The sequence below is a fragment of the Erpetoichthys calabaricus genome, chromosome 9 (genome assembly GCF_900747795.2).
Source record: "Erpetoichthys calabaricus chromosome 9, fErpCal1.3, whole genome shotgun sequence".
Classification (NCBI taxonomy): Eukaryota; Metazoa; Chordata; class Cladistia; order Polypteriformes; family Polypteridae; genus Erpetoichthys; species Erpetoichthys calabaricus.
This window is the reverse complement of record NC_041402.2, coordinates 5,066,742-5,131,650: the sequence shown is the minus strand read 5'-3', so window position 1 is coordinate 5,131,650 and position 64,909 is coordinate 5,066,742. Positions and strand designations below refer to the sequence as shown.

The window sequence follows — 64,909 nt, the reverse complement described above, 5'->3', positions numbered from 1 at the left end:
TTTTATTAAGAAGAAAAGTAAACCTTTTTAAACTGAGGAAAATGAACCGGTTGTAATATGACCAAGCTGTATGCTGAGTTTACTCTTGAGCATGAAATCTAATGTGGTTTGTGCCCTTCAGAATGAAAACAGTTTGTATTTACCTCTTTAATAAAAGGCGAGCTTTTAAGCCTGAGAAATCACCCCGTAAATGCACACGTTTAATTGCACATGTGTTAATATGTATGCTTACACAGTATTAAAAGACACTCAAAAATTAACGTCATTTACCTTCGTTCCCGCGTTTGATAAAAGGCGAGCTTTTAAGCCTGAGAAATCACCCCGTAAATGCACACGTTTAACTGCACATGTGTTAATATGTATGCTTACACAGTATTAAAAAACACTCAAAAATTAACGTCATTTACCTTCGTTCCCGCGTTTGACTCGTGCTGTAAATCTCTTCCTTGTTTTTAGTTCACGTGATTACGTAGGAGGCGTGATGACGCGATACGTGACTCCGCCTCCTCCATTAGAGTATATGGACAAAAAACAGGTTCCAGTTATGACCATTACGCGTAGAATTTCAAAATGAAACCCGCCTAACTTTTGTAAGTAAGCTGTAAGGAATGAGCCTGCCAAATTTCAGCCTTCTACCTACACGGGAAGTTGGAGAATTAGTGATGAGTGAGTCAGTCAGTCAGTCAGTCAGTGAGTCAGTGAGGGCTTTGCCTTTTATTAGTATAGATTAACTAGCCGTCCCCCGCGTATTATTGAAACCGGACAATGAGGAGGGCCTGGCCCGGCTCCCTACTCCTGAGGTCCCACCTCCCCCTCCCCTCGGTCCGCAGCCTCTGTCTCAGATTAGCGGGAATATATCATTCCTGCAAGTGAACTATGATTCTTAGCGCGATGAGAGAAGTCGCAAAATCAACCGGAATGTTCAAGCAAATTCTAGAAAAAAACCCGATCTAAATCCGTGAAGTAGTTCTCTCATTCGCTAGCTATGCAGAGTTAAGTGAGGAGGGCCTCGCCCATCTCTCTACTCCTGAGGCCCCGCCCACTTCCCCCTCTCCTCGGCCCACGGCCTCTCTCTTGGATACATGTGAATAAATTGATACGGCAAGCGAACTACGATGAGAGAAGTCACAAAATCAACCGGGATGTTCAAGAAAATTCTAGATAAAAACCCGATCTAAATCTGTGAAGTAGTTCTCTCGTTCGCTAGCTAAGCGGAGGTAAGGTTACCCCCTGAGGCCGGCGTGTGAGTGAGGAGGGCTCCACCCGGCTCTCTACTCCTGAGGCTCCGCCCGTTTCCCCCTCCCCTCAGCCCACAGCCTCTCTCTCGGATTCACGTGAATAAATCAATGCTGCAAGCGAACTACGATGAGAGAAGTCGCAAAATCAACCAAATACATCGACAACCCTGGAAAAGACGTCGTCTCGAAGGCAGCATCTGTTGCTCTAAAATCTCAGTGTACGTTTCAGCATTAATGCGGCCATCACAGCAGTGCCAAGGGTCCTGAACCAACCCCAGACCATGACAGACACACTGTTGGACTTGTGGTTGATGACAGTCTGGATGGTCTGGAGCATGTGGCGTCCGTTTCTTCCTAAACAGATCTGCAACCGTGAATCATCTGACCACAATCCACGTTCCCACTGTGTGGTGGTCCATCCCAGATGCATCCGAGCCCAGAGAACTTGACGCCACTGCTGGACTTGATTAATGTGAGGCGTCTTTTCTGCACAGTAATCTGTGAAGTGGTGTGTTGTGAATGGAACTCCATCTTGTAGGTGTCTTGACAAAGGTCTGCCAAAGTCCTCAGGCCTTGTGGTTCTATCAGCTATCGATGAGTGACGCTTCTTGATGTGGCGCCGTCAGAGGGATCGGAGATCCCCGGTGTTCACTTGGCCTTGACGCACTGAGATTCCTTCAGATTCCTTGAATCGTTTAATGACGTCATGCACCGTAGATACGATTACGTCGCAGCCGAAAGCTTAACGAAGTGCGACAGAACAAAGAAATGGGGCTTGGAATGGAATTCTAACCTCTCTCTCTCCAGAAGATTAAAGTCCGTATCTTTCAGAAAAACCACCAGAAGGACGTCTCCATAAGACGACCTCACTGTTTACCTTCTGTCCCCAACCCGATGACCTCACCTCCGGCTTCTGTCTTCCTCATCATCTCCGTCATCATTTTCTCTTTACTTCACTTCCTGCCAATTCTCTCTAAAATCCCGTCATTTTCTGGCTTTCGTTGTCCCGTTGTGTCTCATTTTGTTTTGTTTCAGTCTGAATGGATTACTTGGACCAGTGCATTCTCTACGGGGAAATTCCCCAAACCTTTATGAGAGTTTTTGCCACTTTTCTATTCTTACAACGGAAAAATATGCAAATCCCTTCCAATGTTTCTTCGAGGACCATTGTGTTTAAACATTTACATCATTTTCTCACGCGTGTGTTGACCAACTGGAGATATCCTCTAGCCCATCTCTGCTCCTCAAAGACTCAGCCCTTCGTCGATACCAAAGGAATAGATTGTGTGATGGATGGCCGGCAAGAGTTTCCGGCCCTCACCTCCAGGCCACCAGGAGGAGCTCTCCCGACAGCATGGACGTGCCCTGAATTCCAACAGGGCCTCATGGACTTTGTAGTTTTTATACACAGCCCTGCTGGATACCTTGGGGACCACTGGGAGTCGCTGTAGGGAGGCTTGTGGACTCTTATGTGCCCTATAACCTGGAAGTACGTCCTGGTCACATGAACAGGAGAAATGATGTACTTCCAGGTTGAAGAAAAGGACTTTTTACCCTGGCCTGGAAGTAATAAGGACTTGTGGGTTATGGAACAGGAACACCTCCGGGTCAGGGGGTATAAAGGACCATGGGAAAGCCCAGACACTGAGCTGAGCTGGGAGGAAGGGTGGAGAAGTGTCTGGGAGAGGAGGTTTGGTATTTGTAGAGTGTTGGTTTATTATATGAGTAGTGTGGAGTGGAGGGTGCTTTGTGCACTGTATTATTATAAAAATAAAGAGTCTTGGACTTTTACCTGGTGTTTGGCATGGTACCTGAGGGTTCAAGAGGTCGATAAAAGCCTCTACTGCTACAATTGGTAGATATAGGTGTGTGAAAGGCACTATATAATAGACAGATATGAAGAGATGGCGCCTCCAGGAGTACCTCCAGCATCTGGGGGTTCAAATCTCTGTGCCACGTTATTTTCTGTTTGGGGTCTGCATGTTCTGCTCTTTGTCTGTGTGGATTTCCCACTGGTGCTCCATCTTTCCCACCCACATTCCCAAAAAATGCTTGCATGTTGGGTTGACTGGCGGATTCCATGTCTGAGTATGTGCCCGGCCATAGACTGGCACTGTCGGGGGTCCGGGGCTGTTTCCTTCCAGCCTGATTACAATCCCCTGTTTGAAATCACAACACTGTTTCATTTTTGGACCTCATAGCTGGCCCTAATTTGCTCCCCCCACCCCCCAGTCCCAACTTTTTTCTGGAAGGCTAGAAATGCAGGAATGGCCGAATTTTAAAAAATGAATTGAAGCTGAGCAGACAAAACACCAAATATCTCGGGTTCATACTGTCTGCAGTGACATCAAAGTCCAAGTACTGTCACAGATGTGGGCACGGGGGACGGTTTACAGGCTCAGATAGCGTTATTGGTCAGCCAGACCAGGGGTGGGCGCTCTCACCTGATCCTCTCTCCTGTTTGTCCTAAACAGTTCAGCCAAAGGCCCTTCCTCCTGATGACATCACCACCGGCACACCCACTGATGACATCACTTCTGGCAATTTCTGGTATTCAGAATCCACCTTCCAGTTTCCTGGCTGCCCTGACTCCGCCTCTTCCTCACCTCCACCATATTCATAGCACAGACTCAACCTGCTAGTCAGTTCAATTGTGAACTCTGCTTCTGTAAAGACGGATGCCTCTTCTTTTGACTATTTTTCGGTATACGGGGTGGCCGCCCCCGAACCTTTACCTGTCTGCTGCCTAATTTTTTTACCACAGTACATTTAAGAATCACTGCATTGTTCTTTTTTATTTTCCTGTATATGAAGTATAGGGAATGTATTGTAATCATCCAAAAATTCAATGTCGAGGTTTAGATGAATCTCGATCTTTTAGACCTCCCTGAGTCTAAAAATACCATTTTTGGAATTATGTCTGTGTGTCTGTGTGTGTAAACACGATAACTTGAGTACATTTTTAGACCACCCTGACTTTCTCGTATATGAAGTATGGGAAAATACTGGAATTTTGAGATTTTGATGAATCTTGATGTTTTAGATCTCCCTGAGTCTGAAAATATAATTTTTGGAATTATGTCTGTGTGTGTGTATATGTTGTCACACACATGTGAGTAGGAGGCAGCTAAAGGGCTTAGAGAATAGTACTGACTCACCTGCCTAGGGGACAGCGGGGTGCACTAACTTTCTATCTGAGTTCCCTGCAGACTTTTCCTGGGAAATCCCACCAGGCTCTGGTGCTTCGACTCTGAACACCTCACTTCCTGTCCCGGCCCCGAGGACAGCATCACTTCCTGTCCCGGCCCCGAGGACAACGTCACTTCCTGTCCCGGCCCTGGGAAAAACGTTACTTCCTGTCCCGGCCCCGAGGACAACATCACTTCCTGTCCCGGCCCCGGGAAAAATGTTACTTCCTGTCCCGGCCCCGAGGACAACGTCACTTCCTGTCCCGGCCCCGAGGACAACGTCACTTCCCCAAGACTCCCTATAAAACCTCACTCCCCTCCGCAGGTGGGCAGTTCTGTTTTGGACTCTGATCTGTGCACACCAGTGCTATCACTTGTTTATTCAATTTTGCGGCCAGGATACACAATATACGGATGGCTGCCCCAAACCTTGCTATGGCTTTTGTTCGAGATTCACAGATCTTGACTTTGCTGACAATGCTGTGATCTTCGCAGAGTCAATGGAGGCTCTGATCGGGGCACTCAAGAGACTGAGTGAGGGGTCTGAGTGTCTGAGCTTGCGAGGGTCCTGATAAAAACTAAACTCCATGCCTTGAATGACCTCCTGGGCACGGCCATCAGCAGTGTGTCTGTCTGCGGAGAGAGTGTCAACCTCGTCATTGAGAGGTTTACTTACCTTGGCAGTGACATTCATGTCTCTTGTGACTCTTCCTATGAAGTCAGTAGGTGGATTGGGAGAGGTCATGAGGTCATAAAGGGGTGCGTGGCACTCCCGATATCTCAGCAAAAGGATGAAGGTCCAAGTCTTTAGAGTCCTGGTGCTTCCTGTTTGTGAGACATGGACACTATCCAGTGACCTGAGATGAAGACTGGACTCCTGTGTCTCTTTAGAGAATCCTTGGGTACAGCTGGTCTGACTTTGTGTTGCTCACAGAGTCCCAAATGAGGCACATGACCTGCATTGTGAGGGAGCGGAGAGAGTGTCCACCTCATCATTGAGAGGTTTACTTATCTTGGCAGTGACATTCATGTCTCTGGTGACTCTTCCTATGAAGTCAGTAGATGGATTGGGAGCAGCATGGGGGTCATGAAGTCGCTGGAAAGGGGTGTGTGGCGCTCATGATATCTCTGAAAAAGGACGAAGGTCCAAGTCTTTAGAGTCCTGGTGCTTCCTGTCTTGCTATATGGTTGCGAGATATGGATGATGTCCAGTGACCCGAGATGAAGACTGGACTCCTTCATCACTGTGTCTCTCCGGAAAATCCTTGGGTACAGCTGGTCTGACTTTGTGTTGCTCATGGAGTCCCAAATGAGTCACATGACCTGCATTGTGAGGGAGCGGAGAGAGTGTCGACCTCGTCATTGAGAGGTTTACTTATCTTGGCAGTGACATTCATGTCTCTGGTGACTCTTCCTATAAAGTCAGTAGATGGATTGGGAGCAGCATGGGGGGTCATGAAGTCACTGGAGAGGGGTGTGTGGCACTCACGATATCTCTGAAAAAGGACGAAGGTCCAAGTCTTTAGAGTCCTGGTGCTTTCTGTCTTGCTGTATGGTTGCGAGACATGGACGATATCCAGTGACCTGAGATGAAGACTGGACTCCTTCATCACTGTGTCTCTCTGGAAAATCCTTGGGTACCGCTGGTCTGACTTTGTGTTGCTCACCGAGTCCCGAATGAGGCACATGACCTGCATTGTGAGGGAGCGTCAGTTACGGCACTACAGCCATATGGCGCGTTTCCCTGAAGGTGATCCGGCTCGTAAGATCCTCATTGTTGGGGACCCTAGTGGCTGGACCAGGCCAAGGGGTCGCCCATGTAACACCTGGCTGTGGCAGATAGAGAGTCATTTCCAGAGGGTGGGACTGGTCCGCGTGTCTGCCTGGGGTGTTGCCAACTGGGATCCCGAGTTTTTTCGTCGTGTAGTGGGTGCAGTAACATGCTGTACCAGTGCATGCTCCCCAGCTTAACTTGACTTGCCCCAAACTTTGCTGTGGCTCTTGTTCGAGTTTGTGACAATGTATGTAAACATGATAACCTGAGTCCGCTTTCACTTTCGTTGACCAAAATTTGCATATAAGGATTAGGTACAAAATGTAGATTTCTATCAACTTTTGGGTTATGACCGCTAACCTGAGGTGGTATTTCACCTTTGATTCATGCAGCTGCAGAGTCCGATTTGTTCAACTTTACTTTTATAATAGTCAGTTAGTCAGTCATTATCCAACCCACTATATCCTATTGTTCAATAAATTATTAATTTGATTTGATTTGTTGTTGATGGTTCTTCAATGTACATCTCTCTATTATAAAAGGAAATCCTGGGACAAGACTCTCTCTCGGAGATAGATACAGGTCCCACAAGACAAGACTTTTTGCCAAGAGATTTTGACAAGTCCCGCCCTCCTCTAAAACATTTACAACCACGCCCAATCACTTCTCACTCATGTGAATGCTATTGTCAGACACAGTTCCTGCACTCTCAGCTCCAAGCAAGGTTGGAAATAAAAGACAAAGAGTAGATGACTAAGTAGAAAGTCGTAAAGAGGTTCAAAAACGTTGGAGCAATACACACACAGAGCAGATTATGGAAATACGAAAATTTGAAAGTCTCAAAAAAATGATAGTAAAGATCGCATGAGCGCAAATAAACGGAATTTCTTACTCGGTGAAATAACGGAACGGCGAAAAGAGATTGAATATATTGTTCGGATTTAAACTTTACGTCGGAGACTTAATGGGAAAAGTAGTGTTTCTTCCCAAGGAAGAGGCGTATCCGCGAGAATTAAAAGATTTGTTGTTTGGTGAAAGTGAAACCCCGTGAAGAAAATTTCAAGCCCCGTGAGACAAGACTTTATGCAAAGAGATTTGGAAAAGTCCCAACCACACAACCACACACACGGTTCAATCATTTCTCATTCATGTGAATACACAGTTGGTGTAGAGAGAAAGAAACGATATTCACTCACGGGCAGTTATACGTCATGTTGTCACGATGCAAGTCCAAGCACGGAATCAAAATTCAACGCGATATTGACAAAAAGGTAAAATGACGTAAAAGAGATCGATTATATGGACAGAGGTGATATGACAGAGGTATGTGGAGATTGTTCGGCTTTAAACTTTAAGTCGGAGACTTGTAGATTGTCTAATTTGTGTTGCCATCAGGGAAAAGCAGTGTTTTTTCCCAATGAAGAGGCGTATCCACGAGAATGAAAAGTTTTGTTGTTTGGTGAAAGTGAAATCCACATACGCGATCAGCAGAGACGTGAAGTGGCTGGTGTGTAGCGCAGGTTGGGGGATTGGCGAGTGAAGCAAGCAGGGGGCAAACCCCCTAGTAATATAAAAATATAATCCTTGTCTTGCGGTTTACTCCTCAAATATCCATCCCCATATCTGAGTATACGAGAAAGTCGAAGGGAGAGCACTCCCGATTTTTTTATTGCCATTTTTCATACCGTCCCAGCTTTTTCTGATTTGTATAACAGGAAAATATGAAACTTACTCACTTACTGAGCTAAGGAGTCCTGCAAACAAGAATCAGTGAACATGTTGTTGGGCTTTACGCGTACAAATCCAAGAAGAGAGCTGCTGGGCTCTGTCTGTGTCTTCTGTTCTTTCCTCGCAGCTCTCTCTCTCTCTTGGCCGTCCCTCACTGCACTGACGTGAAAATGTGTTTTTAATAAGACGCACCGCTTGGCTCTCGAGAAGTCCAGGACATCGCATTTGTCTTCTGCTTTTTTTTTTGTTAGAGTAGTAAATAACACACCTGAGGGAAGAAACTGGAGGATCAATGGTGTGTCTGCGTGTATCAGGGGTCACTGTGACATTGTGTGAAATGAGTCATTAGCTTCCCTCGTTCATATGACAAAGACAAAAAGATGGCAAAAAAGATCTGAGGTAGCTGCCCCTTATATTGTAGGTAGCTGAAGCAGCAAGAGAAAATTAATCTTTAGGAGTTCAACACAGAACTGGCTTTCATAATGCAAAATGGCGGTTTTATGGGGAGGCAGAGGAAGTGACATCAATGGGGCGAGAACTGGAAGTGATGTCATCGGGCCCCAGGACTGGAAGTGACATCATCAGTGTCAAGCAGGATTTCCTCTGATTGGTCTTCAGAGAAAAGGAGATAAGGGTTAATGCACTTTGCCACCCCCTTGTCTGGCGTGGAATTACCCTCCTTCGGACCCTTTAGCTACCTCCCATATGCACACGTGTGTGACACTTGTTATTAAAACTAGCTGTGCTACCCATCTAAGAGAGCCTGAAATCTAAGTAATCGATGTAGACATCAGAGTTAACATTTTCTGTCTGTTGCAATATATGTTGTAAAGCCTGTAGTAATAAAATGATTTACATTTTTCATTCCAACAGATGGTGCAGCCCAAAGAATAACACAGCATTTGCTAATCCTTTACCAAATGGCATATAAAATAGACATCAACAGAAGGAAACACAGATACGCAGACACACACACAGCCACTTGTCCTTATATTATTATTACTAGCTGTGCTACCCATCCGTGGACAGGTTAAAATGTCAGTAATCAACGTAGACCTGGGCACTAATGTCTGCAGTGCAGCATCTATTGGAATGTATTTGTTTAATGCATGTAGTAATAAAATGCTTTGCATTTGTCATTTCAGCAGATGGTGCATCACAAACATCTGTAGTAATTGGATGCATTACTACAAATGATTGTGATGCACCATCTGTTGAAATGACAAACACAATGCATTCATCTCAGTTATTTGGGATAGATAGATAGATAGATAGATAGATAGATAGATAGATAGATAGATAGATAGATAGATAGATAGATAGATAGATAGATAGATAGATAGATAGATAGATAGATTTTGGAACAGTAGGCAGGATTAGATAGATAGATAGATAGATAGATAGATAGATAGATAGATAGATAGATAGATAGATAGATAGATAGATAGATAGATAGATAGATAGATAGATAGATAGATAGATAGATAGATAGATAGATAGATAGATAGATAGATAGATTTTGGAACAGTAGGCAGGATTAGATAGATAGATAGATAGATAGATAGATAGATAGATAGATAGATAGATAGATAGATAGATAGATAGATAGATAGATAGATAGATAGATAGATAGATAGATAGATAGATAGATAGATAGATAGATAGATAGATAGATAGTGCCTTTCATTTTAGTCTCTCGATTTCACAGATAGGTTGTGTGACACAAACTACAGACTGTCATTTCAAAGCCGTCCCTTAAACACATCATCAGCTGATACACAGTAAGTATTGCACAGGGGCGACGCTCACACAAGGGTCAGCTAAGTAGCCCACTTACCGGATGACAAACGCTGTCCCTAAATGTCATGGCGCCAGTGCCCATAGTCGCTGAAAGTGACTGGGCAGAATGTCCAGGGATGGCACTTCGATAGCCGTGTGAGTTCCAGCATGTCCTGGACAGAAGCCAGCTTGGTGTAGGTGACATTCTGTGTCACGCTCCCTGTTAGCTGCACTGTGTAGATACTGTGGAGCAGAGACAAGATGGCTTGACGTGGTTCCCTCGAGTCCGTGTTGTTCGCCTCTCTCATGGTGTTGGTCAGAGCAGAATCAATCACGCTGACCGTTGCTTTCCTTCCTAAAGGGCTGAGCTCCAGCACAGCTGCATGCGTCTTTATGCAGCGCCTGTTCTTTGTCACTGTTTTCCTTTCTATTTCTGTTTATTCTTATTTTCATTCATCATCTGTTCACCTAACACACACACACACATGCAGATCTTTAGGATGTGGAAGTATAACTGGAGTACCCAGAGATCAACCCAGATGGACACAAGAAGAACATGCCAACCCCACCCAGATGGTGGCATAGGTTGCAGGGCTGCCGTGTGCCACGCTGGTGAGAGCACATTGGGTTAAATTAAAGTCTGATGGTCTCTCCTGAATGTGAAATGGCCCAATTGCTGCCAGGAAACTCTGCCAAATGATTTGTATCTACTTTTGGCTTCAGAGCTTTGGAATCTCAGGAACAGAAAATAAAAAGAAAACTCCCCTTCAGAGCAGAAAGTGTAAACGGTTAAGCCGGAGAGGGGGCACTGCATGAGGGGACCAAGACTTCATGTCTCCTAAGATTTTGACTGATAGACCTTGTTGTCCATTGCCGGCCGATGTCAAAACACAAACGGAGTTGAGTCAACTTCAGGATCATTTAATCAATCATCGAGTGTTCTGGCATCTTGGGTTTCATGTTGTGGTGTCCAGTTGTCACTTTTACCAGAACGGTTCACTAACAGACTAAAAGCAAACTTGGACTTCAAATGATCTAAAAAAAGAATAGAACTGCTGGCTACTGTTTAGCAAAGTACAAGCAGAAATGGCTTCATTACACAATTGGACAACATGTGAGGAAACAGACGTTGAGCAGCAAACACCCAGCCAAGGCCCAGCACTGCCAAGGAAAGAATAGGAAAGGCACAGAAACAGCCCAACAGCAAGGAATGGTTGAAACAGAACAGGCCTTAAAATTAAGAGAAACCTGACCACTGGTCTGCCTCAAAAGCAGACCTCACCCCAGGCTGCCTGGCCCTAAAATTAAATGGTAAGCTTCAGGGCCTGTATGGGTTCAAAATGAAGTAAAGTAACATAACATAGCACGGCACATCCATATTACTAACCGAGAATGGTAAACCGGAAGGCATGGACCCAGGTACACGGCGGTGGACGCAGGAGACATAGTGCGCAGGCGCCTACAGCGCGCGTCTCATAAACCGCAAGCGAAGTCTGATCCACCGCGAACGAAGGAGTCACGGCTCAAAAACGAAATAGCTCAACTAACGCCACACAGAAAAGAGGATTCTGCACTGCACCCCAGAGTCAAACGTAAGACACTACGGAGTCCGCAAAGGTCCACAAAGATAGTACGGAAGGCGCGAAAAAGTACGAAAGGTGCAGGCGCCTACAACGCGCTTCTGAACTAAACGTCCACACTACACAGCATGGTCCGGGTAATAAGAATAAACGAACTCTCCGTATTAAACGTACAGCATCCTCACATGTCCAAACCATATAGCATACGTGAATCACATTACAGTGATGCATTATTAACAGTACAACCACAGAAAACACTCCGTATTAACAGTAAGTGCAAGTATCCATATTACTAACGGTAGACAACGGATAACTAATGGAGTCACGGTCACGGCTCCAAAACGATCCAGCTCAACTAACGGAGCTACAAAAGTGAGCCCGCATGGATAAAAACAATAGACGTAGGCGTCTACAATGCATGTTTGAAACCGCAGAAGCAAAACTGTTTCAGCTCCAAAACCAAACAGCTCGACTAACGGAGCTACAAACACGAGCCCGGATGGACAAATACAATGAACATAGACGCCTACAACGCGCATCTGAAACTGCGGAAGCAAAGCAGGCACGGGTTCAAAACGAAAGACCACAACTGACGGAGATACAAAAACGAGCCCGCCTGGATAAAATCAATTAACGCAGGCGCCTACAGCGCGTGTCTGAAATGCCACAAGCAAAGCAGGCACGGCTCCAAAAAGAAAGAGCTCGACTAACGGAGCTACAAAAACGAGCCCGCCTGGATAAAAACAAATGGACGCAGGCGCCTACAACGCGCTTCTCAAACAACGCAACCAAAGGAGTCATGGCTCCAAAACGAAACATCTCAACTAACGGACATACAGAAGCGAGCCCGCCTGAATACAATTAATTAACGTAGGCGCCTACAACGTGCCTCTCAAACAGCAGAGTCAATAGATAAACGGCAAAGAAAGGAACGACAGACGGCCGCTAAACAATTCCGCCAATTAGCTGACAACGCATTCTGTAATGAGTCCACTATTAGTGAACATTCATTAGGATTAATGAATATACTTCCTTTGTTCGTCATCTACACCTTAACACTCCAATATATCTCATACATTCATCCATGTATTTCGGGTTACCCAACACCGGGGGTAGGCGAGCGAAGCGAGCAGGGGGCGGAGCCCCCTTGTTAAAAAATAACACAAGGTAACGAAACATCAGGTAACACAGCGGTTCTCAAACTGTGGGGCACGCCCCCCTGAGGGGGAGCTGAAGCTGTACAAGGGGGGCGTCGAATAAATGAACAAGACATCAAAATTAATTTTTTGCATTTTTATTTCAAATTTAAATTTGCAAGCATATAATCACAACGAATGCGTTATAACTGAAATTAAAATAAAACATTTCTAAGGCATAGATCTAATGACTAATATGTGCCTGCTTTAAAGTTCGAGACGTATCGGTATCTGTCGTGAACATTCGGGTAACAGTAGATCAGGTGATAATGCGGCGCGACTGCACCACATTGGCAGCGTAGCCAATATTGCCAAATTGAGTTAAATATTTTACTGAGTATTGGATTCTTTTCATGATACAACTAACAGCGGTATAATATTTGTCGGACGAAAATATGTTTGTCTCGCGCAGATTGACTTCATCGGTGTACTCGTTAACGAAATTTTTAAAAATTGAAACATATTTAATTGTTTCTTTACATAAAAAAATAATTAAATAAGAATAAATAATTTATTCTTTGTTTTTGGGATTAGAATTACTACCAAAAACCACACAAGGCATTTTAACAGTTATTAAAACACTTTAAAAATAATAAATTGCAAATATTTCATTGAAGTTAGCCAAACACATGCAAATCTTCTGGAAGTAAAAATGATAGGATACCACAACACCGCACGAGTATTATACCTTTGTTAGTTTATCATGGGTTATTCTCATTTATCTTATATTAGATAGATAGATAGATAGATAGATAGATAGATAGATAGATAGATAGATAGATAGATAGATAGATAGATAGATAGATAGATAGATAGATAGATAGATAGATAGATAGATATTATGAAGGGGGCGCAGAATTATTCCAGGTAGAAAATGGGGGTGGGGGGGGGTTGCGAAATATGAAAGTTTGAGAACCGCTGAGGTAACAGAAAACAACACAACACAATTCAAGTCAAGTCAAGTTGGGGAGCATGCACTGGTACAGCACGTTGCCACACCCACTACACGACGAAAAAACTCAGGATCCCAGTTGGCAACCCCCCCAGGCAGATACGCGGTCCAGTCCTACCCTCCGGAAATGACCCTCTATCTGCTGCAGTCAGGATGGTTGAAACAGAACAGGCCTTAAAATTAAGAGAAACCTGACCACTGGTCTGCCTCAGAAGCAGGCCTCACCCCAGGCTGCCTGGCCCTAAAATCAAATGGTAAGCTTCAGGGCCTGTATGGGTTCAAAATGAAGCAACACAACACAACACGCAGTCAGGTGTTACATGGGCATCCCCTTGGCCTGGTCCAGCCACTCGAGTCCTCAACAATGAAGATCCTACGAGCCAGACCACCCTCGAGGAATCGCTCCACATGGTCGTAGTGGTGTAACTGACACTCCCTCGCAATGCAGGTCATGTGACTCATTCGGGACTCCATGAGCAACACCAAGTCAAACCAGTAGCCCCCATGGACCCTCTGAAGAGACACAGGAGTCCAGTCTTTGCCTCAGGTCACGGGATAGCGTCCATGACTCACAAACAGAGAGCACCAGGACTCTAAAGACTTGGACCTTCGTCCTTTTGTAGAGATATCAGGAACGCCACACACCCCTTTCCAGTGATCTCATGACCCCCCCGTGCTCTCCCAATCCATCTACTGACTTCATAGGAAGAGTCACCAGAGACATGAATGTCACTGCCAAGGTCAGTAAACCTCTCAATGCCGAGGTTGACACTCTCTCCGCAAACAGACACACTGCTGTGCCCAAGAGGTCACTAAAGGCCTGGCTCTTGGTTTTTATCAGGACCCTCGCAAACCCAGACACTCAGACTCCTCACTCAGAGACTCCACGGACTCTGTGAAGATCACAGCATCATCAGCAAAGTCAAGATCAGTGAATCTCTCTTCACCAACAGATGCCTCCCAACCGCTAGACCCCACGACCCTGCCAAACACCCAGTCCATGCAAGTATTGAACAGAGTAGGAGCAGAACACACCACTGACGGACACCAGAATTAACTGAGAAGTTCTGCCTCCACTCTGCACAGCACTCTCATTCCCAGTGTACAGGCTGGCCATGATATCCAGCAACCTCGAGGGGATCCCACGAACCCTCAGGATGTCCCACAGGGCAGCACAACACAGTCTAACATAAAATAACAGAATGCAACGTAACACGTCATAGCCTAACATGACATGGCATCAGGTAATGTAAGATCACGTAACATGTCACAGCCTAATGGAATATAACATTGGATAACATAATGTAACAGAGCACAGCGTAACATTATGAAATACAATACAATACAATACAATTTATTTTTGTATAACCCAAAATCACACAAGAAGTGCCGCAGTGGGCTTTAACAGGCCCTGCCTCTTGACAGCCCCCCAACCTTGACTCTCTAAGAAGACAAGGAAAAAAATCCCAAAAAAACCTAGTAGGGAACAAATGGAAGAAACCTCAGGAAAGGCAGTTCAAAGAGAGACCCCTTTCCAGGTAGGCTGGGCATACAGTGGGTATCAAAAAGAAGATGGTCAATACACTACTATACAATACACAGAACAGAACAAATCCTCAATACAGTATAAAAATAAAAATATTACAAGTACGGAGCAGAATTTAACAGTAGATGATATCCCATAATATGATTTGGATTTGTTTAGAGTCCTGGAGACCTAAGCCATTTAAGCTGCCTCCCCCATTTGGCCAGTGCTGGGCCAGCCAATCCGATGACAGGACCCCTCTATCTCACGATTCTTGCGATCCTCCATCAGGGATGACTTTACCTTTCAGGCAGAACAACTTGGCAGGCGGGCCGTGGCACCAAGTGGCACATTTGAGTGTCGAGAAGAGAAACAGAATAGGTGAGGGTGAGTATCCAATTCTAACTATCATGTTACTTATGTTTTAGTACTAATGACTAACAACAGAGATGCAGTCTGTACAGTTAATCAGCAGCTCTAGTCAGGGTGTGCTAAACTGAAGTAGTGAGTCTTCAGCCGGAATTTGAAAGCTGATACCGAAGGGGCATCTCTTATAGTAGCAGGCAGACCAGTCCACAGTTTAGGTGCCCTGTAACTAAAAGCTCGACCTCCCATTGTTATTTTACTAATCCTTGGAATCCTAAGCAGACCGGCATCTTGAGATCTTAATGTGCGCTCAGGTTTGTAAGTCACGATAAGTTCAGACAAGTAAGCCGCACCTCGGCCATTTAATGGTTTGTATGTTAAAAGGAGGATTTTGAAATCTGCCCTAAACTTAACCGGGATCCAGTGTAAGGATTTAAGAACTGGAGTTATGTGTTTGTACTTTCTTGTTCTTGTAATAATTCTTGCAGCAGCATTTTAGATTAATTGGAGGCTGTTTAAAGAACAATTTGAACATCCAGTGAACACCACATTGCAGTAGTCAATCTTACTAGAGACAAATGCATGAATTAATTTCTCAGAATCCTTTTTATTTAGATAGCGCCTCAATTTCCCAACATTTTTAAGATGCATGAAACATGATTTGGACAACTTTGTAATGTGCGCTTTAAATGACATGCTAGAGTCAAAGATAACCCCGAGATTGCGGGCTGATTCAGTAAAATTAATGGGGATTCCAACTGAGTTAAATGATGACAAAAGTGTCATTCCCTCCAACAGTTAACATCTGTGTTTTATCTGTATTTAAAGACAAGTAGTTCTCATCCATCCACTCTTTTAATTCACTAACACAACTAATTGAAGACAACATTGGAGAAACTTCATTAGATCTAACTGGGTGCCATCTGCATACGAGTGAAAATTAACATGATGTTTCGTAATGAGAGATCCCGGTGAAAGCATGTAAAGTGAAAACAGTAAAGGTCCCAGTACTGAGCCCTGCGGGACACCATATTGAACTTCTGTGTATAATAATGGAGTCCTGTCATCACATTGCTGTACATATTGGAATCGATTTGATAAATAAGAACTAAACCAGGTGAGCACTGTGAGAAATGCAATGTAAAATCACGTAACATATCATAACATAACACAACGTAACAGAACACAGAGTAATATAAAATAACATAACATGAAGTCTGCTAACGTAAAACAACAGAACAAAGTGTAACATAAAATAACGAAGTGCAACATAACGTGTCACAGTACAGCATAGAATAACACAAAGAAAAGTTAAATAACATAACATAACATGAAATATGAAATAACACAACATTCCATAAAGTCAAATAACATAAAACAATAGAAAACTGTTTAACATAAAATAAAATAATGCAACGTAACACGTCACAGAATAACATAACATAACATCACTTAATGTAAAATCAAGCACCATTTCATAGCCTAAAATAAAATAATGGAACATAGCACTGGATAGCATAATGTATCAGAACACAGCGTAACATAAAATAACATAACCACATAACATACCATGAAATAACACAACGTAACATGTGTCACAATAACAATCCAAAGACATTGAAAAAGGTTTGGGGCAGCCACCCGTATATTGTGCCCTGGCTGCAAATGGGTCATTTTGTTGAGATGTTCACAGGTTTGAGTCCAAACCAGAACTGATTTGTGTGTGGGAATATGGTGGCTTTATGGAAGTGATGTCATCGGGACCGGAACTGGAAATGATGTCATTGTGGCAGGGAGTGATGTTACCAGTAGCACAAGAACCGAAAGTGACGTCTTCGGGGACCGGAAGTGATGTCATCAATGGTGCCAGGACCTAGCGGGATTTCCTGTGGATGGTCTGCAGAGGATTGAGAGAGAAAGTCAGTGCAGCTCGCCACCCCCTGGTCCGGCGTGGTACTACTATTATTTACAACTTTAAGCTGCCTCCCAATTGCACGTGTGTGACACGTGACATAAAACAACATAGTGTAACATAATGCAACATAACATGTCATAGCATAACATGACATAATGTAACAAAGCATATTGTAACATAAATTAACACACCATGAAGTAACACAACGTAACAAGACATCAGATAACGTAAAACAACACCACATAGTGAAATATAAAGTAACATAGTCCAACATAACACATCATAGTTGAGCACAGAATAACATAAAACTTATTTAATGGAAAATAATGCAACAGCACATGATAATGCACCACAGCTTACTATGATATAACAGAAGGTAACATAACATCAAGCAACACAGCACAGTGTAACATATAATAACAGAATGCAATCTAACATGTTGTAGCATAGCATGACATAAAATAACGTAAAATCACATAACATATCATAGCATAATATAAAATAATGTAACATAACACAGTGTAACATAAATAACATAACATACCATTAAATAACACAACGTAACACGACGTCAGATAACGTAAAACAACACCACATAGTGGAATATAAAATAACATAGTCCAGCATAACACGTCATAGTAGAGCACAGAATAACATAAAACTTGTTTAAAAGAAAATGACAAAACAACATAAGATAACGTATCCCAGCATACTAGGACATAACACAATGTAACATAACGTCAAGTAACATCAAACAACACAACTCAGTGTGCAGAATGCAATCTAACATGTTATAGCATAACATGACATAAAATAACGTAAAATCACATAACATATCATAGCATAATATAAAATAATGTAACATAACACAGTGTAACATAAATAACATAACACGTCAGAGCATAACATGACATAATGTAACAAAGCATAGTGTAACATAAACTAACACACCGTGAAATAACACCATGTAATAAGACATCAGATAATGTAAAACAACACATAGTGGAATATAAAGTAGCATAGTCCAGCATAACATGTCATAGTAGAGCATAGAATAACATAAAACTTGTTTAAAAGAAAATAACATAACAACATAAGATAATGTATCCCAACATACTATGACATAACATAAAGTAATGTATCGTCAAGTAATATCAAACAACACAGCACAGTGTAGCATAAAATAACGTAATGTAACAGCATAACATGACATAATGTAACAAAAATAGTGTAACATAAAGTAACATAACAACATAACATACCATGAAATAACACAACGTAACACGACGTCAGATAACGTAAAACAACACCTCATAGTGGAGTATAAAGTAACGTAATGCAACATAACACGTCATAGTAGATCATAGAATAACATAAAACTTATTTGATAGAAAATAACATAACAGCACATGATAACGTATCCCAGCATACTATGACATAACACAAAGTAACGTAACATCAAGTAACATCAAACGACACAGCACAGTGTAACATAAAATGACGTAACGCAACACAGCACGTCCTAGCATAACGTGACACGGTGTAACGTAAACTAACACACCAAACCCTAACCTAACCTGTCAGAACTCGGCCCAACATACCAGAATTCAGTGTAAAATGACGTAACACAGCACAGCGCAGTCTGACATAACGTGACCCAAAGCCTCTCTTGTAATTTCAGGTGTTTATTTTTATAGTTTTTTACGTCATTCTCGATGCTCTTTTGGGAATTTTAACTGCTGCCATCTTGTGTATTGGCTTGGCTCGGTTGCTAGGCAGTTGACCTGGAAGTTTAAACCTCTGAGGTCAGTCAGTCTTGTGAAGTTCGCCTCCACTCAATGTACTTTGTTTTTCTTTGGTGTTACGTATGAAGCTGTAGCGTGTTGTTCAGGACTACGTGTTGTTGGTAAAGTTTGTGGTCAGCAGCTCAAGATCAGGAGGTGACCCGGGGGGCCCAAAATGTTTTCACGGATTGTCCCGCCCTCCAAGCTAAACCCCGCTGTCAATCACAAGGGCCAACTCAACTTGCACGTTGTGACTTTCCCCCTTCTGGCTGCGGATTCTGATTTCCAGGTTGTGTTTTTAGACTTGTTGACTTTTTTTCGGCAGTTCCTCTTTGCCCCTTTCTGCCCCGTTGTGTGTTTTCCTGAGTTTTTCTATTTTTCATAAACAAATCTTTGATTTATAAAGATTCCTTATTACGCTTTTCATTCCGACGTTTTTCCTCACTGTCGTGAGACTTTTTGATGTATTTGTGAACGCTTTTGTGTTGTTTTGTCAGCTCTTCATTTTTGGGGTCCAGCACTTGGAGGGACCCCTCTGGTCAGGGTAGTCGGGGTCCTTGCCTGCTTCTTATGTTTGGAGGACTCACACCTCTTTCACATTCTCTCAAGGCTCCATTTCATAAGGATCTAGGATTTGAACCCAAGGCACTAGAGCTGGGGGGCACCCACAGTAGCCACAGTGCCCCTTTTTGGGTGTAGAATGCTCAGATTTTAGATAACTGCTGCTGTAAGACCAAACAGGAGGACATTTTCTGCCAAGGCTTTAAATATTTTTAAATATTACATTTTTTTTCTTTTTTTATTTTTAGCAATTGACCTCAGCTCTCGTATCAGATGGCCTCTACTTTGGCATACCAAGGAGTGCTTGAGAATTAACCGTTAGAAGATCGCAGGCATATCAGACTATTGTGGGAAAAGCAGGCGACTCATCCCTACAGAGTTCATCCAAGCCTGCCTAACAGAATGGGAATGTGGGAGCTCGGAGTGCCGCGAGGGGTCTCGGTGGACCTCCCGCTTTATGGTTGTCTGTTCAAACAGCAGCCTGAGAAAACGCAGACACTCGATGCGCATTAGTCATCGGCGGACTCACTCGTTATACCGAGGCTGAAATCAAACAAAGCCAATTGGGCCGAAAGTCTGCCAACTACCAAAGTGGGAAAAACAAAAAGAAAACAGAAATGGCGCTGGACGACTTGTGTATGCCAGGAAGGCTCTGCTGAAATCCATCACGGTCGTTGTGTCATGCCAGGCATGCATGGAGCGATTTTTAAAAGCGGTGTAGGATAAAATCACCAGACATTGCAATGGAAACCCGGGCGCCAACGTGCCCCAAACCCCCAAAAGAAACACACAAGCACAGATCCAGATTCAAATAAAGGTAGGTTTATTAACCAGACCCCTCTTAGAAACCCTAACAAAAAGCACAGCTTTCTCTCTCCACAGTTCAATTCTTCCCCACAATTCCTCTCACCAACACCACCACACTGCCCTCCTCCAGTCCAGTGTTGCCCTTCTTCCTCCCAGCTCCGACTCGCCTGGCCAAGGGAGTGCAGTCCCTTTTATTAAAGACCCACGAGTACTTCTGGTGCCAGGGCCACTGCCTGACGGAAGTCCATTACAGCAGGGAGCCCTCTTACGGCACCCAGTGACCCCAGCAGGGCTGCACTGCCAGACTACATCTCCCTGCATGCCCATGCTGGCTTTCCACTGGGCACCAATATCCGGGGCTCCTGCCATTTAGCATGTTGGGGGAGTGAAAAGCCCACAGCAATATGATGGACTGACCGTCGCACCCTGATGCCTATTTCCTCCCCATCTGTCCTTTAGGCCAGGGGTAAGGAACCATCCCCTCTTCTGGCCGGGATGCTTTGCATTTGTCATTTCAGCAGATGGTGCATCACAAACATCTGTAGTAATTGGATGCATTACTACAAATGATTGTGATGCACCACCTGTTGAAATGACAAACACAATGCATTCATCTCAGTTATTTGGGATAGATAGATAGATAGATAGATAGATAGATAGATAGATAGATAGATAGATAGATAGATAGATAGATAGATAGATAGAAAAGGCATTATATAATAGATAGATAGATAGATAGATAGATAGATAGATAGATAGATAGATAGATAGATAGATAGATAGATAGATAGATAGATAGATAGATAGATAGATAGATAGATAGATAGATAGATAGATAGATTTTGGAATAGTAGGCAGGATTAGATAGATAGATAGATAGATAGATAGATAGATAGATAGATAGATAGATAGATAGATAGATAGATAGATAGATAGATAGATAGATAGATAGATAGATGTGAAAGGCACTATATAACATACATAGATAGATAGATAGATAGATAGATGTGAAAGGCACTATATAACAGATAGATAGATAGATAGATAGATAGATAGATAGATAGATAGATAGATAGATAGATAGATAGATAGATAGATAGATAGATAGATAGATAGATAGATAGATAGAAAAGGCATTATATAATAGATAGATAGATAGATAGATAGATAGATAGATAGATAGATAGATAGATAGATAGATAGATAGATAGAATAGATAGATAGATAGATGTGAAAGGCACTATATAACAGATAGATAGATAGATAGATAGATAGATAGATAGATAGATAGATAGATAGATAGATAGATAGATAGATAGATAGATAGATAGATAGATATATGAAAGGCACTATATAAATGATAGATAGATTTCACTTTAAGCACAAAGGTGCTGCTAGTTTACTGAACCTGCAGATCTTTGAGATATGAAAGGATAAAATTAAAGAGCCGGAGACCTGGCTGAGATTTGAATTCACTGCATTTTAAGTTTAAGGACGTCACTATTGTACACACACGGAGATCTCTTTGATATGAAAGGATTAACATTCAAAGCCAGTGACGTGGCTGCGATTTGAACTCGGGACCCCATGCTGTGAGGTGGCAGTGCTAACCACTGAGCCACTTTATTACAGGTGGCTCCTCATTGCCAATTTAATTCAAATCCAAATTGCTTTAATGTGAAAGGTTACATTTACACAGCTAGGGATTTGAACTCGGATCCCAACAGCCTCTCTAACCACTGAGCCACTTTGGCTTAACATCTAACTGTGATGTTTGTGATTTACACAGCAGGTCAGACCAACACATCAGCTTACCAGACTGGAAAAGTCAAGACATTCTGATTTTGTGTCACCACAAGGTGACTCACCCAGTAGGGGGGCGGAGTCTTGGATGGTGTCTTCCTTTTACGGTGATGTTCTTGGCCGTGACAGGCAGTTTAGATGACATTCCTGACAAACACAAATCCCAACGAAATGACACCTTCACTCTGGCGGATTCTGGGGCCTACCACTGAGGTCTGGCACTGGTCTGCTTTTCCTGGAGTCGATGGCTGGCTCCCTCAAACAAAACAAACAGCATTCAGTTTTTCCATACAAAATGATGTGCCTGTTATAAAGTACACGTGTTTAAAAATAAAATGAACATGCTTTTGATTGGATTCTCTTGTTTTTCTATGACAGAATTCCCAGTTTTCTGAGAGGTCACCTTGCGTGTGACGGCTCTCTCCATGTGTGCTGCTCAAATCTTTGTTGCTCAATTGTTAAGGCTCGGTCAAATCTCACCAACGCCTGGATGTATTGTTAACTCTGAAATGTGTTAAACAGTAAAAGGTGACAATGGAGAATTCGGCAGCCATGTACTCGTGCCTGTGGAGCTCAAATGTTAAGACACTGGACCGGCATGTGTGACCCCGACACCAAAATCCAATCTGATCTGAAATTAATGGACCGAATAGTCTGCTGGCGTCAAAATGGTTCTAATTAAGGAAAGTAAAGAGTCATTAGGAGATTAATGAATCGTCAGGGTGCAGTAACACTAGAGGGCCACTAGAGGGAACTGTAACAAAAAAAAGGAGACGCCCTTTAGAGATCTCCGTCGTCGTATTGTATTGTTTGGATACAAGAGACAGACAATGTGCTAAGAAAAGTTGTGGTGCTAACCCGGCCACCCAGTTTAATGACAAATCAACATAGAAAAAAATAATGTCAGTAAAATAAACAGGCATTTGATTAAGCAAGCACACAATAGACACACACCCTGCTAAAAGTCTGTCTATGCAGTAGGTTCAGGTCGAAACTGACTCCTTGTTCTGACTACGGCCGCCTTTATTTGGTTCTGACCACAGGGGGCAGGGCATCTATGAACCAATGAGGGCGGAGTCACTCAAACTCAAGGTGGAGCCTCCTTGGAGCTGTGGAAGGAAAGGGACAAGACTCTTAGCAACAGCGCCCCCTCTCGTCCTGGAGTGGCATTGCATACCCTGATCTGAGCCAACAAGGTGAGCTTGAGACGTGTATGCATGTCAGCATGTGTTGTAGAGGCACTTTTGTCCACTAGGGGGAACTCTAATATGGCAAACCTACTATAGTTTTCAGTCCTTTAATGGCTTTAATTGAAGTGACACCATTTGCCACTGGTGGGAATATTAATGCGTAGGATGCAAGGGAACAAGGCAGCTACCAGAGGGAACTCTAACGTGTGTCACTCAGAAGGAAGCCAACAAGCCCGCAGGGTGATATTACAAGGGACAAAGGGTTGATTAAATGTACTAATGCCACTCTCTCTCTATCAACAGAGTCACAGAAGAAATACAGTACAATAACTCACACACAATACTTCCGTTTTCCCAAAATGGCTACTTTCTAGCAATACCATCTCTGAATTCTATCGGTGATGTCACTTCCAGCTCTCTTGAGAGGATGTCACTTCTGGCTCCCACTTATGATGTCACATCCGGATCCACCATAATGATTCCACTTCCGAACCTCCATGACAACGTCACTTCTGGCCCTCCAAAATGATGTCACTTCTGGCTCTCCAGAGATTACATCATTTCCGGCTCTGCCATGATAACATCACTGCAGGCCCTCCATGTTAACGTCACTTCCGGCCCTCCATAATGACGTTACTTTCCGGCTCCCACTTATAATGTCACATCCGGCTCCACCATAATAACGTCACTTCTGGCCCTCCATAATGACGTCACTTCCGTCTCTCCAGAGAAGATGTCACTTCTGGCTCCTCCATGATGACATTACTTCCAGCCCTCCATGATAACGTCACTTCCGACCATCCATGATAATGTTACTTTCCGTCCCTCAATGATAACATCACTTCCGACTCTCCACGATGACATCACTTCCAACCTTCCATGATGACATAATTTCTGGCCCTCCATAATGACATCACTTCCGGCTCTCCAGAGATGACATCACTTCTAGCCCTCCATGGTGACATCACTTCCATTCCTCCATGACAACGTCACTTCCGGCTCTCCAGAGAAGATGTTACTTTCTGGCTCTGCCATGATGACATCACTTCCAACCCGCCATGATGACGTAATTTCTGGCCCTCCATAATGACATCACTTCCGGCTCTCCAGAGATGACATCACTTCTAGCCCTCCATGGTGACGTCACTTCCATTCCTCCATGACAACGTCACTTCCGGCTCTCCAGAGAAGATGTTACTTTCTGGTTCCGCCATGATGACATCACTTCCGGCCCTCCATGGTGATGTGACTTCCGTTCCTCCATGACAACGTCACTTCCGGCTCTCCAGAGAAGATGTCAATTTTCTGGCTCCGCCATGATGACATCACTTCCGGCCCTCAATAATGACGTCACTTCCAACCTTCCATGATGACGTCATTCCTGGCCCTCCATAATGACGTCACTTCCGGCTCTCCAGAGATGACGTCCCTTCCAGCCCTCCATGGTGTGGTGATGTCACTTCAGGTCCTCCACGATGACGTCACTTCCAGCTGTCTTTTTTGATGTAATTTCCTCTCTGTCATTTCCTGCCACAATTTTCTATAAAAACTTCCAACTAACCAATACTGTCAAATGCTTTGGTTTTTTGATCCATTTTTTCGCTATTCTTCATTAAATGGAGTCATTTCCCCAACTCTTCTTGGAGTTTTCCTGAGTCTTTTGTTTTACTGCACATGGTATCCCTATTACTAATGGAGTCCTAACTTAGAGATCTCAGTCCTCTTGATGGCTTGAGTTGCAGACGTATCATTGGCCACTAGAGGGAATATTAATAGTCGAGGTGCAGGGACACAAGGGGGCCACTAGAGAGAACCCTAACGTGGCATCCCTATCATAAAAGGAGGGCTCTCAGTTCTGCTGAAGCATCTAATGGGTTAAGTTGCAGAGACACCACTGGCCTCTAGGGGGCGTCCTCATTTCAAAATGAGGGTTGAACTGATCCCCAGAAGTAATAAGGAGGATTGTCAGGGAGTGACTCCATCATCAGGAGGTTCAAAAGCCAGAAGAGACCTAGACTTCTAGTTCATTCAGTCTAGTTCATGACTTGTGTTCTTCATATGCCACCCTGTAGTGCTTTATCTAACAAAAGTGCTGGGCCTTCTTGATGTTACTTCACATTGTGGGGGCTTCTGCCATAGTGAACCCCTCATTGTGAGAGAATGAAGAGGAAATGCACTTTAACTGAACGTAAGTCTGATTTTAAATGAGTTGACTTCAGAAGCATTCACCTCTTGACCTTAAGTTTAGGTGTCCTTATGCATTTAGCCACGCCCCTTTTGTGTGACATGTTTCTTAGCAACTGCAGCCCAACACCTATTAAAAAAGGCCTATCTCACAGTAGCCGCGCCCCTGCCAACAATCCTCCTGATGCTTCTCCTTCTTGTATCCCCATTGAAATGCCATTGTCACTTTGCTCCTCCCCCTTTTCTGTACCTCTGGCCATTCTTGACCACATCTGGACTTTTCTCTGCATTCCTTGACCTTTTTTTTTTTTTTTTGGACCCACAAAACATACATTACCTGTTCGATGTTGATGACTTTACGCTCTGATGAGCCGCTAAGCTCTGAGAACTATTTGGGCTTCAGAGGGGATGAATTTGGAGAATTGGTGGCCTTTCGTCCAGGAAGTAAGAAACATCAGAAGTTCTCAACTGCACTCGCTAGTCGTTTTGAACCAATTTAGGGTCTTAACTCATCAGGGGCTGTCGGCCACCTTGAATGGGCAAAGATGAGTTTAACAACTCAGCTCGATGCCCACCACTCTGAACAAGTTGAGAGTTTAAGTCCATTGGAGTTGTTGGCCTCTGCTTTGTATTTCGTGCCAGCTGCTTTTCATTACCCGATTATTTACGGAACACTGGCAAATTGCCTGGCTTCGACGATGCTTTTATTGAGCGGCTTTGTTTTTTGGGGATTTCCCCAGGAGGAAAGATTGTTTAAAGAAAAAATCAGCGCGTTCCGAATATAAAACACCTCATCTGAGGCGTCTCATGAGGACGAGCAAAACCTCAGACTTTAATAGAACTGGACTGGAATAAGCAGGTCCGGGAAACAAAAGAATGGATGGATGGATGAATGAGTCCACCTCTTCTTCTTCTCTCTCTCTCTTTTTATCAGTTCTCTGAGGTGGGTGGGTTGGAAGCCCCCACAGATTTTGGGGGCATCAGAGCACATGTTTTACAATGGGTTGTCTTTCCTCATTCTAAACCCACATCACGTGGGCACTGTTTTCAGAATGGGTAAGGGTGCAACATAACATCACTAGGTGGCAGTGTGCACGGAGAAACCCCGAAAATAGCGCAGATGAGCAAATGTCACTCTCCCATCCCACCCCTTCTTTCTTTCTTTCTTTCTTTCTTTCTTTCTTTCTTTCTTTCTTTCTTTCTTTCTTTCTTTCTTTCTTTCTTTCTTTTTGTGCTCCCTTTTCTCTTCCCTACATTCACTTCTTTCTTTCTTTCTTTCTTTCTTTCTTTCTTTCTTTCTTTCTTTCTTTCTTTCTTTTTGTGCTCCATTTTCTCTTCCCTACATTCACTTCTTTCTTTCTTTCTTTCTTTCTTTCTTTCTTTCTTTCTTTCTTTCTTTCTTTCTTTCTTTCTTTCTTTCTTTCTTTCTTTCTTTCTTTCTCACACCACCCGGGTTAGTTGGTTAACCCCAGATCTTGCAGATATCAGGTATACCTTTGAACAGCTGGATGCCATTCTAGATGCCATCCTTTTTTCAGTCCCTTTATTCTAATTTCATGTCACAGGGATACAACATTCAAAATGTTATGGTGCCATATAAGATCACAAGATCACTTCTTCTGTTCTCTTCAGTACCAGCCCCTTTCTTTCTTTCTTTCTTTCTTTCTTTCTTTCTTTCTTTCTTTCTTTCTTTCTTTCTTTCTTTCTTTCTTTCTTTCTTTCTTTCTTTCTTTCTTTCTTTCTTTCTTTTTGTGCTCCATTTTCTCTTCCTTACATTCACTTCTTTCTTTCTTTCTTTTTTGTACTCCATTTTCTTCTCCCTACATTCACTTCTTTCTTTCTTTCTTTCTTTCTTTCTTTCTTTCTTTCTTTCTTTCTTTCTTTCTTTTCTTTCTTTCTTTTTGTGCTCCATTTTCTCTTCCTTACATTCACTTCTTTCTTTCTTTCTTTTTTGTACTCCATTTTCTTCTCCCTACATTCACTTCTTTCTTTCTTTCTTTCTTTCTTTCTTTCTTTCTTTCTTTCTTTCTTTCTTTCTTTCTTTCTTTTTATGCTCCATTTTCTCTTCCTTACATTCACTTCTTTCTTTCTTTCTTTCTTTTTTTGTACTCCATTTTCTTCTCCCTACATTCACTTCTTTCTTTCTTTCTTTCTTTCTTTCTTTCTTTCTTTCTTTCTTTCTTTCTTTCTTTCTTTCTTTCTTTCTTTCTTTCTTTCTTTCTTTCTTTCTTTTTGTGCTCCATTTTCTCTTCCTTACATTCATTTCTTTCTTTCTTTCTTTCTTTCTTTCTTTCTTTCTTTCTTTCTTTCTTTCTTTCTTTCTTTCTTTCTTTCTTTCTTTCTTTCTTTCTTTCTTTCTCACACCACCCGGGTTAGTTGGTTAACCCCAGATCTTGCAGATATCAGGTATACCTTTGAACAGCTGGATGCCATTCTAGATGCCATCCTTTTTTCAGTCCCTTTATTCTAATTTCATGTCACAGGGATACAACATTCAAAATGTTATGGTGCCATATAAGATCACAAGATCACTTCTTCTGTCCTCTTCAGTACCAGCCCCTTTCTTTTTTCTTTCTCTCTTTCTTTCTTTCTTTCTTTCTTTCTTTCTTTCTTTCTTTCTTTCTTTCTTTCTTTCTTTCTTTCTTTCTTTCTTTCTTTCTTTCTTCACCCTGTTGGGCTTTGGGCAAAGATGCCATCCTTTTTCAGTCTCCCTTTCTAATCCCACATCACAGTGATGCAACTTTTAAAATGGCAGGGCACCATATAAGCTCACTAGGTGGAAGTGTCAGTCTTCTAAAATCAGAGCTCAGTTTGGTTAAAGCCCATTTCAGGTGCACACTGTCACAAAGAGGGGGCGCTATTGAGGCAGTAACATCAAATACCAAAAATAACAAAATGTGCCTTAAATGAAATGAACAGATAAATGAATGTTATTGTCCCATATTCCTTCAGCCAGCCTGTAATTTTCTTTCTTTCTTTCTTTCTTTCTTTCTTTCTTTCTTTCTTTCTTTCTTTCTTTCTTTCTTTCTTTCTTTTAGGGGGCGCTATTGAGGCAGTAACATCAAATACCAAAATAGTGTCTTTCTTTCTTTCTTTCTTTCTTTCTTTCTTTCTTTCTTTCTTTCTTTCTTTCTTTCTTTCTTTCTTTCACCTTTGAACATTTGAGGCATGCATTGTCCCAAAGAGGGGGCGCTATTGAGGCAGTCTTCCTAACTGGAACATCACCAGATAGGTGAAGGTCTTCAGAAGTACTAATGAAGGCACGACTTGTCTCATGCGACCATCAAGGACTGTACATGGCCTTCTTATTCTTGTCATGGTGGCCACATGCTTTTTGAAGTATGAAAAGCACATCAGAGTCACTCCGACTGCCACATCTAAATGCCGTGCCGTGTTTAGGGACCAACACAACACAAACCCAAACCAAGCATGAAGATAACATGTCCTCCCAGCGTAACAATCACACCGGGGTGGTCTTGCGGTTAAGCGCTTGACTTCAGTTTATAGTGCGGCCACTTGAATCCTTCCCGCTGAACACCTGGCTTTGTCAACAATTTAAAAAAGAATGGAAATAAATTGAAGGGTCAAGTAATGGAGATCCCCTCTTAACTGATGACCGTAGGTTAGAGGTCTGTAATATGTAAGCACCAAGTGGGTCTTAATTGGCTTGAGGTCTGGAAATGAAGTCGTTTTCAAAATGCGCGTGATGTGGCAGAGGTGGCGTCCTGACCACAGACTCTTCAGATAAACGTTTGAAGAAAACCAGGAGATGGAAAAACAAAACAAAAAAAGAGCAAAAAAGGCTCACGAAACAGGAACGAGATTCCAAATCCAAGAGACAGTAATTAAGGTTGACAGACATGGCAAGAGGTGGAAGATAAACGTCAGTGAAGTTTGCACCAGGCATTTCGAGAGATGCGTTATCCGCAGATTGGACAAGCAAATGAAGTCTAGTCGGCCTTTAATCCCGTGGCGTTGATTACACGTAGGTCACGGACTCTGAGGCCACACCCCTGGAAATGTGGGAATTCAAAATGGCAGAAAATGTTGCTAAACACGGTACCAAATATGGCAGACTAATCCACATAAAGCTATGACAGGTGGACGGGTGGTGGAGATGATGGGGGTTCTCAGAGCTCTTCTTCTGCATTGTTGGCTACAGAAATAAGCAAAAGAAGATGAAGAGGAGACCTGATTGAAGAGTTTAAAATTACAAAGGGTATTAGCATGAGCTCAAACTCGTGCAGAAGGAACTCCGAGTCAACTCAGGGCGGCGAAATAGCAGTACAGGAGAAAGCTGGAGCAGAAGTTGCAGAACAACAGCATGAAGGAAGTGTGGGACGGGATGAAGATCATCAATGGCTGCAGCTTGAGGCAGGGTGCCACCATTGAGAGAGACATGGAGAGAGCAAACCAGATGAACAACTTCTTTAACAGGTTTGACCACCCTAACCCACTCTCACCTCGGAGTACTGCACCCTCCACCCATCCTTCTACTGATACCAGCATAGGAGAGAGTTTCCCCACACCCATAATTACAGCAGCGCAGGTAAGCAGAGAGCTGAGGAGACTTTGTGCCAGCAAAGCAGCGGGTCCAGATGGAGTATCGCCACGACTGTTGAAGGCCTGTGTGCTGGAGATGGCGAGTCCTCTATAGCGCATCTTCAACCTGAGCCTGGAACAGGGGAGAGTCCCGAGGCTTTAGAAAACATCTTGCATCACCCCAGTCCCAAAGGTATCACATCCTAGTGAGCTGAATGACTTCCGACCTGTTGCTCTGACGTCACATGTGATGAAGACCATGGAGCGGCTGCTGCTTCACCACCTGAGGCCACGGGTCCATCACGCCCTCGACCCTCTGCAGTTCGCATACCAGAAGAAGGTGGGAGCAGAGGATGCCATCATCTACATGCTACACCGATCCCTCTCCCACTTGGACAGAGGCAGTGGTGCTGTAAGAATTATGTTTCTGGACTTCTCTAGCACCTTCAACACCATCCAACCTCTGCTCCTTATGGGAGTAGACTCATACCTGGTGGCATGGATCGTGGACTATCTTACAGACAGACCTCACATTGTGGTCAGCAGCACAGGAGTGCCGCAGGGGACTGTACTTTCTCCGGTCCTATTCAGCCTATATACATCGGACTTCCAACACAACTCAGAGTCCTGCCACGTGCAAAAGTTTGCTGACGACACTGCTATCGTGGGCTGCATCAGGAGTGGGCAGGAGAAGGAGTATAGGAACCTAATCAAGGACTTTTGTTAAATGGTGCGACTCAAACCACCTACACCTGAACACCAGCAAATCCAGGGAGCTGGTGTTGGATTTTAGGAGGACCAGACCCCTCATGGTCCCCGTGATCACCAGAGGTGACTGTGTGCAGAGGGTGCAGACCTATAAATACCTGGGAGTGCAGCTGAATGATAAATTAGACTGGACTGTCAATACTGATGCTCTGTGTAAGAGAGGCCAGAGCCGACTATACTTCCTTAGAAGGCTGGCGTCCTTCAACATCTGCAATAAGATGCTGCAGATGTTCTATCAGATGGTTGTGGCGAGCGCCCTCTTCTACACGGTGGTGTGCTGGGGAGGCAGCATAAAGAAGAGGGACGCCTCACGCCTGGACAAACTGGTGAGGAAGGCAGGCTCACATAGATAGATAGATAGATAGATAGATAGATAGATAGATAGATAGATAGATAGATAGATAGATAGATAGATAGATAGATAGATAGATAGATAGATAGATAGATAGATAGATAGATAGATAGATAGATAGATAGATAGATAGATAGATAGATAGATAGATAGATAGATAGATAGATAGATAGATAGATAGATAGATAGATAGATAGATAGATAGATAGATAGATCTATCTATCTGTCTGGGCCTCCTAAAATCCACCACCAGCTCCTTTGGTTTTGCTGGTGTTCGGGTGTAGGTGGTTTGAGTCGCACCATTTAACAAAGTCATTGATTAGGTTCCTATACTCCTCCTCCTGCCCACTCCTGATGCAGCCCACGATAGCAGTGTCGTCAGCGAACTTTTGCACGTGGCAGGACTCCGAGTTGTGTTGGAAGTCCGATGTATATAGGCTGAACAGTACAGTCCCTTGTGGCGCTCCTGTGTTGCTGACCACAATGTCAGACCTGCAGTTCCCAAGACACACATACTGAGGTCTGTCTGTAAGATAGTCCACGATCCATGCCACCAGGTATGAATCCACTCCCATCTCTGTCAGCTTGTCCCTAAGGAGAAGAGGTTGGATTGTGTTGAAGGCACTAGAGAAGTCTAGAAACATAATTCTTACAGCACCACTGCCTCTGTCCAAGTGAGAGAGGGATCGGTGTAGCATGTAGATGATGGCATCCTCCGCTCCCACCTTCTCCTGATATGCAAACTGCAGAGGGTCGAGGGCGTGTTGAACCTGTGGCCTCAGGTGGTGAAGCAGCAGCCTCTCCATGGTCTTCATCACATGTGATGTCAGAGCAACAGGCTAGAAGTCATTCAGCTCAATAGGACGTGATACCTTTGGGACTGGGGTGATGCAAGATGTTTTCCAAAGCCTCGGGACTCTCCCCTGTTCCAGGCTCAGGTTGAAGATGGGCTGTAGAGGAGTGACACACTGTTGACAAGGTGTGATCGGCGTGTCACTCATTTTTAGGTGGCCGCTTTATGCTTGCAAAGCCCTTTGGGAATCCTCAGCACTTCCAATCAAAGAAAATTTGGCCCACTTGACTAGAATGTGATAGACAGTAAGTACACAGATGTGTGGTTAGAATGTACCAAGAGCCCTGTTTGAAGGTAATCAAGTGATTCAAGCAGCACAAATGCATAATAAGCAGAGCATCAAGGCAGAATTATTCAGTATTATTGTTACGGGTGTTTAATTATTACTTGAGATGAGTATAATTGGGGACTCACTGTGTCTAGCATCACACATCTGTAGCGGTGCTTGAAGCTTCAAATCCCAGCAGTCCCTGCAGTGGCTCTGATTGGTCATCTGATGAGGGTGCAGGGGCTGTTGGGTACAAGAAGGCCGGCGCAACATTTAAAGGGGGGGCTAGTGTTACCAAAAAGAGGAGAAGGCTTTTGTGTTTCATGTCTGGAGTTGCCTGTCTGTCTGCCTTCCGTTTCGATGCCTGCGAAGTCTTGTTCTTATTGTGGATCGGCTCATGTTTTGGGTGTATACAATACAATACAATACAATTTATTTTTGTATAGCCAAAAATCACGCAAGATGTGCCGCAGTGGGCTTTAACAGACACTGCCTCTTGACAGCCCCCCAGCCTGGACTCTTTAAGAAGACAAGGACAAACTCCCAAAACAAAAAACCTTGTAGGGAAAAAATGGAAGAAACCTCCGGAAAGGCAGTTCAAAGAGAGACCCCTTTCCAGGTAGGTTGGGCGTGCAGTGGGTGTCAAAAAGAAGAGGATCAATACAACATACTACACAGAAGAGAACACATCCTCAATACAGTATAAAAATAAAAATTATAGAAGTACGTAGTAGAATTTAACAGTAGATGATATCCCATAATATGATTTGGATTTGTTTAGAGTCCTGGAGACCTCATCCATCAAGCTGCCTCTCCCATTTGTCCATTCCACGGCTGAAACAGCGCTGGGCCAGCCAGTCCGATGAAGGACCCCTCTTTCTCATGATTCCTGTGATCCTCCATCAGGGACGACTTTACCTTAGGCAGGCAAAACAACTTGTCAGGTGGGCCGTGGCACCAAGTGGCACATTTGAGTACCGAGAAGAGAAACAGAGTAGGTGAGGGTGAGTAACAAATTATAACTATCATGTTACTTATGTTTTAGTGCTAATGACTAACAACAGAGATGCAGTCTGTATAGCTAATCAGCAGCTCTAGTCAGGGTGTGCTAAACTGAAGTAGTGAGTCTACAGCCGGGATTTGAAAGCTGAGTCCAAAGGGGCATCTCTTATAGTAGCAGGCAGACCAGTCCACAATTTATGGGCCCTGTAACTAAAAGTTCGACCTCCCACCGTTATTTTATTAAATCTTGGAATCCTAAGCAGACCAGCATCTTGAGATCTTAATGTACACTCTGGTTTGTAAGTCATGATAAGTTCAGACAAATAAGCCGGACTGTATGGACTGTCTGGTGTCTTCCTGTCTTGTGAAGAAAGGAGCGCTCCTGATCCCATTCACACGGAAATACCGGTAGGACTGACCTTTACATTCACATACAGCACGCTGATCACTGGACTATATGCCTCCATCATTTCATTAAATCAGTTGCTGTTTTCATTGACTTCACAGCGTGTGATTTTTGTTAGTGGTTTGTTATTGTCGAATTTGTGTTTATTGTACCCCTTGTATTGTAAGGGGTTGTTTTCATTTATTATTGTTTAATTCGTTCTTTAATTGTTGTTTTATTACTCTCTGCTTGTGAGTGTGTGCAAGTCAGGCCATGGCTGGGTGCATCCCTGGAATCTCCACCAAAAAAATAAATAAATCACCGTCTCTTCGATAGTGTGAATCTTAGCAGCACCAGAACCGCTACACATCTTAGGCTTCAGAATACTAGGACAGCATTTTTTTACTTAACAAAAATATAGCAAACGTTAGATCTCTTATAACATTGCGAGATGCTGAGAAATGAGTTCACGCTTTTGTTTTCAGCCGATTAGATTACTGTAACGCACTCCTCTCAGGACCACCCAAAAAAAGACATCAATCGAGTGCAGAATGCAGCTGACAGAATCTTCACTAGGAAAAGAAAAACCGAGCCCATCACTCCAGTCATAGCGTCACTACACTGGTTACCTGTGTGATTTAGAATTGACTTTCAAATCCTGCTTATGGTTTACAAAGCCTTCAATAATCTGCTCCATCTTATGTTTCTGAATGTCTTACACCTTACAGTTCAAATTGTGACCTTAGATCTTCAAATGAGGGTCTGCTTATTATTCCAAAAACTAAACTTAATAGAAGTGGTGAGGCGGCCCTCTGCTGTTAGGCACCTAAAATCTGGAATAGCTGACCGATAGAAATTTGTCTGGCTGATACAGTGGAGCACTTTAAAAAGCTGCTAAAAACTAATTATTTTAACATGGCTTTCTTATAGCTTTGTTTCATTTTAACCCTGATACTCTGTATATTCAATTAATTATCATTGTCATTCCTGGTGGCTCCGTAATTCATACTAACCCCTACTTTCTCTGCTGACCTGAAATTTGGTACACATATACTACGTGACGTCTACTTTCCGCTTTCTGGGTGATGATTGACCTCCAAGGTTATTCCTCTTTTTATTTTTATTTTATTTTATTGTAGAATCAACTCTGGGCAGCGGCCAGCAGGGCGGCGGTGTGGCACATGCGTTCAGCTGCCGTTCTCATTCCCTACCACCTTCGCCATCACTTCCCTACCTCTTCATATTTTAAATGATTATTGGGGCAGATTGAAGACTTAAATGCCAGCTTAAGTGAAAAGTTAAGAAAAACGTACAAAGAAATTGCAACACAAACACTGACTTCATCGGTTTTAATGTGAATAGATGCCGACGGAAGAAGAGAAGAAGTGGGCCGCTAGGGTGGAGACAAGAAGAGCTGCTCAGGAACAGCAAGGGCATCAACCTCTGAGCAAACGAATGGTAAACGTACAGAGAAAGAGGATGAAAACTAGGAATGATCACGTCAAGTGTATTTACTGCTCATTATCGTGCAGTGTGCCGTTACTGGTAAATAAATAATTTGTTAAAAACAGTTGAAAATGTGGAGGTTAAAATGCCAATAAATAAATCTGTTCAAACGAGGTGAAAACAATGGCTGGACGCAGACCTTTCAAAACAAAACCCGGTGCCATCTTTAGTGGGCGGCTCCCCTGCCTCTCCCATTCGGCCCCTGCACCAGAGGAGTCGCCCTACCTGCAGCTCACCTTCTCCTTCTACTGGACTGGTAGCCTTTCGATCCTTTGGCTCCATTGGGCCTCGCCAGACTGAAACTTGGGTTCCCCAGTGACTATGGGCGCTCACGCTGGGGGCTTCCACCTCCCAAGCCTCCAACTCCCGTTGCCTTCCGTGGCTTTATGCGGTGAGCCAAACCACCTTCCAGTCACTTCTTGCTGCCCCTGAGTGTAGGCCTAACACTCCTGAGGGTCTCTCCTCACAGCTGCCTGTTCTTATCAGCGAGCCTATCCTTTCAGCTTTCAGCTCCCACCTTTCTCTTCTTCCTCCTCTAACCTCCGTTCTGTTTTCCGATCTTTTTTTTTTTCTCCCCCTCCGCACTCGCGCTTCTCCTATTTGTAATGGGGACGTGGCACAGGTGTGGCGATCAACAGCTCCAGTCATCAACTATGGACACGAACAATTCCACACCTGTGCACTTACAGTGGGTACGGAAAGTATTCAGACCCCCTTCAATTTTTCACTCTTTGTCATATTGCAGCCATTTGCTAAAATCATTTAAATTAATTTTTTTCCTCATTAATGTACACACAGCACCCCATATTGACAGACAAAAAAGAATTTTTGAAATTGTTGCAGATTTATTAAACAAGAAAAACTGAAATATCACATGGTCCTAAGTATTCAGACCCTTTGCTCAGTATTTAGTAGAAGCACCCTTTTGAGCTAATACAGCCAGGAGTCTTCTTGGGAAAGATGCAACAAGTTTTTCACACTTGGATTTGGGGATCCTCTGCCATTCCTCCCTGCAGATCCTCTCCAGTTCTGTCAGGTTGGATGGTAAACGTTGGTGGACAGCCATTTTTAGGTCTCTCCAGAGATGCTCAATTGGGTTTAAGTCAGGGCTCTGGCTGGGCCATTCAAGAACAGTCACAGAGTTGTTGTGAAGCCACTCCTTCGTTATTTTAGCTGTGTGCTTAGGGTCATTGTCTTGTTGGAAGGTAAACCTTCGGCCCAGTCTGAGGTCCTTAGCACTCTGGAGAAGGTTTTTGTCCAGGATATCCCTGTACTTGGCCGCATTCATCTTTCCCTCGATTGCAACCAGTCGTCCTGTCCCTGCAGCTGAAAAACACCCCCACAGCATGATGCTGCCACCGCCATGCTTCACTGTGGGGACTGTATTGGACAAGTGATGAGCAGTGCCTGGTTGTCTCCACACATACCGCTTAGGATTAAGGCCAACTCCCGCATGGAGTTTGCTAAAAGACACCTGAAGGACTCTGAGATGGTGAGAAATAAGATTCTCTGGTCTGATGAGACCAAGATAGAACTTTTTGGCCTTAATTCTAAGCGGTATGTGTGGAGACAACCAGGCACTGCTCATCACTTGTCCAGTACAGTCCCCACAGTGAAGCATGGTGGTGGCAGCATCATGCTGTGGGGGTGTTTTTCAGCTACAGGGACAGGATGACTGGTTGCAATCGAAGGAAAGATGAATGCAGCCAAGTACAGTGATATCCTGGACAAAAACCTTCTCCAGAGTGCTAAGGACCTCAGACTGGGCCGAAGGTTTACCTTCCAACAAGACAATGACCCTAAGCACACAGCTAAAATAACGAAGGAGTGGCTTCACAACAACTCTGTGACTGTTCTTCAATGGCCCAGCCAGAGCCCTGACTTAAACCCAATTGAGCATCTCTGGAGAGACCTAAAAATGGCTGTCCACCAACGTTTACCATCCAACCTGACAGAACTGGAGAGGATCTGCAAGGAGGAATGGCAGAGGATCCCCAAATCCAGGTGTGAAAAACTTGTTGCATCTTTCCCAAGAAGACTCATGGCTGTATTAGCTCAAAAGGGTGCTTCTACTAAATACTGAGGAAAGGGTCTGAATACTTAGGACCATGTGATATTTCAGTTTTTCTTGTTTAATAAATCTGCAACAATTTCAAAAATTCTTTTTTGTCTGTCAATATGGGGTGCTGTGTGTACATTAATGAGGGAAAAAATTAATTTAAATGATTTTAGCAAATGGCTGCAATATGACAAGGAGTGAAAAATTGAAGGGGGTCTGAATACTTTCCGTACCCACTGTAAGTGAGGAAACGCCCGCCTCACGCAGCCTCCTAAAACCGCACTACCACGGCCCCCTCTATCAGCTGTGATTGCGGCGATTATTAATTTTAAACTTGGTCTTTTCTTCTAACCCTCTATAGCACACACACATTTATCCCGTGCTTGATCCAGCCTTACGCACCCGCAGATACATGATTGTTAAGTCACAAAAGCCACCCCAGGACGTTCATCCTTCACAGTCTTTGTACGCTTTTTTCTAAAGACTTTATATACCCAGGCGTTGCTATCGGTCACAGGGAGCAGGAGTCCATGGAGTCAATCACACTGTACCTATAAAACATAACATAGCATAACGGTCCGATTCAAAGGAGTGACATAACAAAGGAGTGAAACCTCAGATATACATTTCAAAGAAGTGACAACCATCCAAGTGGTAGGTGAGGTGACACAATTTTTTTGGCGAGCGTACTTTCAGTTGTGTTCCTGCTCTCTGTTGAAGCAAGATTGAATATCCATCCATCCATTTTCCAACCCCTTGAATCCAAACACAGTGTCACGGGGGTCTGCTGGAGCCAATCCCAGCCAACATAGGGCACAAGGCAGGAACCAACCCACTGCAGGACACACACAAACACACCCACACACCAAGCACACACTGGGGACAATTTACAATCGCCAATCCACCTAACCTGCATGTCTTTGGACTGTGGGAGGAAACCCACGCAGACACGGGGAGAACATGCAAACTCCACACAGGGAGGACCCGGGACCGGGGGGTCTCCTAACTGCGAGGCAGCAGCGCTACCACTGCGCCACCGTGCCGCCCCTGGATGAATATCAATTTGTAAAATCCCAAATGGGTAAAGATAAGCTAGCATTCAGAGGATACATCTACCGACCCCAACGATCCTGAAACAACAAATCATTATTTCCGGTGCGAGGACAAAAATTGTAATGGTTCCGCAACCCTTCGTGGAGCGACAGTTTTCAATTTTTGTTTTTTTTTTAATTAAATCCATCCATCCATCCATTTCCCAACCCGCTGAATCCGAACACAGGGTCACGGGGGTCTGCTGGAGCCAATCCCAGCCAACACAGGGCACAAGGCAGGAACCAATCCCGGACAGGGTGCCAACCCACCGCAGGACTTTTAATTAAATTGTAATCATAATTTGTCACTCCATCGTTATGTCACTCCAATAAAATGTTACTCCTCCATCCATTGGTGTGTGTGTTTGTGTGTGTGCCCTGCAGTTGGCTGGCACCCTGCCCGGGGTTTGTTTCCTGCCCTGCAGTTGATTGGACATGATTTGGAAAGGCACACACCTGTCTATAGAAGGTCCCACATTTGACAGTTCATGTCAGAGCACAAACCAAGCATGAAGTCAAAGGACTTGTCTGTAGACCTCCGAGACAGGATTGTCTCGAGGCACAAATCTGGGGAAGGTTACAGAAAAATTTCTGCTGCTTTGAAGGTCCCAATGAGCACAGTGGCCTCCATCATCCGTAAGTGGAAGAAGTTCGAAACCACCAGGACTCTTCCTAGAGCTGGCCGGCCATCTAAACTGAGCGATCGGGGGAGAAGGGCCTTAGTCAGGGAGGTGACCAAGAACTCGATGGTCACTCTGTGAGAGCTCCAGAGGTCCTCTGTGGAGAGAGGAGAACCTTCCAGAAGGAAAACCATCTCTGCAGCAATCCACCAATCAGGCCTGTATGGTAGAGTGGCCAAACGGAAGCCACTCCTTAGTAAAAGGCACATGGCAGCCCACCTGGAGTTTGCCAAAAAGCACCTGAAGGACTCTCAGACCATGAGAAAGAAAATCCTCTGGTCTGATGAGACAAAGATTGAACTCTTTGGTGTGAATGCCAGGCGTCACGTTTGGAGAAAACCAGGCACCGCTCATCACCAGACCAATACCATCCCTACAGTGAAGCATGGTGGTGGCAGCATCATGCTGTGGGGAACTGGGAGACTAGTCAGGATAAAGGGAAAGATGACTGCAGCAATGTACAGAGACATCCTGGATGAAAACCTGCTCCAGAGCGCTCTTGACCTCAGACTGGGGCGACGGTTCATCTTTCAGCAGGACAACGACCCTAAGCACACAGCCAAGATATCAAAGGAGTGGCTTCAGGACAACTCTGTGAATGTCCTTGAGTGTCCAGCCAGAGCCCAGACTTGAATCTGATTGAACATCTCTGGAGAGATCTTAAAATGGCTGTGCACCGACACTTCCCATCCAACCTGATGGAGCTTGAGAGGTGCTGCAAAGAGGAATGGGCCAAACTGGCCAAGGATAGGTGTGCCAAGCTTGTGGCATCATATTCAAAAAGACTTGAGGCTGGAATTGCTGCCAAAGGGGCATCGACAAAGTATTGAGCAAAGGCTGTGAATACTTATGGACATGGGATTTCTCAGTTTTTTTATTTTTAATAAATTTGCAAAAACCTCAAGTAAACTTTTTTCACGTTGTCATTATGGGGTGTTGTGTGTAGAATTCTCAGGGAAAAAATGAATTGAATCCATTTTGGAATAAGGCTGTAACATAAGAAAATGTGGAAAAAGTGATGCGCTGTGAATACTTTCTGGATGCTCTCTAAATAATGGAAGGTGCTGACTATACTGTACATAGTGTAGAAGTTCAGCCCCCAAACAAAAAAGCCCAAAAAACACACACATTTATTTTTGGTCTTGCCTGTACAGCACCTCACAATGCCTTAAACAGTCACAATTGCTCACAGTCCCTTCTTTCCTTTCAACTCTTCTCAACTCTTTTGCCGCCTCCACTCCACTCCTCTCCTCTCACGCTCCGTCCTCTTCCTCCCGACTCCGGCTCCCTGGATGGAGTGAGGAGGCCCCTTTTATAGTTCATCCAGATGTGCTCCAGGTGCTCCCTGATGGTCTTTCTGCAGCACTTCCACCACACCAGGAAGTCCATGGCTCTGGTGCCCCCTAGCGGTGGCCACATGTTCCCACAGGGTTGAGCGTCCAAGCTCTGTGTCCCCAAAGCAAACCAGGATGGCTGTCCTCTCGTGTCCCGGGGGAGGTATTGTCCCTATCCCGGTCCTTCAATCCTCCAGGCGTCCCCAGCCAGCCACCACAATAGATATGAGAGCACACTGTACAGATAATATAACTTTTCCCTTACAGTCTCAGCTGGCCTGTTAGCTACACCAAGTGCAAGTCTTGAACCACCACTTCGTCCATCATAAGGCATCTAACATAGAAAGCTGAATGTCTAGTTGTTTCTGTTGTTTGACCTCTCTCCTTCAAATTATGCACAGATCCTCCCATGAAGCTATGGTGAATTCCAAAATGTTGTCAGCGTCCACACCTTGGGCAGTACCAGGTTCCCATTTTTTTGCAATTGTCCAATATGTGAATCCTCACTGTTGAGTCCATCTCCACCAAAGTTTTGCATAGGAAAATGCCAGAGGCTAAATTTTCTTCTGAAACTGAATTGATGCCTTCACCTCAGGTATTGCTGGTTGGTGCTCCATAGGCAGCGCTGGGCATCCCTGATTATATTTGGCTGCAGTGCAGATCCACACCGTTGAACTTCTCTCCACCAAGTTTGGCACAGTTGCCCCATTTCTACAAAGGGAAGACCATATGCTATGTTTCATTCCAAAGTTTAATCGGTGGCCCCACCCTGGGCAGTGCCAGGTTAACCCTGCTTGTGTTTATTGGGTAAACATACCCACAACATTAAACCTTTCTTCATTTCTTTTTTTGCACAGATTTTTAATTTGAACATTTAAAGACTGTAAGGCAGCACTGGGTACCCTCACTGGTAATCAGTGCCAGTGCCTAGTTATTTTATGCCCTACGCCAAGCTTATTAGTGTGCCAAATAGCTAACCGTGCATCTGGGTTTTTTCCACTTAATGATCTACACCCTAAGCAAAAAATGGTGATGCTGGCCCTGCTTGTAATTGTCTGTTTCTCAAATCCATACCATTGAACAATGGAAAAGTTTGCAATATAGATAGATAGCAGCACACCTTAAAATGTCCGACATCTCCCAACAGCCCCGGCGATATAACACTATTGGACAGCTTCAGAGGGCACAGGGGCTGCTGGGAAGAAGATTGAGCAGTTGGACCCTTTAAAAAGGAACCTAAAAGACACCACTTGTTTGTTAATACGCCTCATACACACAACTGGATTAAGAAAATCACCTCACACTGCTTCAGGAACCTGGTAGGACAAAACTTTACGTTGCTTTCAGAAAGCTGTTCACAGGGGGTTTCAATCACACATCCATCATCCACTGCTTCTGCTATATTTGGCTGTTTTGGATATTGTGGTTACTGTTTACTGTTTGCCTTTAGTGTTGTAATTTATAATCGCCGTGGGGGAGCTGGGGAGGGCCTTTGCGTATGTGTATTTTGTTATATTGTGGGTTCTGTTTTCATCTTTTGATTATTTTATTTCATTATTATTTATTGTGCTGCTTATCAGGGTCTCTTTGTGTGAGTGTGTGCATGCAGGGTCAAGGTTGGGTGGGTTCCTGGGGTCCCCACCACAATATAAACCAATCATCATTTTTAAACAGTGTGAATGTTAGCATCCCTGTGACCTCTGCAGCACAGATTCCCTGTTTGTACAGGGGATTACCTTAGGTTTAGATCTAGATTATGTTAGAAAAATCATGAACATGCTGGCTGTTTCTAACCAGGTCTCTTCCTTCCAGGTACAGAAAGGATACCAACCAGTCCATTTTCAAGAGGAACGCTCGACTGAGATGGCTCTACTGACCTGCTACGCTCTTCTAGAGCTACCAACATGTCATTGGTCCTGATCATTTCTAGATCTCTCCTCTGCCTTCAACACAGTCAACCATAACATCCTTCATGCCACCCTCTGTCACCTCGGCATCCTTGGGATGCCGCTTAGATGGTTCGAGTCCTACTTTTTGGATGGATTCTACAGGGTGGTCCAGATCTAATTACGCAGATCCAGATCGTCTGGATGACTTTAATTTATGCAGGGACGATTCCAGCTTGGCACGAAGACAATTCTTCATGTCGTCAGTTCACTCACTTCTTGATGATCCAGGATTGTTCAGGTGATTTTTCTATGTAATAAACGTAATAAGTTATAGCATAATGAAAATTGCATAATTAGATCTGGACCACCCTATACATGTGTCCTGGCAAGCAGAGTTTCAAAGTCACATCAGGCATGAACAGGGGTGCCCCAAGGATCCTCTACTTTTCTTTCTGTAGACCACCTCACTGGACTCCATCATCCAATCCCAGGGGTTCACTTATTAGTGCTATGCTGATGATGCACAGCTGTACCTTTCATTCCCTCCTGAGGACAAGTTTGCATGTCTTATTGATATCTCAACCAGGATGAAGGACCACCATCTACAGTTCAACCTGGCAAAAACCAAGCTTCTTGTGATCACGACCAGCTGTTCAACTCCTCATCTCTGTACAGTCTGGCTCACTGTCGCTAACACCTGCCAGGTCAGTACACACCCTTAGGGTGGTGATGGATGGGCAGCAATTTTTTTCTGACCACATTTCTACCGTGTCTCATTAATACAGGTTCACGCTGTACAGACCTCATCTGACTGGATATGCAGCACAACTTTTTCTCCAGGCTTTGGTCTTGTCATGTCTGGACGACTGCAACTCACTTCTGGCATGAGTACCTGCAGGTGGTCCAGAATGCTGCGGCGGGTCTTGTATTTAACCAGCCGAAATGGGCACATGTCATTCTTCCCTTCAGGTCTCTGCATCGGCTCCCTGTGGCAGCACACATTAAGTTCAGATCACTGATGCTGGCCCACAGAGTAGTCAGTGGGTCACCAGCTGAGTATATGGAGACACTGGTGAGATCCTCTGCTCCTTCTCTCCCACCAAGGTCTGCCAGGAAACAGCGTCTGAAGATGCCACCTTTACATGGCATCAAGTCTCGGTCCAGCTCCTTCTCTTGTGTAGTTCCTAGTTGGTGGAACGAGCTGCCCACCTCCATCCGAACTGCCATCTCCCTCAATGTACTGTCATGACCAAAAGTTCAGAGAATGACCCAAGTGTTGGTTTTCACAAAGTTTGCTGCTTCCGCGTTTCTAGATCTTTTTTGTCAGATGTTATACTGGAGTAGAATTACGAGCATTTCAGAAGGCTTTTATTGACAATGACATGAAGTTTATGCAAGGAGTCCATATTTGCAGTGTTGGCCCTTCTTTCTTTTTCAAGACCTCTACAAATCACCCTGGCATGCTGGCAATTAACTTCTGGGTCAAATCCTGACTAATGGCAGCTGCCCACTCTTGCCATCGGGAACAAAACATCCTCGGAGGACAATTTCTCCCAACCATCTAAGAACAGTTTGGTGACCAAAATGAGGGAGCAAAAGTGAGATCTACACATCAAAATGTTGGGTCCTTGGCCCAGAAACTCCTTAGACGTTAATCCCATTGAGAACTTGTGGTCAATAGATGGGTGGGCAAACAAAAACCCACCAATTCTGACACATGTTACATTAAGTTTAATTGATTTACCGATTGATAATCAATGATTGTAAATTTATTAGTTATTTTATTTCTTCACTTGTGGCAATCAACTTTTGTTACCTGTCCTACTACGCTTGCTGAACAAACAGGCCCTGGCCTAATGTTACTCTCTAATGTTACCCTCTTTTGTAAATCTCTTTGGATAAAATATCCCAATAATAATAACAAATTAAATAAATAAATGTACATGTAAATAGTAATACCATTCCAATAGTGAACCATGGCCGTGGCAGGCAGCACCAGGGACTGGAAGTCTAAACAGAGTTGAGGGAAAGCTGAGCAAAGTAAAATACAGAAATATCCTTAATAAAAACCTCAGCCTGGGCCCAAAAGTCACAAAGCAAAGACAACACAGGAGTGGCTTAGTGACAACTCTGGGAATGTCCTGGAGAGGACCAGCCAGAGCTCAGACATGAACCCAATAGAACATCTCTGGAGAGACCTAACAATAGCCATTGGTCCGGCCGGGACTCCTTTGACAATGGAAGGACCGGGACGGGGAGAGAGCTTTGTCAGGACATTATCTCCCGCAGAATAATAGAGGGCAGCCCCCCTTGGCTTGCAGCAGGGCCACGGGTTTGGAGCATGGAAGCTCAATCCTGCTGGGGCCCGTGGACAACCACTGGGGGGAGGCGCCTGGACTTTTACTGAACCCTGTTCGGCCGGACTTTCACCAAAACCTGGAAGTGCGGTCCTGGAAGAAGGTCGTTGGACACCTGGAGTCCTTCTGGGCGTCCTATAAAAGGGCGCCAGAGTCTGGAGGAAGAAGGACGAAGCTTGTGAGGAGGAGTGGAGGTGGAAGGACTGGCAAAAGGAATCTGACCCGTTACCAGTTCACCTGCTAATTGAGGACCCTTACAGAATGGGGCTTGAATAACCTTCACAGTCTTACTTTGCCTCTGTCCCATCTTTTTTTGGAGGCATCAATTACTCAGTGTGTTTATGTTTAACACAGCGTTTCTCAACCTTTAAGTATTTGCGACCCGAGTTTTCATAACAGTTTTAATGGCGCCCCCCTAACGTTTTTTTGAAATGCTAATAAAATTTATTCCTATATTTTTGCTGCTGATACACCGCTACAAGTTTAAAATTTCCCTATGAATAGCGAAATTATGCCACATATGGCAACATACGCGCCCCCTTTTTTGTTACTTCGCACCCCCCTGGTTTAACAAATAGAATTAAGTTTGTCGGTGAAAACACTGAAAATCTTTTCTTTGTCCTTTTGCCTGTGTGGGATATGGCCGGCCTGTCATCCCGACCAACATCCCGAAGCCGCCAGATGGAGCTGTCCCTGCGGCATGGAAGTGCCCCGAATACCAGCAGGAAATCATGGATGATGGAGTTTTCCTTTACAGCCCTGCTGGATAGCACAGAGGCCCACAGATGACGCTGCAGGGAGGCCCAGAGAGTTGATTGTGCCCTATAACCCGGAAGTACGTCGTAAGCAAGGTGACAAAGGAAATGATGCGCTTCCGGGATGAAGAAAAGGATTTTTATCTGACCCGGAAGTGATAAGGAATCACATGGACTGTAGGGTTGGAACCACTTCCGGGTCAGGGAGTATAAAAGGACGATGGGAAATCCTAGACGTTGAGCTGAGCTGGGTGGAAGGGTGGCAACGCGTCTGGGAGTGAGGAGGATTATTGTTATTGATTGTTTATTAATTATTTGAATATTGTGGAGAAGAGGGTGCTTTGTGCACGTTATTATCCTAATAAATATAATATTTGGACTTTTACCTGGTGTCTGACGTGTAGTCTGAGGGTTCAAGGGGTCACGGAGACCTTAATCTGTCACACCTGTTAAATAAAGATTCAAGTGAATTGCGAAATTACAGATTTTAGTGTTTACTGCATTTTTAGAAAGTGTCCCGACTTTTTGGGATAAGTGGTGTGTATTATTAAACTCATGTTGGCCGACACCTTTATCAGGGGCGACTTTGTCAATTTGGTGCCATTTCCTTTGCTTGCTTGTGACTTGCTTGTGGTCACGCTGTGTCATTAGTAGGATCTGAACCCACCATGTCATGGATTAATGCCCAAGGCCTTAACCAGTATGCCACACTGCTTGTCTGAAAACTTTCTGAGTTCATTACGTCGTACCTGAAGAAGGAGCCTGAGTTGCCTCGAGAGCTCTGCATATTGTCATCTTTTTAGATAGCCAATAAAAGGGGTCATTGTGCTTGACTTCTCATGACGTCCATAATGGCTAACACGGTACAACACCAGTAGTGAGCCCATTGTAAACTACTAAAGTATTGAATCAAAGCCTAATTATTCATTGTTACACTTATGGGAACCTAAATGCCACTTATGATACCCTAAAGCCCATTTCTATATTAAGGCATCACATTTCAGGTGTTAACATCACATTTGTGGGTTTCCAGATTGTTATTTGGCAGATGCCATCATCCAAGTCGACTCACAATTGATTACATTTCTTTTATTTTTCTATATGGCTCACAGGGAGGTGGGCCAGTAGTGGGATTAGAACCCACCATGTCAGGGACTGACACCTAAAACCTTAACCAGTATGCCTCACTGTAGTCTAAATGCTTTCTGAGTCCATTGTAAAGTCCTAAAATCCATCCATTATCCAACCCGCTATATCCGAACTACAGGGTCACGGGGGTCTGCTGGAGCCAGTCCCAGCCAACACAGGGCACAAGGCAGGAAACAAACCCCTGGTAGGGAGCCAGCCCACCACAGGGCAAGTCCTAAAATACAGAATCAAATCCTAAATATTCATTGATACTCTTATGGGCACCTAATTGCCACTTATGATGCCCTAAGTCACACTTCAGTATTAAAGCATCACATTTTAGATGCCAACATCACACTTGTGGGTTTTATGTTTATGATTTGGCACACACCTTTATCCAAGTTGACTTATAACATTTTTTTAATTTTTGCCCTAGTTTGGGCACAGATGGGTGAAGTGACTTGCTCTTGGTCACACAGTGTCAGAAGTGGGATTTGAACCCACCATGTCAGGGATTTATACCTAAAGCCTTAACCAGTATACCACACTTAAAGCCTTTACACTTACTGGGTCCGTTGTAAATTCATAAAGTACCAAATCAAAACCAGATTATTCATTGTTACTCTCATGGGTACTTGATTGCCATTTATGATGCCCTAAGTCACACTTCAGTATTAAACCATCGCATTTTGGGTGCCAACATTACACTTATGGGATTCCAGTGTGTTATTTGGCAGATGCCATCATCCAAGTCGACTCACAATTGATTCCATTTCTTTCAATTTTCCAGTTGGGGCACAGGCGGGTGAAGTGACTTGCTCATGGGTCACACATGGGATTTGAACCCACCATGTCACAGATTAATGCCCAAAGCCTTAACCAGTATGCCACACTGCTAGACTTGACACTTCCTGGGTCCATTGTAAATTCAAAAAGTGCAGAATCAAAGTCAATTCATCACTACTCTTGTGGGCCCGTAATGGCATCCCAAGTCACACTTTGTTATTTAAGCATCACATTTTAGATGCCAACATTACACTTGGGTGTTTCCTGTTTATTATTTGGCATACACCTTTATCCACGTTGACTTATAACATCTTTTATTTTTTTCCCTAGTTTGGGCACAGATGGGTGAAGTGACTTGCTCATAGGTCACACAGTGTCAGTACTGAGGTTTGAACCCATCATCTCAGGGACTGATACCCGAAACCTTAACACTTACTGGGTCCATTGTAAATTCATAAAGTACCAAATCAAAGACAGATTATTCATTGTGACTCTCATAGGCACTTGACTGCCACTAAGGATGCCCTAAGTCTTACTTCAGTATTAAAGCATTGCATTTTGGGTGCCAACATCACACTTGTGGGACTCCAGCTTATTATTTGGCAGATGCCGTCATCCAAATCGACTCCCAATTGATTCAATTTCTTTCAGTTTTCCAGTTGGGGCACAGGCAGGTGAAGTGACTTGCTCATGGGTCACGCATGGGATTTGAACCCACCATGTCACAGATTAATGCCCAAAGCCTTAACCAGTATGCCACACTGCTAGCCTTAACACTTACTGGGTCCATTGTAAATTCAAAAAGTGCAGAATCAAAGCCAAATTATTCATTACTACTCTTGTTGGCCCCTACTTGCCACTTATGGGGTCCTAAGTCACACTTCTTTATTAAAAGCATCACATTTTAGATGCCAACATCATACTTGGGTGTTTCCAGTTTATTAGGTGGCGGATGCCTCTGTCCAAGTGTCCTTCAGTTCTTTTGTTTTACCATTTGGGGCGCAGGCAGGTATGGTGACCCGTTTATGGTCACACAGTGTCAGTAGTGGGTTTTGAACCCACAACCTTAGGGTTTGAAGTCCCAAGCCTTAACTGGTACATCACCATCTGTTTGCTTGTTGTGTGGTTGTCTTGGCTGTTTTGGAGCAGCACATCTTCAGATTTGGATTATCATTGTACTAGGTAGAGTCACTGCTGGGATGTGTCGATTTCCAGCTCTGGAAGTGATTGTGTGTATCTGTGTGTTGTTAGTTGCGAGGGGTGGGCTTGTAAGCGTATAGAAGTCGTGCCGTTCTAAACGTTTTAACGTTTTATTTCCCTAACCGCTCCGGCTTGGAAAAAAGTTGTAAGACAGTAAAACACCACAACCCCAACTCCCCCCCCCCCCCCCCCGCCCCCCCCCCCCCCCCCCCCCCCATTCTCATCTCACACCCCCCACCTCTGTGTCCTAAACTCTCTCTCTCTCTCTCTCTCTCTCTCTCGCTCGCTCGCTCGCTCTCCCCGCAGCCCCTCCAATGCGGGGGCTCAGAGGTTCGCGTCGATGGATCTGATTGGCTACGGGACTCCTTTCGTGCTCGGAATGCCATTCTGCTGAGAACTTTTTTTTTTTTTTAAACCTCCAAGAACTTTGAGGGCCGACTCAGAAAGAGGGCATCTCTTCTGAGCGGAGACTCAGAAAGGAGCAGACCTGGGGAGGAGGCGAGCCGAGGCACCGCACCAGCCCCGTTCATGAACTTGCTGGAAACCAGAGAGAGAAAACAACACCTTCATGGCTGAATGACTTGTGCATCCCTTTTTTTTTGTCTTTTTTTTTTCTTCTTATTCTCTGGGGATCTTGTCGACTTTTGCACTCCAGCTTTTTGCAATTTTTACGCTCCACTTTTGAATTGAACGAGATCTAGATCTGCGCTTGGGTGGACGTCTTTTGGCGGACATGGATATCCATATAAAGTGGAAAAGAAAACGTCGGATTAGAGACTTGCCCCTGGCGTTAGCGATTATTGTGGCGTGTATCATTCCGCAAGCCAGCTCAGGTAAGTGCGGTCGATGTCTTCGTGTTTCGCCCAAAACCACCTCCCTGCGCTGCCTGCCTGAGCTTTGTGCGCTCTGCGCTACTTTGAAAATCCCGCTGGTGCCCCCGTGTGCCGCCTGCCACTGAGCTGAGCGGGCACCGAGTATACCGGGGTCGCGGCGCGCGCACGCACTCCACTGAAAATATGACACGCTAAATACATTCGTGCTGTGTACATCTATGCACATACTGGAAGACACGCGTGCACATTTAAATGCGGGTGCACATATTCACATACACCCGCACACGCGTGCACATTCTTTTCAGCACACCCTAGCAAGACGCGCACGCGTAATCTTAAAGCGAGTTACCCTCAATCAATAAACAATTAACCAAGCCCCAAGTTTTTGCGCTCGCCCCGTGCTGTCGGGATCGGCTCCAGCCACTCAGTACCCCGAATTGAATGAAGAGGCTTTGAGAATGTTTCATGTTTAACACAGTCAATCACTGGTTGTCACGCATGCCGGACAGAGAAATAAGGTTCTCCTGTAAAAGTCGTGTATTGTGGAGACCCCGAACTCATTTACACTTATCGGCATTGAAGACAAGGTCTGCGTGTCCCAGCCTCACTCATTGCGAACGCACACTGCTACTTGTTCATGGACACTCTCACGCTAAACGAAGACAGCTGTTCACCCCGTGTTATTATAGACAAGCTGGGATGCTGCCTGGTGACTCATTCCCGTTAATTTCCACGTTCGGGACATCGGGGTCGCTTCTGCATGATCTACACACACACACACACGCAGTTTCAAAGTACTCCCAAATTGGTTCACTAATTATGCATTCAGGAATTAGCAATGTTCGCAGCTGAGCACTTGCTTCAGCTTTCTGTCCCGGCACTCTGTGAAGAGCGCTATAAAGAAATACATGGAATGGAAAACGGAGTGCATGCAGCCGTTCACGCGCATTAATTTTGAACACATTTTTGTTCACTCTGACACATTAAAAACCATAGACAGCGCTTATGAAATACAACTTGGCACACTCATTTGCATTCGTGTGCAGTCTCGGCATCAAAGACAGCGTCGTTTACACGCCTGCGTGCACGCGCATGGATACTGGACACCTACTTGCGCGTGTTTTTGAAGACCCAGTTGTTCATTCTGAGCTCCACGACTACAGCCATTAACTCTCAACGTTCAACAAAGCTTCGCCCATTCAATCCCACGCGTGTTCGCATGCACTCATTCACACGAACGTGTAGACACCTTAATTCTTTCTTACTCCTATTGTCACACTCATTCACCCTGACACGTATTGTAGGCAGGCGGACGCTTTCACATTAAAGACAACCTGGAATCCTGCAGACGCGCTCATGCGCGCTCACACAAAGACGCGTCCCAGTCTAAATCCTAGGGGTTACCCCATAATTATCCCCTCTCCGCACCACTCTGTTCTGCAGATTTTACTGTGAATTACAACAGCGCAGTCCGGAGACTTCAGGCGTAGCGGTTACATCTTTGGACTTGAAACTCTCGAGGATGTCGGTTCAAATCCCGCTACTGACACTGTGTGACCATCAGCAAGTCGCCTCACGTGCATGTGTGCAACTGGACAAACTAAAAAAAAATGTAACATGTCGTAAAGTAAGTCGATTTGGATTAAGACGTCAGACAATTAAGTGCAGGTATAAGGCTTGGCTGCGGTGGGCCGGGGTTTGTTTCCTGCCTTGCGCCCTGTGTTGGCTGGGATTGGCTCCAGCAGACCCCCGTGATCCTGTACTTAGGATATAGCGGGATGGATATAAGGCTAGGATAGCGCTCCCAGTTCGACTTAATTTCGTTCACACGCGTATGATCCGCTTCTGTCCGTACACGGCGTTGTTCTGTGCGGACGGTGCACACCCAACTGTTCATGTGAAGTGGACGGCGCAACTTCTAACGGTCGCGCGTTCCGGTGATCGAACGCGTCTTAAAATTCCGAGCCTGTTGTGCGCTGTGCGTGTTTAGTTTAGAAAACGTCTTTCGTGTAAGTGGGGAATAAAAAACAATCAATAATATATGCAAAAATATGCAAAATAAAATACAATGTAACTTTCTTTTTTCTTTTTTTGATTTGTGTGACGGCTTCAATTGGGTTTTTTCGTCTGCTCGTCAAAAGAATAAGAGACCGTGAGTGGAAAATAACAAGAGAAAAAAAAAAAACTGAACATTTTGTTTCTTTTAATGGTTCTCGACAAGAATGTAGCCTGCCCACCGGCCTGTCTGAGGTTTTTTATTTTAATTAATTAAAGTTGTAAAGCTACGCCACCTATTGTCACACTTGCGCAATCCTTGCCCTTGAATCCATTTCATTTTATTTTTTTTGCAAAGATACACACGCGAGAACGCGCGCTTTCTAAATGTCCCCACCACACACACACACACACTCACACACACACACTTGGAAAGGCCTGCCATTAAATCTAAATTATGCACTCACGTCTGACCCATAGTCTGTCTGGAGATTTTTCATTCTCTGTACTCACAGTGTCCTTGTGTGTCCCCTGAGCACATAATGGGGGTCCACATATCACATCGCTAACTTGTGTTCTTAGGGCTCCATGCAAATCACTTTGCACTGCTGAGTGGGACGGTTCTCTCTGGGACCCTTTGTGAGCGCTTTAGGAGAACCCTGTTGCACCGGTGGTCCCTGGAGGGCTCCACTAACAGCTGATTTGTGTCTACTGCTCCAGCAGATGACTTTGGATTGCTGAATCAGGGCAGCACCCTGCTGATGTGTCGAAGCTCATTGTAAGCGCTTGAGGATATCTTAATGAATTGGTGGTCCTTGGAGGCCTCCATTATATGACCAACTTGCATCTAGGGCTTCGTTCAGATCAGGCGCCATGCTGTGCATAGCAGAAACAGGGTGGGTGCCCGCTGCTCTGTCTGGGCCCATCATGAGTGCTTAAGGGGCATCTTAGTGAACTAGTGGTCCCTGGAGGGCTCCACTACATGACTAATTTGCATGTAGGGCTTCAGCAGATTGGGCGCCATGCTGTGCATTGCAGAATCAGAGTGGTTGCCCACAGTTGTGTCTGGGCCATTTGTGAGCACTTAATGGTAACTTAATAAATCAGTGGTCCGTGGTGGGCTTTCACTGTACGCCTGATTTATGTGTAGGACTCCACCAATCAAACAGCTTGCTATACATTTCTGAATCCATAGGTGGCAGCTGCCCGCTGCTCTGTCTGGGCCCATCATGAGTACTTAAGGGGTATCTTAATGAACCAGTTGTCCCTGGAGGGCTCCACTACATGATTGATTTGCGTCTAGAGCTTCAGTAGGTTGGACGCCATGCTGTACATTGCAGAATCAGAGTGGTTGCCCACTGTTGTGTCTGGGCCATTTGTGAGCACTTAATGGTAACTTAATAAATCAGTGGTCCGTGGTGGGCTTTCACTGTACGCCTGATTTATGTGTAGGACTCCACCAATCAAACAGCTTGCTATACATTTCTGAATCCATAGGTGGCAGCTGCCCGCTGCTCTGTCTGGGCCCATCACGAGGGCTTAAGGGGCCTCTTAGTGAACCAGTGGTCTCTGGAGGGCTGGTTTGTGTCTAGATCTCAAGCAGATCCAGTGGCTGGCTGTGCATTGCCTAATCATCGTGGCAGCCCCCAGCTCTCTCTGGGCACACTGCCAGCGTTTAAAGATTTTTTTAATGAATTGGTGGTCCCCTGAGGGCTTCAGGAACATTTGATTTGTGTTTAGGGTTCCATCAGGTCAGATTACATTGCTGAATCACGGCCGCTGCCCACTGCTCTGTCTGGGCCTATCGTGAGTGTTTAAGGACATCTTAGTGAATTGGTGGTCCCTGGTGGGCTTGTTTGCCTACCTTCTGTGCACTGCATTATCAGGGTGGTTGCCCCCAGCTCTAACTAGATCCATTCCCAGCATTTAAAGATATTTTCATGAATTGGTGGTCCCTGGAGGGTCCCACTAACAGCTAATTTGGGTTTAGGGGTTCCACCAGATCACTTTGCATTGCTAAATCAAGGAAGCTGCCCGCTGCTCTGTCTTGGCCCATCGTGAGAGTTTAAGGACATCTTAGTGAATTGGTGGTCTCTGGGGGGCTGATTTGTCTCTAGGGCTCACCCAGATTGGGCATCCTTCTCTGCACTGCACTATCAGGGCGGTTGCCCCCAGCTCTAACTTAGATCCATTGCCAATGTTTAAAAATGAACTGGTGGTCCCTGGAGGGCCCCACTAACAGTTAATTTCTGTTTTGGGCTCCACCAGATCACTTTGCATTGATAAATCAGGGAAGCTGCCCGCTGCTCTGTCTTGGCCCATCTCGAGTATTTAAGGGTATCTTAATGAATTGGTGGTCCCCGGGGGGCTGACTTGCCTCTAGCCTTCTGGGCACTGTATTATCAGGACGGTTGCCCCCAGCTCTAACTAGATCCATTGCCAACATGTAAGGATGAATTGGTGGTCCCCGGATGGTCCCACAATCAGCTAATTTGGGTTAGGGGTTCCACCAGATCACTTTGCATTGATAAATCAAGGAAGCTGCCCGCTGCTCTGTCTTGGCCCATCTCGGGTATTTAAGGGTATCTTAGTGAATTGGTGGTCTCTGGGGGGCTGATTTGTCTCTAGGGCTCACCCAGATTGGGCAACCTTCTCTGCACTGTATTATCAGGACGGTTGCCCCCAGCTCTAACTTAGATCCATTGCCAATGCTTAAAAATGAACTGGTGGTCCCTGGAGGGTCCCACTATCAGCTAATTTGGGTTTAGGGCTTCCACCAGATCACTTTGCATTGATAAATCAGGGAAGCTGCCCGCTGCTCTGTCTTGGCCCATCTCGAGTATTTAAGGGTATCTTAGTGAATTGGTGGTCCCCGGGTGGCTGAATTGCCTCATGGCCTTCTGGGCACTGTATTATCAGGACGGTTGCCCCCAGCTCTAACTAAATCCATTGCCAACGTTTAAAGATTAATTGGTGGTCACCGGAGGGTCCCACTAGCAGCTAATTTGGGTTTAGGAGTTCCACCAGATCACTTTGCGTTGCTAAATCAAGGAAGCTGCCTGCTGCTCTGTCTGGGCCCATCCTGACTGTTTAAGGACATCTTAGTGAACCGGTGGTCCCTAGATGGCTGATTTACGTCTAGAGCTCCACCAGATCATACGGCTTGCCGTACATTTCTGAATCAAGGTGGCTGCCCGCGGCTGTGTCTGGGCATATTACAAGCTCTTAAGGATTATCACAGTAAACCGGTGGTCCCTGGAGGGCTGGTTTGTGTGTGGGGCTCCAGCAGATCAAGCATCTTGCTATGCGTTGCCAAATCAGGGCGGCTGCCCCCAGCTCTCTCTGGGCCCATTGCCAGAACTTAAAGATATATTCATGAGTTTGGTGGTCCCCAGAGGGCTACACTAACAGTTGATTTGTGTTTAGGGCTCCACAGATCCCTTTGCATTGCTGAATCCAGCCCATCACAAGCACTTAAGGGCACTTAGTGAATTGGTGGTCCCTGAGGAGCTCCACTGTACAGTTCATTTATGTCCAGGGCTCCAGAAGATCGAATACTTTGCTCTCATGTTGCTGAATCAGGGTGGCTGCCCCCTGCTCTTTCTGGGCCCATTGTGAGCTCTTAAGGGTATCTCAGTGAATCGGTGGTCCCTGGAGGGCTTGTTCCTTGGGCTCCAGATAATCAAGTGGCTTGCTATACGTTGCTAAATCGGGACAGCTGCCCAGCTCTCTCTTGGCCCCTTGTGAACACTTCAGGGTGTCTTAATAGACTGGTGGTCCCTGGAGGGCTTCACAAACAGCTGATGTGTGTGTGTCTAGGGCTCCACCAGATCACTTTGCATTGCCGAATCAAGGTGACTGCCCGCTTGAACACATCACAAGTGCTTAAGAGCACCTTAGTGTATCAGTGGTCTCTGGTGGGCTGATGTGTGTCTAAGGCTCCAGCAGATTGAGTGGCTGAATTAGGATGGCTGCCCCCATGCTCTGTTTTAACTGTAGTGCTTACGGGTGTCTGAGTGAGTCTGCGGACCCTGGCGATTGAAAGGGTCAATGGGGGGTCCCCTAAAGTCTTAGTAACGTCTAACAATTAATGGAAGTAAGGGGGCTTATTTGTTTTGGTGAAGTGCAGGTTCAGTCACACTTAGGGTGGGATTGGCAGGAACCCCATGGTGGAATGGCGATGTGTGAGTAGACAGTCTGCTGAGCCAGGACTGGGTATGGGGGGGGTCAGTAAGACTGACTGGGCACATGTGCTCTGATGAAGGGTCTTGGGTTTTAATTAGAGGTTATGGGCTCAGTAAGGCTTAATCTGCTGATGTGTTAAGGGGGTCTAAGCCTTGGGAAAGCATGTGGGTGGTTGGACTCAGCAAGCCCAGTATGGCCGCTAAGGGCTAGTGGTGCTCACTTCAGATGTTTTACAAAAGGTTTGTGCCATCCTTCACAGCAGCAAGTGGCAAACAATGAATTAGTAATGGCAGATAAAGCCCCCCTTCTATGGATGGGGATTAAGGGGTGTTTTTTTTTTTCTATACATGTCCCAAAAAAAGTGACAGTGTCATTTCTATTTGTGCATACGGGACATGTGTCACCGCTGAGCGTAACACGGAGCGACTGGCATTTCAACTCGAGGACGAGGGCAGATGTTAAAAGGTCGAAAGGCGGCTCACAGCAGGATGGAGCCAGTGGGCTTGTTCTGGGATGAATTTAAACGCTCGCCCCTGAGCCTTTTATTAGATGGAAACGCACCACGGGGCAGGCTTGGAAAACATCGCGGGGGAAACATTTGGATAGGAGGCTGCTTGTGAGAAACGATTTAGACGAACGTCCTCGGCCGCATGTGTGTGTGTGTGTGTGTCTGCAGAAGGGGGCTGGTGGTGTAGGACATGGAGGGTCGCAGTGGCTGCAGGTTTTCATTCTGACCCTTTTCTTCATTAGTGTCCCGTTTTGGCTGCTAATTAACTCCTTTCACTTTAATTGACTTGTCGTTTTTAAGATTTGTTCCTCTAAATTGCTTCATTTCTTTCCTTAAATGGCACCCAAACAGAAAGAAAATGTGACGTGAGGGAGCCAACAGAAGACCACCTAAGTCAGGGCCTCAAACTCCAAACAATTTCATTCCAACCATCTGCTTAATGAGGCGCCGAGTCTTGTTGTTAATTAAACTCGTTCTTTAATTCCATGGCTTGTTGTCTGCTCTCATTGTGCAATGGCAGACATGTCCGAAATTGTGGATTTTCTCTTTTCTAAGAGCACCGTTAGAATGTTTAGGGGACCTGAGCAGATCGACATTCCTCAGAACTTCACCTTTCTTTATTTTCAGATATTGTATGATGGTCACAGTTTGCTGGTCATGTTTTGGCTCATTGTGTATCTCATTATTGTTTGGCTGCTAATTAAGGAAAAAGAAACAATCGAGGGGTCTGAGTCTTCAAGAGCAAATCGATTAAAACGAATTCAAAAGAAGTTAATGAGCAACAAAAACAAGGCACTGATTAAGGAAAGGGTTAGAATGAAAACCTGCAGCCACTACAGTCCTCCAGGTCAGGAGTTGAACACCCGTGATCTATTAATAATTAAATGATAAAGAGCCATTCTCAATGACTGCCATTACATAGAAATGAGGAAGCAATCAGTCAATCAATGAACTGATTAATCAATCAATCATTTAATCCATCAATCCAGCCATCAATCTATCATTCAGTCAGACAGTTCAATCCTTATTGAAACAGAGCTTCATTCCAAGTGAACACCATTGACAGTCATTTTTTTAAAGCACACAAAACTGTAGGGTGAATCAGTGAAAGTGAATGAATGAATCTTTAAATTTATAAAAGGTCAATTTCTAGTCCAAACCAAAATAAGTTAAACAAAGTAAAACAATGCAAACAAATGAAAGAGATAACAAATGAATCAATTCATGTCGATTCTTTGTGCCTCCATCGCCATTCCCAACCATTCAAAGTCAGTTCACAAAGTAGATAACAATGGAGTTGAATGAATGAATGAATGAATGAGTACTTGAATGGATGCATCAGTCTGTCAGCCTTTATATGGTTCTGGTTCAAGTTAGCACCGTCAATGCTTGGATTTCAAAGCAAATCTCAGGCACTTCATTTTATTTTAAGTGAAGACCCCAGAAAGTCCGTTTCAAAAGCAAACAAAATGGATTTGTAAATTCAAGAAATGAGTAAACGTATGAATGGATGAACAAATTAATCAATTAGTGAATCAATCTTGACTTTATATCCCATCCATTTCCAGTTCAAATCATACTTAGTGGACTTCAAAGCAAACCAAAATCCAAATGCAAATAAATATAAATTATTTTTCTACAAATAAACGTAGTTTTTTAAACAAACTAAATTCAAATGTAACTGATTGACTGAAATAATGAATGAATGAATTGATTGATTAATTAATTAATTAATTAATTAATTATTAGTTTCTTTGTCTACATTTCTTGTATAAAACTAAGTTTATTTAAAAAACAAATAAATTCAAATTTAGCTGGATGGATGGATGAATGAATGAATGGGCAATTCTTTAATTTATTTAACTACATTTCTGTTATAAAACAAAGTTTGTTTTAAAAGCAAATTAAACTTAAATCTAATTAAATGAATGAATGAACGAACGAATGAATGAATGAATGGTTTCTTTGTCTCAATTTCTAGTATAAAACTAAGTTTGTTAAAAACCAAATTCAAATTGGAGGGATGAATGAATGAATGAATGATTCTTTAGTTTATTTAACTACATTTCTGTTTTAAAAGAAAGTTTGTTTTTAAGGGAAACTAAACTCAAATCTAATTAAATGAATGAATGAATGCATTAGTTAAGTTCCCTTTTTCATGTATAAACTCAAATCTAAGTGAATGAATGACTTTGGTTCCCTGTTTCTGGTATAGAAAAAAGTTTGTTTTAAAAACAAACAAAATTCAAATGTGAACAAATGGACTACGGACGGACGGAGGCATGAATGAATTAATAGTTTCTTTGTCTCAATTTCTAGTATAAAACAAAGTTTGTTTAAAAACCAAATACATTCAAATTGGATGAATGAATGAATGAATGAATGAATGGACGATTCTTTAGTTTATTTAACTACATTTTTGTTATAAAAGAAAGTTTGTTTTTAAGAGAAACTAAACTCAAATCTAATTAAATGAATGAATGAATGCATTAGTTAAGTTCCCTTTTTCATGTATAAACTCAAATTAACTGAATGAATGAATGAATGAATGAATGACTTTGGTTCCCTGTTTCTGGTATAGAAAAAAGTTTGTTTTAAAAACAAAACAAAATTCAAATGTGAACGAATGAATGAATGAATGATTCTTTAGTTTATTTAACTACATTTCTATTATAAAAGAAAGTTTGTTTTTAAGGGAAACTAAACTCAAATCTAACTGAATGAATGAATGAATGAATGCATTTGGTTCCCTGTTTCTGGTATAGAACAAAGTTTGTTTTAAAAACAATCAAAATTCAGATATGAATGAATGTTTTTTTTGTCTCAATTTCTAGTATAAAATTAAGTTGTTTATAAAATCATATAAATTCAAATTTAGCTGAATGAATGAATGAATGAATGGGTGATTCTTTACTTTATTTAACTACATTTCTGCTATAAAACAAAGTTGTTTTTAAAGCAAACTAAACTCAAATGTAATTGAATGAATGAATGAATGAATGAATGAATGAATGAATGAATGGCCCTTTATATTCCACGCCTCCATTCTAAGCCACACCAATTACTTTTCAAAGTGCATAAGACTCAAATGCTAGTCAGTGAATGCAGAAATAAATGAATGACTCGGTGAGACTTTTACTTTCCCAGTCAGCATTACAGCAATTCACTTTTCAAAGCAAATACACTTCCGTTGCATTTCAATGAATGACTAAATAAATGAATGTATTAACGATTCTTTCATTTATTTGTCTCCATTTCTAGTATAAAAAAGCAAACACAATTCCAATATAATTGAATGAATGAATGAATGAATCCAGTTTCCATGGCTCCATTTCCAGTCTAAGGCAGGCCAATTCAGTTTGAAAGTCATCAGGATTCCAATGGCAGTCAATGAACGGATGAATAAACGAACGGCTCAGTTAAACTTTCACTTTCCCTGCCAGCATCGTACCAACTGGACTGTCCAGTCAAACACCATTTCCATTGCAAATAAATGAATGAATCCATCAATCACTCCATCAATCTTTTTCTATGTTTCCATCACCATCATGAGAATTTGTACAAATAAATGTACAAAAAGTTAAAAGTGCAATTCAATGAACGTAATTACATTAAGATTAAAACACAAAGCACCTCATTGTCGTGTAAAGCCTTCAGTTGCCAGTCAGCCCGTGTGCCCTCAGTTTCTTCTTTCCATCCAACGCATTTCTTCCCTTTTGGTGCTTAATGGACAGGTGGATTTGGGCGCACTGACAGGCCGTGAGTGGTGGGATGACGAGGGTCTCCTTGGCTGACTGTCCACATTCTGTCTCTTGTTTGTGTTGGCTCAGTGGGTGCTGATGTCACCCACCTCTCCCAGTCACCCCATTTGCCAACACAAGCACAGCTTTCCTCCTTGTCTAGCCTACAGCATCGAGTCTTTGAAAGCAATGGATTCATCATGTCGCCATCTGGGGCAGAGGGTGCTATCCTGTTATACAGGGTGGCGTACCTTGGGGTGCCAGCTTTGCCCGTTTGCAAGCTGGTTGTTGCTGCAACAGGTGGTAATCATGACGACAGACCATTTTTTGAAACTGAGTTAAGATTGTAGGTCACAGCAGAGGGCCATCTAGCTGGGTTGTTGGGTGATTTGGAGAGGAGAGATCAGATGCTGGGATGCTTGCCTTTCTTTATTTTTCTGTTGAGGTTTTAAAAGTCTTCTTGCCTTCTTGGGTTGCAGGCTACATTAAAAAATGTCTCACTTTGTAAAAATGAACCGCAAAAATGTGGTGCCCTTCACTGGCAACACTTGAAAGTGGCACAAAAGACTGAATGGCTGGCCGCTTGTTCAGTGAAAAGGAGGAGAACCCAAATAGACATAGAAACTCTAAGTGAGCGATGTCAGGGCACAAGAATTGAATTCAGGAGGTGAGGTGAGGTGGCAATGCTACTCAGTGAGCCACCGTGTCACCCCCATTATTAATGATGTTGATTACCACATTCTAGTAAGAGCCATTGGACTCTGAAGACACAAAAATAAGGACACCATAAACCGGTAACAGATAGGCAGAAAAGGCACTATATACTCAACAGACAGACAAACAGACAGATTAAGATTACTATGACAGTGTTAACTTTGATAAAACACCAGCAAGCTTCAACATGGCTGACACCTCCCACCATATACAGATTATGGGATGTTAAATTCTTTATATTGCAGCCCTACCTCCACCCATAACCCCTCTCTTCATGAACTGCTTGACCCTAACTCCACCCACAACCCCTCCCTTTGTGATACAACTTGGCCCAAACCCCACCCATAACCCCTCCCTTCATTAACTGCTTGACCCTAACTCCACCCACAACCCCTCCCTTTATGACACTACTTGGCTCTAACCCCACCCATCACCCCCTTCATGAGCCACTTGACCCTAACTTCGCCCACAAACCCTCCCTTTATAAAACAACTTGGCCCTAACCCCACCCATAAACCCTCCCTTCAGGAACTGCTTGACCCTAACTCCACCCACAACCCCTCCCTTTGTGACACAACTTGGCACTAACTCCACCCATAACCCCTCCCTTCATGAACTGCTTGACCCTAACTCCACCCACAACCCCTCCCTCTGTGACACAACTTGGCCCTCTAACCACATTACGCCTCTTTCTGGCAGCTTTTGCATAATCACAAATTAGATAAATTTACAAAATCAGTATATATATTTGCATTATTACTATTCTACATTATTATTATTATTATTAATTTATGAATATATAAAGCCATTATACACTATCACAATGTTATTATGTTATTTTATTAAATCAGTAACCAGAAATGGGATTTGAACACATCTGATACTGGTTCATCATGCCATCCCTGAGCATATAATAATAATAATAATAATAATAATAATAATTAATTAATTATTACTATTATTATAGTTGTGGTTGTTGTTAAATTATTGTATTATTGTTTCTTTTCTGTTATTATTATTCTGTTGATAGTTTTGAGGAGGTGCTACATCAGGCAGGAACTGCACTGAGCTCCACCTATTCCTTCCTCCTTTACACACTACTTGCCCCTAACCCCACCCATGACACCCTAACACTGCCCAAGACATCAATGTTCATGAACTACTTGGCCCTAAACCCTGCCTGAAAAACAACTCCTCTTAAGACACTGCTTAGCTCTAACCCCACCCATGATGCCTTCTTTCATGAATTGCTTGGACATAACCCCGCCCCTTGACACCACCCTTCATGAACAGCATCACACTAAAACTGCCCAAGACACCTTTTTTCATAAACCGCTTGACCCTAAATCCTGCCCATAACCCCTCCCATTATGACACTGCTTGGCTCTAACCCATCCCATGATACCTCCATTCATTAGTTCCTTGGACATAACTCCACCCACAACACACCTCTCTTTATAACACTGCTTGGCCCTGACTCTGTACTGGATAATTCCCTTCATAAACTGTTTTGCCCAAACCCTGCCCACAACACCTCCCCTTATGAAACTGCTTACCCCTAATCTTACCCATAACACCTCCCTTCATGAATTACTTGGCCCTAAACCTGCACAAGACACCTACCTTCATTAGTTGTTTTTTCCATAGTCCTGTCTGCAACACCTCCTATTATGACACTGCTTGTCCCTAACCCCACCCATTACCCCTCCCTTTATGAAACAACTTGGCCCTAACCCCACCCATCGCCCCACCCTTCATAAACTGCTTGATCCTAACTCCACCCTCAACCCCTCCCTTTATGACAACAACTCGGCCCTAACCCCACCCATAACCCCTCCCTTCATGAACTGCTTGACCCTAACTCCACCCACAACCCCTCCCTTATTGACACTACTTGGCTCTAACCACACCCATCACCCCCTTCATGACCCGCTTGACTCTAACTCCACCCACAACTCCTCCCTTTGTGATACAACTTGACCCTAACCCCACCCATAACCCCTCTCTTCATTAACTGCTTGACCCTAACTCCACCCACAATCCCTCCCTTTATGACACAACTTGGTCCTAACCCCACCCTTCATAAACTGCTTGATCCTAACTCCATCCACAGCCCCTCCCTTTATGACACAACTTGGTCCTAACCCCACCCTTCATGAACTGCTTGATCCTAACTCCACCCACAGCCCCTCCCTTTATGACACAACTTGGTCCTAACCCCACCCTTCATAAACTGCTTGATCCTAACTCCACCCACAGTCCCTCCCGTCATGAAACAAATTGGCCCTGACACCACCCATAACCCCTCCCTTCATGAACTGCTTGGTCCTAACTAAGTACACGACACCTCCCTTCATGAGCTGTTTGGCACAATCACAAACCAATCTATCATTGTTAACATGTAACCCCAATAACAGACAAGCAACATGCAATGGGCGGGGCAATGGGCGGAGCATACCTGATTAGTGCATGAGGCACAGAAGGATAAGTTTCATTAGTTGTACTTAAATCCAGAGACTCTAAGTTCAAAGAGAGAGCAGAGAAGCAGGGTGTATCATAAAGACAATCAGAGGTCTAAAAAGGGGAGGCTCCTGTGGGCTCTTTGGTAAGGTAACACCTTGACATGTCGCGTACAGCTGTCAGATAAACATTTCATTGTTTTCTTACCTTTGTGGTTCTTCTGTTTCACATTTAATCATCGTCTCGATTGTCTACTGTGGATTATCATATGGATACAATGAGCACATTTCTTATATCTTCAGATCCCTGGAGGCTCCAAATACCTCTTTTAATAATGTGAATAATCCAAGTGGTGATACCATCATTTTAAAGTGATCTGTAATACTGAATACAATTTGTGCAATTTATGCAAGAGATGGTTGCTATTGTCTAGCCATATTTCTGTTCTGCTCCATGTTCCTGAAAATGCCTGTCTTTGTAGGACCCAGGATGTTTGCAGCATAAAATACCTGAGTGACGGTGTATTCCTGTTATTCAGATTAGAGTTTATGCAGTTGACATGGCCATCCAAAGGCTAAAAGAATTGTACACATTGGTGAACCAAAGCAAATAGAAATTCATATGTCTGCCACAAAGCACATAGGATAATGTTTTCTAGGGAAAGTGCTTCTTCTTCTTCTTCTTTCGGCTGCTCCCGTTAGGAGTTGCCACAGCGGATCATCATCTTCCATATCTTCTTGTCCTCATCATCTTGTTCTGTCACACCCGTCACCTGCATGTCCTCTCTCACCACATTCATAAACCTCCTCTTAGACCTTCCTCTTTTCCTCTTGCCTGTCAGCTCTATCCTTAGCATCCTTCTCCCAGTATACCCAACATCTCTCCTCTGCACATGTCCAAACCAACGCAATCTCGCCTCTCTGACTTTGTCTCCCAACCGTCCAACTTGAGCTGACCCTCTAATGTCCTCATTTCTAATCCTGTCCATCCTCGTCACACCCAATGCAAATCTTAACATCTTTAACTCTGCCACCTCCAGCTCTGTCTCCTGTACCACCATCTCCAACCCATATAACATAGCTGGTCTCACTACTGTCCTGTAGACCTTCCCTGTCACTCTTGCTGATACCCGTCTGTCACCAATCACTCCTGACACTCTTCTCCACCCATTCCACCCTGCCTGCACTCTCTTCTTCACCTTTCTTCCACAATCCCCATTACTCTGTACTGTTGATCCCAAGTATTTAAACTCCTCCACCTTCGCCAACTCTACTCCTTCATCCTCACCATTCCACTGACCTCCCTCTCATTCACACACATGTATTCTGTTGTGGTGGTCCTACTGACCTTCATTCCTCTCCTCTCCTATCTCCACCTCTCTAGGGTCTCCTCAGCCTTCTCCCTACTCTCGCTACAGATCACAATGTCATCGGCAAACATCACAGTCCACGGGGACTCCTGTCTAATCTCGTCTGTCAACCTGTCGATCACCATTGCAAATAAAAAAGGGGCTCAGAGCCGATCCCTGATGTAATCCCACCTCCGTCCCTCCTACCACAGACCTCACCATGGTCACACTTCATATCCTTAACTATTCTCACATACTTCTCTGCCACTCCCGACTTCCTCATACAACACCACAGCTCCTCTCTTGTCACCCTGTCATTTGCTTTCCCCAGGTCCACAAAGACTCAATGCAACTCCTTCTGGCCTTCTATCTACTTCTCCATCAACATCCTCAGAGCAAACATCTCATCTGTGGTGCTCTTTCTTGCCATGAAACCATCCTGCTGCTCACTAATCATCACCTCACTTCTTAACTGAGCTTCCACTACTCTTTTCCCATAACTTCATGCTGTGGCTCATCAATGTTACCCCCCTGTAGTTACTGCAGTCCTGCACGTCCCCCTTATTCTTAAATATCAGCACCAGTACACTTCTTCTCCACT

At 44.0% G+C, this 64,909-nt stretch overlaps 1 protein-coding gene and 1 long non-coding RNA gene across 4 annotated transcripts in view; one reads left to right on the top strand and one right to left on the bottom strand.

Annotated features, from left to right (window-relative positions):
* Nucleotides 1-15,023: 15,023 nt before the first annotated feature.
* Nucleotides 15,024-33,200, bottom strand: LOC127529108 (uncharacterized). The gene is made up of 2 exons (XR_007935796.1): nucleotides 33,147-33,200; nucleotides 15,024-15,152 (listed from the first exon to the last, which is right to left on the bottom strand). It is a non-coding gene; the product is annotated as an uncharacterized LOC127529108 (long non-coding RNA).
* Nucleotides 33,201-48,960: 15,760 nt separating this feature from the next.
* LOC114643693 (collagen alpha-1(V) chain-like) overlaps nucleotides 48,961-64,909 on the top strand; it is a 519,467-nt gene continuing 503,518 nt past the window's right edge. For 2 of the 3 annotated variants that reach the window (XM_051931585.1, XM_051931583.1), the window contains exon 1: nucleotides 48,962-49,358. In XM_051931585.1, the coding sequence (XP_051787545.1) occupies nucleotides 49,259-49,358 (100 nt within the window). In that variant the 5' untranslated portion in view covers nucleotides 48,962-49,258. Of the gene's footprint in view, nucleotides 49,359-64,909 lie in introns of all 3 variants that reach the window. The other variant, XM_051931584.1, reaches the window with a different exon arrangement.